The sequence below is a fragment of the Dreissena polymorpha genome, chromosome 9, assembly GCF_020536995.1.
Source record: "Dreissena polymorpha isolate Duluth1 chromosome 9, UMN_Dpol_1.0, whole genome shotgun sequence".
Taxonomy (NCBI): domain Eukaryota; kingdom Metazoa; phylum Mollusca; class Bivalvia; order Myida; family Dreissenidae; genus Dreissena; species Dreissena polymorpha.
Genome location: NC_068363.1, coordinates 45,842,790 through 45,914,878, shown reverse-complemented (window position 1 = coordinate 45,914,878; position 72,089 = coordinate 45,842,790). Strand labels below are relative to the sequence as shown.

General features: G+C 35.3%; 2 protein-coding genes across 2 annotated transcripts in view; both read left to right on the top strand.

Annotated features, from left to right (window-relative positions):
• Nucleotides 1-16,304, top strand: part of LOC127845130 (testis-specific chromodomain protein Y 1-like) — an 18,752-nt gene extending 2,448 nt beyond the window's left edge. The window contains exons 2-5 of the mRNA XM_052375848.1: nt 7,674-7,826; nt 8,837-9,064; nt 12,663-12,928; nt 14,359-16,304. Coding sequence (XP_052231808.1) covers nt 7,674-7,826; nt 8,837-9,064; nt 12,663-12,928; nt 14,359-14,446 — 735 coding nt within the window. The 3' untranslated portion in view covers nt 14,447-16,304. The remainder of the gene's footprint in view (nt 1-7,673; nt 7,827-8,836; nt 9,065-12,662; nt 12,929-14,358) is intronic.
• A 4,358-nt stretch (nt 16,305-20,662) lies between these two features.
• Nucleotides 20,663-36,823, top strand: LOC127845131 (uncharacterized). Its single transcript, XM_052375850.1, has 4 exons — nt 20,663-21,300; nt 27,288-27,393; nt 34,981-35,132; nt 35,644-36,823. The coding sequence occupies exons 1-4, from the start codon at nt 21,186-21,188 to the stop codon at nt 35,970-35,972; spliced, it is 702 nt and encodes a 233-aa protein (XP_052231810.1). The 5' UTR covers nt 20,663-21,185; the 3' UTR covers nt 35,973-36,823.
• The last annotated feature ends 35,266 nt before the right edge of the window (nt 36,824-72,089 follow it).

The following is a 72,089-nucleotide window of genomic DNA, read 5'->3' as shown; positions in this document are numbered from 1 at the left end:
CCTTCGTCTGTTGTGGTGCAGCGCGTTACATAGTAAACCGATGTTATACTTTTCTGGATTAATTTAGCATTGTTTTTTTTCTAAATTGACAATTAAAAAGTTCTGAAATAAAGTACATCTTTAATTTTTTTACTGTACATAAATAATATTGATACAGATCGTACAGTATACCGTCCTTTGTAACGTAGAATGTAAGTACATAAAACAACACAGACAGAGGTGCGAAAAAGACATGCATAAACACTTCCTGAAACTTAGAACAGTGAATAGAAACTGCACCATATCTGTTTTGAACATATGCTTATTAAATCGACAAAGATTAGCATACTAGATCTAGTTAGGTAAAAGTCGGTGTTAAAAGCTCATGGTAGATAAAATTACGCGTACACGTTACACCGTAATGCCTTCTTCTGATTGGTTCATATTTAAATCAGTTTCATGACATGGCTACAGGTCAGTGATTGTTTTGCGATCTAAGCAGAAGTTTAACTGAAGAATTTATGCCTTTCTAACTTTGAATCGACGATATTTGATGTAAAAATGAACTTCTGAATTAAAACTGAATGAGTTGGTAATGTTATTTTGCAATTTTACGCAAATTGATGAAAATTTAAACTTTCTGGTTTCCACCACAAAAAAGGTCCTTCAACGATGAGACGTTCCAAAGAATTTAGCCCATATAAAAGTATCTCTAAATTCTTTGCGCGTCTTATAAATGAGACTACCTCTAAACCTATAAGTTCGTGCACCTTAAACTTCAAAGGCACATCTTTTATGAAAAATCATTAGACAATAACTAAACTTGATATATACTTTATGATTTATCTTTTGTTTAACAAATAACGAGTGAAATATGTTGGTTGACAGATAATAATAGTGGAGTTACGTACCTTTAAACATTCATGTATATTGGCTTAGTACATAGATCCTTTGAGCGTCTTGATAAAGAAATGTTTCTGCCTCTTTATAAGGCTTTAATCAGGCCAACCTTAAAATACGGATCATGTGTTTGGTCCCCTCACCTAAAAAACATAAAAAATTAATTAAAGATGTTCAAAGAAGAGCAACTAAACTAGTGCCATTGGTGGCACAACTACCATACAACCAGATACTTCAAAAGTTGGGACTTGTCACACTTGAGTACAGAAGGGACAGGACGGATATGATCCAAATTTTCAAATCTTTACATAAGCTGGATGATTTAAACTGAGAAAAATTGTTCGATCTGGCTGAAAATATTCTTCGTGGTCATCACTTGAAACTAAGAGGCAAGAATTCCAAAAGTAATGTAAGACTCAACACCTTTAGTCAAAGATCAATTCATTACTGAAACAGTTTGGAAGAATCAACAATAGCTGCCACAAGTGTTAATCAATTTAAATCGTTGCTTAATTCTGAGAAAAAGAACATTAAGAAGTTAAACCCGTCTGTAAATTAAGTTAAATTAACAATTAAAATTTACTAAGCTCACTCTAGAGAAGTTTTAACAAAATAGTACATATCAGAGAGAGATTCTTAAGAAGAGAAGAGAGGGGCCACTACAGCATAGCTAAATTACGGCCCAACAGTCCAGGTATCCAGGTATCGTATGCTGCGTCACACAGAATTACCCTATAAGATCGTGCACTGATTTTGATGACGTCACAGCGAGGCCCTGGGATGTGTTTATAATAACCGATATATGTTTTTGTGAATATGCGTTTATCTGTATTAAATATGTGTTGTTTTAGATGAATTTCGTGAATAAACTGTATTGAAAATAATGGTTTAAACAAAACTGGTCTTCATAAAACGAAATATGAACTGTGATAACTGTATTCAGAGGTCTAGATAAAGTGTATTTACTAACGGAAAATAGCTTAATAAAATTTTATTCACAATGGGGGCATAAAAGGCTGTCACCCCTTCTAATGACAGTTGTTTTATGACAAAATCCCAAATTGACGCAGCGAGAACCTTTATCACAATAGGCCGTTCACGATCTTAACGTATGGTCTCGTGTCATCAATTGGGGGTAAAATTTTCCGCATACACAGCATACTTTAATGGTATTGTAATGCAAAGTACAGAGAGCTCAATACAAATTCGAGACGGGCCTCCAAGGGAAACTTCGCTTACAACATTTTACAATCAAAACATTGACACACATAGCCGTCTGGTGAAGGAAATGTGCAGATTTTAAACATTTTTTAGGCTATTTCTTTGGAACGAGGTCAGAAAAACTGACATTTATATCATATTGATTGTTTTTTCCTCATGATTGTTGTCTAATCGGCTGTGGAAATTCACACCGTACAAAAGTGAACAGTTTTCAGGCATGTGCGTTCGAATGTTGCTTAGAAGTTTACATCATAAAAAAGTATACGATCTTATAGGGCTGCACGAAGTTATAGGAATAGAGGATAATCCCTCTCTTTGTATGTCTATACAATCAAGTAAAATCAACCTAATACATCGTTACAAACACAAAACCTGTTATTACCAGCGCCCTCACACTAGTTTGGGGGAAGTGGTCCACAGCCCTTATTGGGGGAATTTTTTGTAAATGGGGGAATTTTTATAACGAAAAAAAAACAAAGCTGTTTAACTGTTATAGTTAAATATATATATTTCTATATATGCAACTGTCTATATAGGACAGAAAGGTGGACTTTTACTCAATCTATATAACAGTAATCTTATTTAAAAGTCCACCATTATGTCCTTTTTGTTCCTAAAACAAGCTAGTGCTGTGTCCTTTTGCATGCTAAGTCTGTCTCAAATCAAAGATCGCGACCATGATATATCCTGCGTGCAATATAAATTGTCAGGTTATTCATGCATGTTTATGTATGCATTAGCTTAGTTTGGCAATCTCAAAACACGCTGTTTACCTACCTTATTGAAGTATGTGTTATATACATATGTTATTCATTGGTATTAAACAAAACATTAACTATTCCATGTAAGTATTTTCAAATGCGTATAATTAAATTTGTGATCTGAAAACAATTGTCGAATTTTATTGTTCATGAAAGCATGCACAAATTAGACCCATGTACAAAATGACGTCATTCATTCTCCTGGAAAGCATGGGCTTTAATAGTACCTCTAAATTAAAAGCAAGTAGTTTACACTGTATCTAACGCGCAAAGATTGTTGAGATAGGTCAGTATTGACTTGTGACATTTACAGTTATAATTGTATACACCTTCATGTGTGCACTGGTGTGTTTCGGCAGTTCAAAGCAAATTCAAGAGAGAATGGTAACACCCGAAATGACCTGTGATGTTTGGCAAATGGTGTATTGTTTATCGCAGTACACATGTGTTAAAGTGATGTACAATGAAAGCAGACAATCTGGTCAAAACTGGATTATGAATGTCCGATTAAACACAAAATTAAAGTGGGTGAAAAAAGGGTAAAATACTAGTTTGATATATTGGAGTCAATTTTCAACTTTAAATCAGCAATTTTTTTTTTTTTTTTTTTTTTCTGAGGGGGGAAAAATCTGTTTTTTTGGGAAAAAAAAACTTTTCAGGTGAGGGACTGCGCCGAAATTCGGCAGCAGATTTGATAGATTGAGGGCCCTGATTACCGATATCAATTTGCGAGAAAATTGAGGAGAAATACTAGAAACAAAAACTTGATACAAAACCCGTTATCAAACAGAAAGCCGAAGTTTTGAATTGACAATTCGATCTATCTTACGGATGTTCCGGAGATAGTCCGTATATTACAAATGGTAGATCAGACATGAGATTTATCTCGCAGAGGATTCCGGAGATGGTCTATAGCGTATTTTCAAATTCAGAATTACTCGGAATACTCGGCTTTGTCCATTGCAAAAACATATATACATCTAAAAGAACCGTTGACGTGTTTGAAACTTTGGATTAATATCAATATTATGCGAGAATTGCACATCATGTAAGTTGTTTATATTTGCGCATTATAGATATATTTACGATCTTTTTGTGTTTATTGATGCCAGAAAATATTTTATGTAGCTAATATTTCGGATTAAACTGTCGCCCAGATTCTGGGCGGGGGACTTGACATGGAAAATGCCGTAAGCAGTTGCAACTCCCAGCGACACAGAATGTCAATAGCTGGGAGTTGGATTATTGCAACTATTTATGCCTCCAGATCGAACGATCAGGGGTATATTGCTTTTGGCCTGTCTGTCTGTCATTCTGTCCCAAAACTTTAACCTTGGTCATAACTTTTGCAATATTGAAGATAGCAACTTGATATTTGGCAGTGCTCCAGCTAGGCCTAAATTGAAGGTGGGCGCGCCCTGCCCTCCCGAACCTCCGCCCTGACCCCCCCTTCCCCCGAACCTCCGCCCTGCCCCCCTCCCCCCCCCCCCCCCAAAAAAAAAATTTTTTTTTTTTTTACATATTATTATTCATAAATCTCTTATTACATTGTAATAACTTAAATCCTCATTGTAGACATTATATTTGACTGGTTTAATAATAATGGGAATAATACAATTATTTATAACATATAAATTAACATGCAATAGGAAGCATTCCAGAAACACCCGCGCGCTCGTACGTGCCTTTTTCACAAAATACTGCGCGTCGAAAGTGCCCTTTTGACAAAATACTGCGCGTCGAAAGTGCCCTTTTGACAAAAAAGCCCCCCTGCCCTTTTCAAATCCTAGCTGGAGCACTGTTTGGCATACATGTGTATCTCATGAAGCTGCACATTTTGAGCTCTACAAGTTACACTAAATTAAATTCAATATTAAAAACAATTTAATTCTCATTTTAAGCATTTGTAATAAAAAACAACAACATTTATTTCCCAAATTTGGTTAAAACGCCGGGATTTGCCCAATCCAAAGGGACCCAGTCCCAAAATGGTGAAAAAACACTGTTTGAGGAGGTCACCACGGTCCATTGATTTTCAGCAGTATTGCTTACATTCTGGATATCTATTAAATTAGGCTGCCATAAAACAGTTGGCTAAAAGAGGGTGTTAATGTCATTTTAAGGAAATATTGAGCTGAAAAGATATGAATTTTCGAAAAATCGCCTTTTGAGAAAATTTGTCCCCAAATTTTTCATTTGTCACCATTAGCACAGGCTTTTTCCGCTCCATTTTGGGAAAACGCCACACTGGAATTTTGGGAATTTCGCGTCGTGAAAACCCCCATTTTGGGAAAAAAAATAATCGCAAAATTGGCTCAATTGGGAAAAATTATTGCATATAAATAGTGTTTCTTATATTTCAAAGAAGCCGTTAACTGGTAAATAACGACTATTTGGATAACTTATTATTAAAATTTTACAAAATATTATGAACATGTGTGATAAGTGCAGGTTTTTTAATCTTAATTTGGTGAAAAGGCTTGGCCTTTTATTAGGTGAGAAAAATTGCGCGAAGCGCCGGATTTTGAGGAAAATAAGGAAAGTCTTTAATAATCATTTACATATTTTACAGTTTTTAAAACAAATTCAAGGCAACAGATAATTTAATTATGCAATACTTTCTATTATCTACACCGGATCAGGTCAACTTATATATTTTAAGGGTAAAAAAAAAAAAAAATTTTTTTTTTTTTTTTTTTCAATTGGGATTTTTTTTTCAATTGGGAAAAAAACAACCAGATTTGCATTGGGAATGGGGCCGAATTTTGGACCCGTGGCTTAGGGCGGAAAAAGCCTGTAGCAACAATGGTGATCAACAGCGGAAACGCTGGTCATTCAGGTCCCAATTTTTTGGAAAATGTGATTCTTTTGCCAAATATAGGATGATGTGTGGTTTTATAACAACTTTCAACGGAAGGAGACCTGTAAACCCTCTACATAAGAGTTAACAGATCTATGTTTTTTCCTGTGAATAAATCAATAACTATGGCCATAAACAAGCGCTAATAATCCACTGAATGCATCATTAAAAGTCATCTGAATGCAAAACCAGAAACCATAATGTTTAACACATGTAAATTGCAATGTAATTCTTACACAAAACAAGGTGCATTAACAATTCATTATTAAATTATAAGAACTTACATTAAGCTAGTGTTTTTCCCAGACCCCTTTTACATGGTGATGTGCCATGCGGCTGTTCTGAAGCGCCCCTTGCCCCTATTCAAAGGACATATATCTTTTCAAGTTGCTATGCACGCTTGTAATTTTTCCAAGATGGTGGACAATTGACAAAAGAAATTATGATTCTCTGCAAAGATGCACAGATTGCGATTATTATATAACTTGTCAGGTCATTTCACTCATTTGTATAAAGCTGTATGCAAAAGCATTGTAAAGAGATCTTAAAACACCTTATTGACCTACCTTTTTGTTGTTGCATTAAGTTTTATATCCTTATATAATTAAATATTGTTCTATAGGATCAAACGTTATTCCATGTCATTTTAAATGTGTAACATTTATTCAAATTTGTAATACCAAACATAAATTGTAATCTGATTCTCGTTAACAAATTCTATCTAAAAATAAACATTTGTCATGTATTAAGTGTAAATCCATGGCCTTAAAGTAAAATTTCTTTCTCAATATATCATCCATTGCTGTGTAGGAATTTCATATTTAGATAAATAAATATTTTTCATGTAAGGTACTGACTTCTCTTATCTAATTTCTTAAAACCAAGTCTTTATTATGCACCCCCAAAATTTATTTTGGGGAGGGAGCATAAAGTCGCCTCTTCGTCTGTCCGTGTGTGTGTCTGTTTGTCCGTCCGTGCACATATTAGTCCGGGCTATTTCTCAGCAACTAATGACCGGAATTCAATGAAACTTTATGGGAGGCTTCACTACCAAGAGGAGATGTGCATATTATCAGCGGGTTCTGGTCGGATGATTTTTCACAGAGTTATGGCCCTTTGAAATTTTCTATAAAAAATTCTTGTCCCCCCAACTACTGTGCCCTCAAGACGTTTCCTTTTATCTGAATATATAGTGCAATATTGTGACAAATAAAACCTTTGGGGAGCATCACCCGTCTCCGACAGTTTCTTGTTTAGAGAGATATGGCCCTTCATGCCTTTTACTGCCTATCTCACGGGTCCGATAGTCGGACCCATTCCCAATGCCTTATGTGCATATTTTTTCCCAAATAAAGAAAATAAATTATTTTTTTATTTAGAAAGAAGTGTCTTATGACTTATGATTATTCAACTCTATACATGTATCTCAATTTTTTTTGTAAACAACCTTCAAAATATATAACCATAATTTATATGAATTTTATCCAAAATGACTGGAAAACTCCCTGCCCAAATAATGCTTTTGTCGATGAAAATTATTCCCAATTTGGAAGATTTCACGACTCGAAAAATCCCAATTTTGCTAGGTACTTTTTCCCACAGAAGACAGAAAAAGGCCTGCCCTTTGAAATTTTTAAGTTGCTAAACCATCCATTGTATTATTTTTTCCAAAGTTATGTCCCTAAAGATGTTTCCTTTTATCTGAATATATAGTGCAATATTGTGACCCAATAAAACCTTTGGGAAGCATCATCCGTCTCCGACGGTTTCTTGTTAAGTCTTGTTAACAAACACTGTGATCCTGATGTTTTCTTAAACTATTGCAAACAACCTTTATCACTTGTTGATCCCAAATAAGTTATAAATCATTTTATCCAAGTTAATTCATATTAAGCTTTGTAGTTTTGCCACAACTTGCAATACTTCCCTTACAAAACTTTCCGGCACTTCAGGTAGGTGAAATTCTTGGTGAGCGTAAATCACGTCGTGGTCTGGAGTATTTGGTCCGATGGAAGAACTTTGGCAAGACTGATGATACCTGGGAGCCACTGACTAATCTGAAGAATGCCGTGCAGGCCATTGCCGACTTCCATACCAAGGCCACGGTGAGCCAGGGTTTTACATCAATGCTACAGTTCAGGGGTCCCAATGACTCATATTATATATAGTTCATATTAAGGGGTCACATACAGGAAAATTGAACCCACACTTGATCTTCTCATTTGGGGTCTTGCAAGCGGTCAACTGGGGTGCTGTTGCCACCATTTTTAACCAGGTTTTCCGAAGGAAAAAACTGGTTATTAGATTGGCGAATGCGGGCGGGCTGGCTGGCTGGCGGGCTGGCTGGCTGGCGGGCTGGCGGAATAAGCTTGTCCGGGCCATAACTATGTCGTTCATTGTCAGATTTTAAAATCATTTGGCACATTTGTTCACCATCATTGGACGGTGTGTCGCGCGAAATAATTACGTCGATATCTCCAAGGTCAAGGTCACACTTTGAGTTCAAAGGTCAAAAATGGCAATAAATGAGCTTGTCCGAGCCATAACTATGTCGTTCATCGTCAGATTTTAAAATCATTTGGCACATTTGTTCACCATCATTGGACGGTGTGTCGCGCGAAATAATTACGTCGATATCTCCAAGGTCAGGGTCACACTTTGAGTTCAAAGGTCAAAAATGGCCATAAATGAGCTTGTCCTGGCCATAACTATGTCATTCATTGTGAGATTTTAAAATCATTTGGCACATTTGTTCACCATCATGGGACAGTGTGTCCCACGAAAGAATCACGTCAATATCTCCAATGTCAAGGTCGCCACGACTAAAAATAGATTAAAAAAAAAAAAACTTACAAAGGGGGTTAATTTTTTTTGGTCATTTCAAAAGTTCAGTTTGAGTTTTCTTCCTTTATCAGATTTTTTTTCACAATGAAAACCTGGTTATGTGACAATTTTGTCCCTTGTTTTTTTTTTGACATCAAAGCCATTTCGGCTTGACCAAAAACTGTGGCAACATTTTAAAATCAGCTGAACAATAACTCACCACTCAACAAAATTTCAAATTAGCTTTTTGTTGGATAAAATTTATCAAGCTTTTGTGTACATGGTTTTGCAGCCTAAAAGAGGCAAGAAGCGTTCCACATCTCGATCAAGAAGTCGGTCAAAGGGACGATCTAAGAGCCGCTCTTCTAGCCGCAGTAGGAAGTCAGCCTCTGGTAAAAAGTCGGCCTCAACTACCGAAAAGAAGACAACAATAGTGACAACACCCACCATGACTGAGACTCGGACAGAAACAGTGACCCAGTCACCTGGCCGCACTGAACAGGTCACAGAGACTGTCACTGTGAGTTGAGCTGAGGTTTTGAAAGTAAAGTTAGATGTTTATTTAAAAAAAACACTGTTTAGAATAAAAATCGTTCTGTATTATTGTATACAAATTTTCTATTGTATGATTAAAAAGGTTATTATAGTTTTGTTACTATACATCTAACTGAGTTATCATAAAAATTTAGTAGGTATTCACCAAGCTGGTGTTATAGTTAAGAAATGAGGTTTCAAACTTTTTTGATTGAATCAAATGAATTACAGTAGACTCTCTGTAAACCGGACGGTCTCGGGACCGGCCTAATCGTCTGGTTTTCAGAGAGTTCCGGTTTACCAAGAGTTCTCATATTGCCGAAATATACACGGTATTCATTGTGTACAGAATCACATAAAAATAAAACAAACCGTATACATTTACATGTACCATGTGATAACTGTACGCAGGTACTGATGATGTTAATTGCATTCTTAAAAAATGTGTTTTTAATCGATTAAAAGCAAATACAGATGGATGGATATTTAACAGTCATATTTCTAACAGTTTATCTGACAAACAAACAAACAACCATTTCAGCGTTAAAACATGGCTATAAGATCTTTTAAAATACCCGAGAAGATCACAAGAATGTGATCGTCGCAACGGCATGCATTAATTTCTTAATTAAATTGTTGATCATAGGCGATAATAAATAAAACGATTGAGTCAATCACTTTTTGGTGTTACAGCAAGTCTATTATAGACATTCACAGTTTGTTTACATTACTTAATCGGAATCCCATAGCGCGGTAACGACTTGACACCTTTATGGTTTGTTTAATCCGATTATCGATAATTGCGCGAGCAAAATGTGACACCGCACTCGCTTTGCCGACTAGGTATTGTTATTTTCACGCCTCGGGCATCTTGAGAATTTAGACCGTCCGGTATACTCAATGTATTTTACGTTGAAAATGACAAAATTTACGGAGATACCCGTCCGGTTTCCGGTTTTCAGAGAGTTCGGTTTATTCAACATTTTTTAACAAAGAAATAGAAGGAGAAAATACGGGACTGGCCCGACCGTCCGGAATCGGGAGAGTTCCGGTATTCCGAGAGTCCGGTATTGGCAGAGTCTACTGTAGTATATAGTTAAAAATAAAGTTTCTTTGGTAACATTTATAGTTTAAAAAATAAATAAGTGTTCATCTTTAAGTTAACATGTACAGTACTAAATACGTAAAACAGATATTCAACTTTTAATATGTCTTTTTAGCTCACCTGTCACGAAGTGACATGGTGAGCTTATGTGACCGTGTGATGTCCGGTGTTGTGTGTGCTTGCATGTGTGTGTGCGTCCGTCAACAATTTGTTTGTGTAGACAGTAGAGGTCACAGTTTTCATCCAATCTTTATGAAATTTGGTCAGAATGTTTATCTTGATGAAATCTGTGTTGGGATTGTATTTGGGTCATCTGGGTAAAAAACTAGGTCACAAGGTCAAAAACTAGGTCACATAATAGGTCAACTAATAGAAAAACCTTGTGTAGACAATAGAGTTCGCAGTTTTCATGCAATTTTTATGAAATTTGGTCAGAATGTTTATCTTGATGAAATCTGGGTTGGAATTGTATTTGGGTAATCTGGGGTCAAAAACTATGTCAAATAATTGAAAAATCATCAACAATTTGTTTGTGTAGACAGTAGAGGTCACAGTTTTCATCCAATATTTATGAAATTTGGTCAGAATGTTTATCTTGATGAAATCTCAGTTGGGATTGTACTTGGGTCATCTTGGGCTAAAAACTAGGTCAAATAATATATAAACCTTGTGTAGACAATAGACAGTGCTCCAGATAACATGCGTTAAGGTGTAAACAGGAATTTAATTTCTAAAATAACGATTTAGGTTTATAATCTTTGCGTCAAGTTACGCATTGAAAAAATAAAACACGAATTCGAAAATTTCAAACGTTCCTAAAACTTCCAGTAGCAAATTATATACGGTAAACATTTCAACCCGGTTCTGACTATCTAGGCGCTCAATTAAAACTTCAACTTTAAGTTTAAGTCAACGTCACTCAAGTGTTTGCTGTGAGGAAGAGCCACACCTAAGAACGGTCGAAAGGCAAAACTGTCTCGATTCTGTTCTCCTAGTATTGCAGGCGAGTCATTACTGTTTATTGTACCTTTTTAATTACACTTATCGTAATTTTTATACACAAGTAATATACTGTATACCTATTCAAAATGTCATTAAAATTAAATGCTAAATATAGTTTTTTATATGACTTGAACTGCGACCAAAAGGCCATTATGGCCTAAACTAAAGTGTCAGTGACTGTTTTACATAAAAAATCAAAATGGCCGACCCAAGCGGTGTATCGAAGCGTGGAAGGCAAAAAAGCCATTTCAGTGTCAAAAGTCCACGCTGCATGCATTCTTTCAATTTGAATTAGATTCTAATACCCAAAGCATGGTTTCGTCAATAATTGATGAACTTATAAGCTCTTGCGTAAATGACTGTGAAACTAAAGCATTCAAAAACATTCAGGTTCAGTGTCCGATAGAACAGCTGAGACATGGAAAAAGCAATAAATTATTTGGTAATATATTGTTAAGAATTAATTTTATAAATAGGGGGTAAAATAAGAAATAATTTTCAAAATGGGAGTAAATAAGAATTTGACCAAATTTTTTATCTGGAGCTCTGCAATAGAGGTCGCAGTTTTCATCCAATCTTTATGAAATTTGGTCAGATTGTTTATCTTGATTTAATCTGGCTTAGGAATGTATTTGGGTCATCTGGGGTCAAAAACTAGGTCACTAGGTCAAATAATAGAAAAACCTTGTGTAGACAAAATAGTCACAGTTTTCATTCAATCTTTATGAAATTTGGTCAGAATGTTTATCTTGATGAAATCTCAGTTGGGATTGTACTTGGGTCATCTTGGGCTAAAAACTAGGTCACTAGGTCAAATAATAGAAAAACCTTGTGTAGACAATAGAGGTCACAGTTTTCATCCAATTCTTCAAGAAATTTGGTAAGAATGTTTGTCTTGATGAAATCTGAGTTGGGATTGTATTTGGGTCACCTGGGGTCTAAAACTAGGTCAATAGGTCAAATATTAGAAAAACCTTCGGTTAATTGTAGACGATACAGGTCACAGTTTTCATCCAATCTTTATGAAATTTGGTCAGAATGTTGATGAAAACTGGGTTGGGATTGTATTTGGTTAGTCAGGTGAGCGATTCAGGGCCACCATGGCCCTCTTGTTGGTCATTGTATCTCATGGTTGACAGAAAATGTTCAATTTACTATCAAAGCATAATAATATTCAAGTATGTTGAAGAATCTGTGGATCTTGGAAAGTACATTTCAAATTTTCATCCCTGAAACTTTATGCTAGGGTCTAGCAAGGCTCTCTTGCTCAAAGTTATCTTTTGCCAAATTAACTGTTTTGTCCTGAAATCATTAATTTTTTATGTTTGATAGGTTTTATGAACTCAGCTGTAGCCAAGGGAAATTTCTTAAGGCTAATTTGGTAATTTGTAGCTATTGGCTGATTTAGAGAATTGCAGAGTGTGTCCTTTGTTTTGATCAAAATCTATCCTTAATGTATTACTGACCTTGTTTGCAGAAGTCTGTTCCGAGTCCAGTGCTCACCCAGAGAATCTCAAGCGTAACCCGCACCTCAGAGACCCGTACATCCAAGACCCCCTTGGACCAGGTGGACTCTGGGGCTGTCCAGAAGCCCCGCGGTGGGGCCATGGCCTGGTGCTGCAATGCCTGGACAAGCATGTGCAACTGCAGTAGGAGCCTTGTATGCAAGGACTACCCTGCCATAGTTGTGTTGGCCACCATTGCCATCATTGCACTGACTTTTGTTCTACAGGACAACCTGAAGTAAGTGTTGCTTGCTTAGTGATTTTTTGGGCCCATATGGGAAAAGTTTCCAGTGCCAATTGGAAATATTTGCATATAAAACCCTTAAACTGGGAAAATTTGTGTCAAACAATCTCCAGATTGGGAATCGGGTCTTTTTACTTCTTGTTCAGGGCTCAACATTAATGGTTGTCCTATTGCCCCTGGCAAGTAAAAGTTGGGTCCGTGCAAGTGATTTTATAATCTAGTTGCCCGCCCAGGCAAGTGCAAAAAAGAACAAAGAGCATTTAATTTAGACTTTAATTGCTGTGATCATTTTGTTAAATGTGCAAAAACAAAAAAGGTTTTGTGGTGTATCATTTTGATCTTTATTAAAAAATATGAGGTTTACAGTTAATGTGATATTTCATGTTTGGGCAAGTGGCTTTACGTTCAGGGCAAGTAGATTTTCTAAGTACTTGCCCGGCAGGGCAAGTTGGTTTGTTGGTTAATGTTGAGCCCTGTTGTTAATACTTAATTGCACAAACCCAAGTTAATTTTTTTCACAGACCTTTTTGTTGACATGTTCAGTGTCTTGCTCATTTAATTTATTCAATTGTGGATAATGTGCATTTGGAACAAACTTTACGCAACTGTCTTTCCTTGTGGGAATTTTTCAGATGGAGTTTGGCAATATTGTATATTTCCTTGATTGGTAAAGTGCCTTTTTACAGGTACTTTATAAATAAGGGAAAATGGCTATTGCAGTGGTTTAATTTGACTCTGCACAATCTCTTAAAGATCTGTTAGACACTTTGCCTGAAGATTGGTTGAAATCTTCTCGGTCATGTAGCCAATCTGTCAGACCTGCTTGTTAGTCCCCTAACATGAAACCGGAGGGGACTTATAGTTTGCGCTCTGTGAGTCTGTCACACTTTTCTGGATCCTGCGATAACTTTAAAAATTCTTCATATTTTTTCATGAAACTTGAAAAATGGACAGATGGCAATATGTAGATTATTCACGTCATTTCATTTTGTTCCTACATCAAGAATTCTGAAAAACCCAACAAAAAATGACCGATGTCAGCTTATGAGTGAGTTTTGACTCTTGACTTAATCAAAGAAAAGGGCTGGTTGCTTGTCAATCAATGTGTCACATTTTTCTGTTTTATTGGAATAAGTTTGGCTAAACTTAATTGAAATCTGTGTTAATGCCTATAGATTTTAATGACACATTATGTACATGGCCAGTCTTGTACATGTATGTTGTAAATTGAACCTTGTCAAAAAACATTCAAATCAGGCTTGTCGAATCTTCCTTGTCGGATTTTGATGTCTGCGAAAAACAAGAGAAGCCTTAATTGAATTTCTTGATTAAGTTTAATTTGATTGAAAAATGGCATAAAGGGGAAATTGTAGTCCCTGATAAGTCTGTGCTTCTCTTATGTTTGCATGCAATTTTTTGTGCAGTTTTGAGGAGCTATGGAGCAGCGTTGTTGCCTTCTTTGTCGGGATTTGGAGCTGGCTCACCACTCTGGTCCCTGCACAGAAGGAATAGAAGTGTACACCAAGTGAGGACGTCTGGCTTGACAAGTGAGGACACCTTGCTTGGAGGGGATGCCAGTGTGCAGACTCCTGCACTATACAAAGGCAGCAGCATTTTAATTTTTAGTGTACTTTTTTGTGTATTAAAGTAAAAAGTCATCTTCATTTAGTATTGATTATGGCAAAATGAATTTGTGTACTTTGTTTTTAAAAGCTTCTTCATTATTTCTAAATGGATTGGCTTAAGTTTTAACTTAATTAAGTATGTTCTCACTAAATAAAATGTGTGCTAACAAATGAATAAGATCAAACTTATACTCAAAAATGAATTCAATCAAATACATTGATTCACAAATGAATAAAATCAAACTTATACTCAAAAATTAAATCGATCAAATACATTTACTCACAAATGAATAAAATCAAATTATGCTAAAAAATGAATTCAATCAAATACATTTATTTACTCACAAATGAATAAAAGCAAATAAAAGTAGTCATCAATGAAATACATTGCTGTGTGTTCCCTGTCAGTGCAATTGATACATCATCATGTTTTCAAGGACTTACTCCACTACTTCTGGTAATCCTCTTAACTCTTGGTTTATAATATTAGTTACCACTTTACTTTACCTTAATGCTGTTAATCAAGTTTTTGTCCTTATAAGCTATTAAGAACGATATTAAACAAAAATTTTGTTGTGCACTTATTTGTTTAAGTAATAATTTGCAATAAGATGTAACAATTTCATAAACTGGTAGAATGAATGCTGTATAATGAGATTAAGAACACACTTTGTAGAACCAATATTTTCATGACATTTGTTTTCAACTTATTCATTTATTATACATTTCAAGGCCTTTTAAAAACTGCATTTAAATATTTTTTTAAAAATCTGTGTATATATATATTTGCAATTGAGTAAATGATTTCTATATCTTTGTCATTTATTGAACTTAATTTGATAAGACATTCACACAAAAATATTGAAAAAAGCCACATTCTTATAAATGATAATGTAAATTTTTGCCAAATGTTTAGATGTTATATGTCCATTTTAGAACAAAATGGTTTTATCATTTTTCATTTTTAAATGTTATTTTGTTTGTATTATCATGAAGTTTTGTTTTTATTATTCTTTGTTTTAAATGTCATCTTTTATTGCAGAATAAAAGTTTATAAATATATCATTTGACATTGCGATGAAATATTGAAACTTATGTTAGATTGTTAAATTAAGTTAAATGTGACTCTTGCGTATTTGTCTTTGCCAAAACAGAGGCTAATCTTAATGTTAGTGTAACAAAAATATGAAATCTCTAGAAGATTTTTTATTAACAAGAAAGTACTAACAACTTATTTTTGTTTTGTAAAACTAATTTTCTTATTAAAAATATGTTAATTAAGCGTGTTTCATCGGTAGCTTTTGGTGCCACAAAACACTGAGAATTGCTAACTCGTAAGTGGTCAGTTTTTTGTAGGCATTTATATTGTTTGTCTCCAAAGAAATGACCATACTTTAGCCTGTTTACAATTCATCACTATGTTTTGAATGTAAAGTAGTTTGATATGTATATTTTTAACAAAACTATATAATCATATATGTAATACTTTATTTGAAGCCATGTACTTTGAATTTTTATAACTTGTAAACAAATTAGTTTTTTTAATGTTTTTATCAAGTTTAATAACCATTCAATGACACTGTTTTAATGAACTTATAATCAAATTTAATCCTGTATTTTAATTCAACAATCATGTTAAATTTTGGTGTCATTGCATGTTAATGTATTGTATGTATGTATTGTACGTATTATGGTTTTAGTCAGATACTTGGTATAGTACACAATAAAACTGCACCGTAAAAGAATAGACGGATTGTTTTCTATGAGTATCGTTGCCACAGCTTTCTACTGGATACACATAAGGAAGTTACACAGAATTATTAGCATATGCAGGTCCACAATCTTTCAAAATACTGGTCCTGCTATCAATGGTCTAATGAAAATTGAAGTTGTTGGGCCGCCTAGCTGATTTGGTACAACGCTTGACTGCAAATCCTTTGATCACTTTACATGTTCTGGAATTGGTCACGAAATCAGTTGTTACTTATACAGCCATTCTACCCCTACCTATGGTTCAATTATGGCAGGTCAGCGTTTTATTTTGCAAAATTGGGAAAGGAACCTGTATAGTACTACTACTACTTTGAAAAAATATCACGAAAAAATGAATTTGGTAAATTTCACGTCGTGAAAAATTCTGATTGGGAATCATGGCTCTTTTTAATTGGTTGCAATAACTTTCACAAATCAATTCAAATATACATCTACGTGTTTTTTTAAACTTCAAATGTTCCGTTATGCTGATTTTATTTGTAAAATTGCAGATATTACACCTTAGGGAACAAACTGGACGAAATGTTCCTACCTTTTGGGAATTTTTCAGACATCAATTGGGAATTTTGTAGTTTTTTCCTCAATCGGGAAAGAACTGTTTACAGGTCAAGAAGCAAGTGTCAGTGACTGTCATTGATATGTGCAATTGGCACTGGTAAACCAGCTTACCCAGGAAAATGTTAGTTGGTAAACTAACTGCTGTGATGTGACTGAAATTATGTTGAAACCCCCCCCCCCCCCCCCCCCGCAATTATTTTTTTTAATTCACTGATTTGTGTTTGCTCTCTCTTAACTAGTATACGACATATTTGATGATATTGTTCTATACTCAAAGACATGTGAAGGATTTAAAGAAAATTAATTTAATAAATTAAATAATCCATAAAGGTTGGTGCTAAGCGATCATACATCTTGACAAATAACATTGTAAATAATTGTCGTACTTATACATTGTCGTAATATTGTACGATGTTAAAGATGGGCTCAAGATGCATCCCGACCGTCTTCCGTCATTCCTTCAAACATGATTTGTAAATATTTTTGAATGTTTCATTTTCAACAGAAAATGTCGAAATATCGGGGACTCTGTTCACTGAGTCCATTCGATCAGAACTTACTCTTGTTTTTGTTTTATTTGACTCTGTTTTATTGTACAATTACAATATCTCGTAAATTCCGTAGTGAAACAAAATGCATTAAAGGTCTGAATGGCTCGATTCTAGACTGCAATATGCATTTAATCCGGGTTAAACGTGCTTTTTAGCGTTAACTTTGATTGATTAGACAATTGCTTCAATGAAAGTGGATTGGTATAAGTTACTTTCGCGGACGATATTAACAAATTAATGTATCAATTGGCAACTCGTTCATTCAATTTATATGCTAATCAGGGTTAATGTGTTTCTAAGACATGCAAGTATTTTACGGGTTTCTGTCGTGAGGAAATCGTGGCTTGTTAAAGGTACATTTCAATTGTAAAGAGTATCTATTCACGACATTTGGCTAAACAAAACTATGCGTAAACTGTACGATAGTTAGCACGAGTTATACCATTTTTATATAGATGATAAATAACAACAATCTTACAAATTTCTAACATTTCTCAATATCTCAAATTTTATTTAATGAATATGATTGAATGAAGAAAAAATATCACCGAAATCGCAGCAGGCAATACCAAAAATGTATCTGGACGAAGAATTTGGGTCAGACTTTTGTATGAGTGGACATAAAAACGCTGTCATTTTAATAGATTCATATAATATGTTTTCCCTCGCCAAAGGCGGAAGTATATAGGCGTTGTCCGTCCGTCCGCCTGTCACATTTTAAGGGCTGAATCTCAGAAACTAATAAAGATTTCAAAATTAAACGCTTTTGTGTTTAGATATATTGTTTTATGAAACAAAACAATATACACAATCATGCAGTTACATGATAGCAATAAATAATATAAAAGCTACCCATACCATAAAGGTCATTGACAAAGCCTATGGTCAAAATGTGAACACATTGAGTGTAATCGCCCTCTCGTGCCAGCAAAAACAACACGTTGACAGGTTGTCATTTTTGACAGTTCTACTTTCACTTTCATTTTGTGATATCAAACTATTAACAATTATGTGACTGAGAAAAATATCGCCATTGCTTTTTATGCTCCCGGTAGGGTGGCCTATATCAGTTGAACTGTCAGTCAGTCAGTCAGTCAGTGTGTCAGTCTGTCCGTCCGTCCGAAAACTTTAATGGCCATAACTTTTTTAATATTGAACATAGCAACTTGATATTTGGCATACATGTGCATCTCATGGAGTTGCACACTTTCAGTTGTGAAAGGTGAAAGTGAAGGTCATCCTTAGAGGTCAAATGTCAAATATAAAGCGTCTGTCTGTCTGTCCGAAAACTTAAACATTGGCCATAACTTTTTAATTATTGGCGTGCATGCGTATCTCATAGAGCTGCACATATTGATTGGTGAAAGGTCAAGGTCATCCGTCAAGGTCAAAGGTCAAATTTTGCAATATTTAAGATGGCAACTCCATATTCGGCATGCATGTGTATGTCATGGAGCTGCACATTTTGAGTGGTGAAAGGTCAAGGTCATCCTTTAAGGTCAAAGGTAAAATATATGGGTTCAAAGCTGCGCAGCAGGGGGCATTGTGTGTCACAAACACAGCTCTTGTTTAATATATTTTCTGCACATTTCTTAAAAAAACTTACATCAATACACGATTTTCTTCGTTAATTCAATCATTCCTGACAGACTTGTGTACATATTTCGCTTACATTTTGACGCGCGTAGGTAGGACCGCATTACCGCTTCCGAAATGTGTATTCATACTATTGCCTTCGAGGAACTTATCTGATGTTTGACGGAAAGGGCCGAAAATGTGCGAGTGTGGGTCAAGTTCCCCACAGGTACTACTTTCCCGTTCCCCCAATTTTTTTTCCGTACCTAAAATTTTTCGTACCCAATTTTTTTTCCTACCCAATTTTTTTTTCGTACCCAATTTTTTTTTCATCGCCAATTTTTTTCGTACCCAAATTTTTTTCGGTCCCAATTTTTTTTCCCAAATATTTTTTCGTACCCAAATTTGTTTTCATACCCAAATTTTTTTCGCAAAATTTGTGTACCAAATTTTTTTTTCGTACCAACATACACAATTGTGGTGATTGTGGTGATGTAGATAAACTTAACTTGATGCTTTTATATCCATCCTCTCAAAAGCATCGTCACACCAGTACTGTCAGTACTTTGATTACATTAAACCTGGCATATGATTTCAAAAAGTCAGTGGACCGTAACATTTGCTTTATTTGGGTACATGGACGTGTATTTCTGATTAATTGCAGCCTCAGGCGCGGAAGGACCTTATAAACTTCGAAATACTTCGATACACACACATACGGTCGAGAATGTTTCATTCCCAAGCTCAATTTGACCATTCATTTGAAATGATCGTTGTCAGCAATGATAGCTGAGAAAATTGTATATTGGCCTTTGTTGTAAAAAACTAATCAGTTCTACTTAACAGATTTTGTTCACCCCGTAACAACTGCCAATAGTGCTTGTACTGGTAGCTGTTGGAGGGTCATACTACATAACATTATATGTTAATCATTGTGCTTGATTGTCAAAATTTAATTTTACAGTAAAACAACATTACATATATGAAATGGTTTAAAATGAATTGCAAACATGTCATGGAGTATTTAATACTTCACGACAAGGTATTTTCTAGCACACGTTACATGGGTGGATCCAGGATTTCTGGTTAGGAGGGGGTGGATATTGAAAGATTTGCTAAGGGTCCAGAGGGCCACTATGGTCCTTTGTGGGGGTCCAGGGGGGGGGGGGGAGCCCCCCGGAAGCTTCACGATTTAAGTGTTTTTGAAGACTTTGACAACCACTTCTCGAGCATGTCACGCCTTATGTACTTTCATCAAAGTGCATTCTTATAATGTCGGGCGACAGAGAGTCTAAAATTAAAACATTTCGTGATTGTCTGTGATTAGTTGGAAATGTTGTGTACGAAATAGAAGAAAAATTAGTTTAAATATTTGATTTAGATCTAGTTAAGTGTGAAACATTAAATGAATTGACTTTTCTTTGGCGAATTTAGGGGGGCGGGACGCCCCCCCCCCCCCCTGGATCCGCATATGCGCTATTATTTTAACAAGTTACTCTATATAGAGGTACCCGGTATATCTAAAAGTCGACGAAATGTTTATATATTTTAAAGAGGCCGAAAATTTTCGGACTTGAAACGACTTAATTATTTTTATTTTAAAAATTTAAGCATCTGAAAACTAAGAGTAATTACGTAGGCTTTATAATAATTGGGTTGCTAAAAGGCAAATTATTATTTAAAAAAAGCCGTTTATTTCATCACATGTCTCAAATATGCTCAATTGACTTAATATGCTGAATAGGTGTTGAATAGGTTGTTAAAATATCATCCTAATTATTGCACACGCTTAATAGACTAACTTCACGAAGGCGCTAAATGATCAAAAACCCAAAACTGAAATACAAAAAAATGCGGTTCGACGCCAAAAATATTGTCGGTCGGCTTTGGGGAAACAAAGAGCTGTTTGTTGGAGCCTTCTTGTCATTAGTCGTATTGATGTGTTAACAAATAGTGTATTGACAACGAAGACGTGAATACATATTAGCCGTTCTTACGCAATTAATCGTATACAGTACTAAGTTGCATAACCAAAACGCTTCACTGATCCAGACAGTCAAAAACTACGACCACATGTACTACTTGTTAAACTTTTCTTGTATACAACCAAACGGTACCTTTTAGTGCGACGAAGTTAAAACCTACTCTGGATTATTGCAGTCTGAATTAATGCTGAATCGCAGTTTTCTTTTCGGTGTTCGGACTGGGGTGCATTTTGATACAAGCATGGGTGGTTACAAATTGTTTGTAACGCATGTGATTTATTTATTCGTATCATTCTCAGGTCAGTAAATTCTTCTTCTCTTTTTCTTCCTCATTTTCTTTTTTTTTTCCTTTTTGTTCTTCTTTTTCTGTTTATTATTTTTTATAATTATTATTTTATTATTTTAAGTAATTCTACTATTTTTACTACGACAACTTTAAACCAATATAAGTGTGATTTCCCATTTTTGGTTGAAATACTCTGTATCAATATATAATTATGCCTTTAAGGAGGGGGGGGGGGGATTCTGCATGTTCTTAAATTAATGTACAAAGTTCACAAAGATTTTAAATACTAGCAAAATGCAAATTAAGCGTTTTCTCTTCATCGAGCCTTTTATAAGGTGTATTGTAGCATTGAATAGTAATATAACACTCTTGCTCTATATTGAGGTGTATTGTAGCATTGAATAGTAATATAACACTCTTGCTCTATATTGTAGAAGTTTACGGGACGGGTATACATGTATTACTTATATACAAGAGCATCCACTTAAACGATTGTTAACGAGTTTATTAACAACATCTGTTCAAGTGATATGATCGATTTGTCATAAAATTAATAAATATATAAAATGTGTTTATAATATCCGGCATATTTTCTGTTTTATTTATAGTGCAATAGACTAAATTTTATAAAACGATTCTAAATTAATGCAGTGCCCCAGATAATTATTTCGGTAATAGGGTTTTCACCCACTGATTTTGAAAAATAGGGTGATTTCATTCTTGGAATAGGGTGAAATGAGTTATAAGATGCATACAGTAAAACCATTGCTGCTTTACTTCTGTTGAAGCTGCACACAATTGTATTGATTCAATAAAACTGTAAACTAATATAATTAACTTTAATAAACTGATGTTTCATAACATCTTTAATCCTTGAAACTGTCAATAATATAAACTTTAAACTTAAAAAAAATCGATAACACGAATGATTCGGCACTTATTGACTCTTGCTTTCTTGGTTCGATAAAGTTAGCGATCGACACATATTTTGGCGCAACAATTGCGGACGTCTTTCTCTTAGACATTTTTATTACGCATCGTATTAGAAACTGAAAGTACAGACACTTTACAAATATTTGCACAATGAACGACGGATTAAGTCAGATTGAAAACGCATGTATGTCGTCGTAAATAATTTTGTCAGCCGCTTTATTTAACTATGAAATCTAGTCCGCAGAGCGTTTGAATAGCTTTGACTGTTTTATTGCCCCGTCATCCAGGCGCTTGCTGAATAAAAGCGTCGCCGCGTAACGAAAATAATCGCAAAAAATACCGAAAATGAGCAAAGTTTTTTCGATCAAAGCTATTGTATCGTACGCATCAAATAAGACGAATGTGCGTAAAAGGCAAATCGGGTGCGTTTTCAATACGCATGATATTGTATTTCTTTGCGTTTTTAAACATTTTAATAGGGTGAAAGACGCAGATACGCAGCTTATCTGGGGCACTGAAACGATTCTAAATTAATGTATTGCATTAAATGCATGTCTTTGGCATGTATTCGTTTCAATTGAAATCAAAGTTCCCATTGCATATCTCTATTTTACAAGAGCACACCGACACGTCATTGTCAGACGCAAACAAACGTTCTTTATAACGCAATGCAATTAGTAGCTAATGATATTAAATAATTATTCATCATGCTGTCATCCACGTGTCAGCATAAACTTGTGGTAAAATAACGCGTTTAATTGTGTTTATAGCTTTCAACAACTCAAGTCATACAGTACAGATACTTCCATACAAGACAGGGCGTAATCGCCATGATGACAACCGTATAGTTAATAAATAATAACTATATGTGACATAAGCATGTATGTAGACAAATGAATTAAAAATAGATATTTACGATTGCAATGATAAACCTAGATCGGAAAGGATTTAACTAGTGACCGCAGAGGCGACCGATCGGAAGGTAATTGCAGCGAAGTGTTTACTACGATCGGTCACTCAACCGGTCGTTGAACCTGTCAGACGGTGTCATAAAGTTTCCGCTGGACGATAGTACATCGCGACCCGCAGGGCGTTTAAACCAAATGTGAGATTGCACATAACGTGTACTTGATTGAATTAAACACATACATTTACATGTACATTTAGATGCTCTGGGATTTGCACGCGGCCCTAGAATTTGGTGTCAAGATGACTTTGATGTCGTAGGCCATAGTGAATTTGGTCTTTAAATACCATTAAATCCTTCAACAGCACCACCTATTCCATCATCAATCGCTCAGAAAACTACAATCACTACCGCTAAAACCATCATTATCGCCACTAAAAACATCATCACCACCACCAAAACAAAAATCACCAGCTCTAGCACCATCATCACCAATACGACAACACTCCAGTCCGCAATCATCCCCACCAATACCACTATCACAACCATCACCACCACCATCAAAACCACCAATACAACAATCAACGCCATCAGCACAACCCTAACCAACCACAACCATCGCCAGCGCAACCACCAGCACCACCAGGACCACCCCCAGCACAACCACCACTATCACCATCAGCAGCAGCACCACCACCACCACAACCACCAGCACCAGCACCAGCACCTTTACAACCAGCGCCACCACCAATACTACCTCAACCAACACCACAAACACCACCACCTGATCCCCAGAACCTCACCTCCTCCACCACCACCCCCACCTTTACCGTCACCGCTGTCGCCGCCGCCACCCCACCACTAACCCCACCAATACTTCCACAACCACCATCACCAACACCACCATTATTTCCACTACCACCACCGTTATAACAACCACCACCATAACCGACACAACAACCACCACTTCCACCACCAACACCACCAGCACCACCACCACCACCACCAGCACGCCACCAGCACCACCACCATCATCACCACCACAAACAGCAACACCACTTCCACCAGCACCATCACCAACACCATCACCTTTACAACCAGCCCCACCACCAATCCTACTAAAACCACCGCCCAAACCTCCACCACAACCATCACCACAACCACCGCCACCACCATCTGATCCCCATAACCTCCACCACCACCACCCAACCTTTACTGTCACCATCACCGCCGCCGCCGCAACCCCACCGCCACCCCACCAACACTACCACAACCACCATCACAACCACCGACACCACGTCCACTACCACCACCATTACAGCAACCACCACCATCACCATCACCGACACAACCACCAATACTACCACGAGAACCACCACCGCCTCCACCACCACCACACCACCACCACCACCACCACCACCACCACCACCACCACCACCACCACCACCACCACCACCACCACCACCACCACCACCACCACCACCACCACCACCACCACCACCGACACCACCACCACCACCACCACCACCACCACCACCACCACCACCACCACCACCACCACCACCACCACCACCACCACCACCGTCACCGACATAACCACCACCACTACCACCATATTCACCTCCATCATCACCACCACCACTACCACAACATTTACCACCATCATCACCACCACCATCACTACCACCATCACCTGCACAACCAGCGCCACCACCAATACTACCATCTCAAACTTCAAAGCCCTCGTCAATATGAAAGTATCAAAGGAAGCATGAACAAATTGCTACCCAAATGTGTTCGGTTTCATTTCAAATTAATACGAATGTAACGCACTTTGTGTTGGATACCAAATTAGGATAGAAACCAAACTGAGGTGCTTCAGAAGTTTCAGTTTGTATTGTTGTACGGTGATGTTAGATGTGAGATCAATTCAACTGCGATGAAAGCCCAAACGCTCTATTACTTTAGTTAGAGTGCACACATGTTATTATATATTTTGCACAAAAATATCCAATAAGTTAAAGTAATGGTTTTCAAAGAGGTGGCGGGGTGGGAGGTACTATATGAACCGCGCTGTGATAAAACGTTGCTAAAAAGTTTCGTCCATGATTAGCCTGTGGTGCTAACGCTTTAATGATATTTTTCGTATACAGAAGGTCTCTTCTTGGCGAAAATCCATTCTAAGCGGAAAGTGTCATGTCGTCTCTGATTAGCATGTGCAGACTGCACATCTGGGACGACACTTTAAACCCGGTTTTCTCTGAGCGAGACTTGAATAAATACAATGAAGATTTTAAAATTTAGAAGGAAAAAAAAATACTATGCCACCATGCGAAACCTAGTGGAATGTACCCATTTCCACGTACCTATTTACTTGATAAAATCAACATATCTTTTCCATAATCAATTCTAAATGCCAAAACTGACATCCCATTATACATACAAAAGGACGTGAAAATAATTGTGCATGACTACCATACATAATGTATGATAATGTTTGAGAATACGCTTAAACAGTTTTCTCTTGTCGCAATACAAATTTCACGTGCGAATAGTTTTTTGACATTTACTAAAACAAGAATACGGCCAAGCGCATTCACACCCATATGACCAAAGATAAGTATTTACCGTACTAGACATCCTAGCTGACACTTACTTAGAGTCTACCATATCGTAGATGTGACAACAGGCATACGCAAGAACAGGCGTGTCTCGGTAACCGCGACTGTATGGACATGCCCTTGAACACTTCTGGATAACTCCAACTGTGGGGACATACTATTAGACACACTTTTGGGTAACCGCGACTGTAGGGACATACCCTTGAACACACTTCTTGGTAACTTCAACTGTAGGGACATACCATTGGACACACTTCTAGGTAACTGCGGCTGTGGGGACATACCATTGAACACACTTCTGGGTAACTCCGACTGTGGGGACATACCATTGGACAAACTTCTGAGTTATTTCGACTGTGGGGACATACTATTGGACACACTTTTGGGTAACCTCGACTGTGGGGACATACCCTTGGACACACTTCTGGGTAACTGCGACTGTGGGGACATATCCATGGGCAAATAACTGGGTTACGCCTTAACCACATGTTTGTTAAGATCCTACATTAATTGTGTAACTATGTCGGCATATTATAAATCTCGTATGATGGTATATAGTAACTAATGTTTATGTGGAAACAAACATGTTTTATAAATTACCATGAGCATGTGAAAGCTTCTCAAAGTGAACATTTGATGTGCACTTGCACATATAGAAAGAACACGAAGTATGTTTCACTGATAATAGAGTCAAATCTACAATAACTCCTTAAAGACGGGTTTTCGAAAAGCTTAATTCGCGCAGGCCAATCATGGACGCCACTATCCGCGTGTTTTATTTTTTTAAGGTAGTATCTTCTAAGCGAAAATCCAGTTTAGACGGAAATATTCGCCCCTGATTAGCCTGCGCGGACTGGACAGGCTTATATAGGATGACACTTTGCGCACATGCGATAGGCACAGTTTTCTCAAAACGAGGATCAAATTCAGATGACCAGTTTTCATGAGTAGCAACCTAATGCTAATGGCGATCCGCCGTTTGTACAATGTTACAATGTGACATATTTTGTTACGGTATGGTAACTATGATGACTATGATACATGTGCACATTAAATTTTTCTTCTGTGTGATATGGACAAGACCCGTGTTTTAACTTGGCATTTGAGAGCTCACATTTTTCATCCAGAACTACCAAAAATATTGGCTGTCCGATGAAATACGCCTGGCTTCGCCTCTAGATTAAAGGTTGAGTAGTGTACAAAGATGTAACAATTGTGAAGCAACACATACCGATCGTGTTTGCATTTAACGGTAATGTTCGAACATGAAGAGGTAGTGTAGGAACACGCAACGATAATGTAAGAAACCTCTAACAGTATAATACAAACATTTAACGGTATAAACTGTATTCATGTTACAAGGGTATACAAACATGTTGCAATATCTAAAATTATAGTACGGACATTTTATGTTTGCTCAAAACGCAATTGTTGTTATAATATGTCCGACCATCTCCTTTATATGTAAACACATTTTGTATTTGATATATAACAATTAGTATACCTGTATACAGATAACATATTTTCTCTTTTTTTCAGGTATTTTCGTCGAAGCTACCGAACTTTGTAGAACCATCCACGATACAGAAATATACCTATATTGCCAAGCTGGTTCCCGGTGCTGCGAGAATAACACAAAATGTTGGTACGTTATCCAGATTCCAAAAGGGAGACAAACTTAACTTTGGAGTTTGTTAAACTTATAGAGCGATCTCTCTTGAGTTGATGTAACAAGTCTAACATCAGTATATCAAAGTACTGAAATTACTGGTTTGACGATGCTTTTGAAGAGGATAGATATATAGAGGATATTTGTTGGATTCGGTGGCATATTGATTTTCCCAGAAAAAATGCAAAAAATATCTATATTTCACTGTTATTTTTCACTATTTAACACAGTGAAATACCAGTTTATTTCACTGATATTTCTGTATAAATCACCGGAAAGCATAACATAAATAAGCATCCATTTAAGTTAATCTACATCACCGCAATTGTGTAATTTTTATTGCTTGTCATTTATCCGCAGGTCAATAGTTGATGGTTGTGGTGCAATCGTTTTCGTTCTTGGACACTGCATCCCTTCAATGAAATTTATTTACCTAAATATCTCATATTTGAACTTAAAATTATTTTGGGAGTAATGGTCCAGACAACTGGGTAAAACAGCAACAATATGCTAACCCATTATTTTTCGAGGAACATAATTGAGAATTCTTGTGCTAGCCCCCAATCACAGTATGTAGGGGTATAATAATAATCAAACTTTGTTTTTCTTCTCAAAAGATTGTCGTAGATTATAAGTTGATGAATATATCATCCAAGACTACACGTTTTAGAAAGCCATTTTTTCATTTATTTTTATTGATAAACAAGGTTTTGTAACAATCTATAGACTATACATAGATAGCTTAAACAGCACAATGTGGCTCACCTGAAACTGTTGTTTCCTAGTGGTGTTAACTAATTTTTCATGAAGATCTAGAAAAAAGGCATTGTGAGTATGAACAAACTATTTGCGTCTATCCGATCTAGTTGAGTCTTGTTACCGAGATCCTACTTTTATTTATTTGAACATTCTGATCAACTGCCATGAAGATCAGGTAAAAAATGTAAGTTTTAACAAGGATTTTAATGATTTTAGTTATTGATCAAATGCTTGGAAGCACATGACCCACTTTGGAACGTGACCTGTTAATCACTGAGACTAGACCTTGTGACCTAAATGTTAAATATGCTACTTTCATGCTTGGCTTTGAAATCATTTAAAATAATGTTCTAACCAATTTACAAGTGGATCAGAGAGAGAATGTGACCACTAAAGTATTAACAGACCTTTTCTTATATTTGACCTAGTTCCCTAATTTTTGATAGAATATGAAACCAAAAATGACATAGAGGTGACTAGTTTCATAAGAATCTGGCAAAGAGGTGACATCCAAATTTAAACATTGTAAAATGATATCTTATGTGTTCACAATAAACTTTGGATAAAATACAACAAAGAGTGAAAACAAAAGCTCACCTTGTCACATCATAACAAGTGAGCAAAATAACCAAAACTATGACATCATATAATTGCTCAGTTACTTCCAATGACAATAAAATGTTACTTTTGAAACAAATACAATACCTTCCCTTTCTTACTACATGCTGTTCTAAAACAAGATAGCCCTGTATCGCTCACCCAAAACTCCTTCTATAGTGTCAAAAACTTGTGTATGATTTGACTAAGTTGACACCTAGCTTTAGCCTGCCAGGACCAACTTGCAAATTCAGCTTTTGATTTGATTAAGATGGACATTGTAAGCAATTTTCATGAAAATCAGGAAGATAATGTGACCTGTAGAAAGGTAAAGGAAGTTTTCTATATTTCGACCTAATGACCTAGTTTTTGATAAACTACCAACTTTCAAACTGAAACTTTATTTCATCGAGATAACATTCAATTCTGTCCAATTTTCATGAAGATCTGGAAGTGTTCCCTAACCTTTTCTGTGATTTGGTTTGTTGACCTAGTTTGGACAACATATGACCTACTTTCAAACTTAAAGCATTGACAGAGATGAACATATACCAACATAAGACAAACAAGGGCTGTTTGTAAAACATGCATGCCCGCCATATGGGCTGTCAGTTGTAGTGGTAGCCATTGTGTGAATACATTTTTTGTCACTGTGACCTTGACATTTGACCTAGTAACCTGAAAATCAATAGGGATTATCTGCCAGTCATGATCAATTTACCTATGAAGTTTCATGATCCTAGGCCTTGCTTTTCTTGAGTTATCATCAGGAAACCTTTTTACTGTTATGAGTCACTGTGACCTTGACCTTTGACCAAGTGATCTGAAAATCAATAAGGGTTATATACCAGTCATGATCAATATACCTATGAAGTTTAATGATCCTAGGCGTAAGCATTTTTGAGATATCATCTGGATACTATTTTACTGCTTTGAATCACTTTGACCTTGACCTTTGACCTAGTGACCTAAACATCAATAGGGGTAATCTGCAAGTCATGATCAATGAACCTATGAAGTTTCATGATCCTAGACGTAAGCATTCTTGAGTTATCATCTGGAAATCATTAAACTGTTTTGACTCACTGTGACCTTGACCTTTGACCTAATGACCTGAACATCAATAGGGGTTATATGCGAGTCATGATCAATGTACCTATGAAGTTTCATGATCCTAGGCGTAAGCTTTCTTGTGTTATCATCCGGAAACCATTTTACTGAGTCAAGTCACCGTGACCTTGACCTTTGAACTAGTGATCTGAAAGTCAATAGGGGTCATCTGCGAGTCATGATCAATGTACCTATGAAGTTTCATGATCCTAGGCATAAGCGTTCTTGAGTTATCATCCGGAAACCATTTTACTATTTCGATTTTTTTGTTAAACGTCGTCAATTATTAATTGTATATAGATTTCTCTATAGTTTGAAAAACATTTAAGCAAATATTTCTCATGTAAAGATAAAATGCAAATAATTTATTAAATATTTCTCTTTTAATCAGTATGTTGGTTTTATCGGTCAATAACAATACATGTATCACTTTGAACATTGAATTATTTAAAAGTTATAACAAACATTAAATGTTCTCCGAACAAATGACTCCTAACACATATAACAGATTGATAGTAAGATATGAACAAATCAAAGTTGCTAGGTTGCCCGCCTAGAAAGGTCCTGTTGGTATGGAAGTACTTGATATATAAATTTATTAGCCTGTCAGTGTTGTAAAGACATAAAATATTTTATGAATGTCTCAAAGTGTAGAATTATTTTGCATTTAGTAAAAGAAAGGCAACATATAACCCTTAAGTGGCTGATGAGAACTTGTGGCTAAATACAACTAAAAAGAGGCATTATGATTCTTGAAAATAAAAGTAAACATCATTATATATGAATTTTCTGATCAAAAGTGTTATTTTTAGTGAATAGGGGAAATACATTTTCAAGAATAAACAATATAATTGTAAATGTTTTGGATAAGTGCATCATAGTATTATCATAGTACAGTTTTGGTCTAAAAATCTCGTAACATTTTTTAACTTTCATGACACCTTGTTGCAAAAAAAATCATGAAAAATAGAATTTTCAGAGTAACCTATTAAGATAAAATAAACAAGGGCTGTTTGTAAAACATGCATGCCCCCCATATGGGCTCTCCGTTGTAATGACAGCCATTGTGTGAAAATGTTTTTTGTCAATGCGACCTTGACCTTTGACCTAGTGACCTGAAAATCAATAGGGGTCATCTGCAAGTCATGATCAATGTACCTATGAAGTTTCATGATCCTAGGCCCAAGCGTTCTTGAGTTATCATCCGGAAAACCACCTGGTGGGCGGAACGACAGACCGACAGACCGACAGACCGACATGTGCAAAGAAATAAACCCCCTCTTCTTCGACGGGGGGGGGGGGGCATAAAAATGCTTTATATGACCTTAGATATTATTTTTGCAATCATTTTTCATCAATTACAAATGTTTAAAAAAATTATTGTTTCATGCTACTCATGGTACCAGTTTTTTTCAGATAATTAATAACATTTTTTTTAATGCATTACCCCTTGTTGCCAAAAAAATCATGAAAAATATAATTTTCAAAGATATCCTTTAAAACAAAAAGAAAATGCCTTCTTAAACCTTAAATATTATTCCGTCAAGCATTTTACATCAATAATTTATGTTTGAAAAAATCATTGGTTCATGCTAAATACTGTTTGATATACTGAAAATAATGTAACTACACATCCAAGTAGTGAGTCCATCAAACTATTGCAACCGAAACACCTGATGTGCCAAGGCACCAGCCGAAGTCAAATGCCTTCTGACTTAGTGCATTTTACTATTTATATTTGTATGCATGTGTATGTGTTTGAAAAAATGTATAATCTTTAATGACATCTTCTGACCATGCATGTCCTAGACTTCAAAATCCAGGCCCTGGTCTGACACATTGGTAACATTAACGTTAAACTGTTACCAGGCTTCTGAATTTAATTAGCCAGGTCACAGGAAAAGGGCAGTCTAATCAGTATCCAATTAAACTATTTGTCATTGTCAGAAAACCGCTCTTAAGCAAACAGCTTTCAAGCAACTGCAGGCTGAACTGGATCTAAACTGGCCACAATCGCCTCAATGTCTCTTTTACTGGGATATGGTTCATTTAACTTTAAAGGGATCTTTTCACGTTTTGGTAAATTGACAAAAATTGAAAAAAGTTGTATCGGATTTGCAAATTTTCGTTTTAGTTATGTTATTTTTAGGAAACAGTATTTCTGAACATTTACCATGGTCTAATATAGCCATTATATGCATCTTTTAACGATTTAAAAATTATAAAGCTTTGCAACGCGAAAAGATTGAATAATTGGGAGAGTTATGTTGTTGTTGTTTAATTGTGTGAAACTACGAAGATTGCTTATACTAGGTATAAAATACGTAAACCATTATACTTGGCAGAATAGTTGAGCAGGCTAATGCGTTTTTACTCCAGGACTAAGGGGGTCACTGGTTCGAGCCCTGCTGCGGACTACTTTTTTTTAAAGAATTTTATTCTGGATTTTTAACTGGAGCTTTTAATATCCAATGTTTACATTTATCAATATAAAGCATTTAATGACTTACTTCAAAACATGTCAAAATCTGTGAAAAGGCCCCTTTTAACATAATATCTACTCCTATAAATATGAGGTCAATATACATGGACTAAACGGTAAATTACGTCTTATTATTTGGACTGTAATGACATCAACTACTTAAATAGAAAGAAGAAAGAATTCATACTTACCAGTAATTAGAGTTAAGAGTTTGTATTCAATGTTGTATTTCAGGACAGCTTGGTGATAGGCAAATCCCATATGACATGTTGATATCGGGTATCATAGCCATTCAATAAGTCGCAAAATGCTTAAACAAAATTTATAAAGCAAAATGTGACTTAAATTGATAACTAAAAATACCAGTATCATCAGTATGCCAGTTTTGCCTTGTCAAACTATCGACATCCAGAAAGTGCTTCATTCACATTGAATATATCCTTCGAATTCCATTAATTGTTGCATTTCTAAATAGCAAAACAAGCCGATTTAAGCTGTAAGAAAGTTTTGACACGAGTGTTATCAAGTCTCTCATGGGCGAAGCCATAGAAAGTGATCCATTCACATCGAATATATCCTTCGAATTCCATCCTTTGTTGTCATTAGCGGAGATTTAGTGAATAAATAATCCATATATCATAAATGGCAGCTTCTAAATAGCGAAACAAGCCAATTTATGCAGTAAGAAAGTTTTGACTCGAGACTCTCATGGGGGCGGCCATTGTTGAATGTTGAAACATGAACGACAACTCTGCTAGGGGAATGTTATCAATGACGAGCAATCTCCTACGCAGTGGCGAATGCAAAAGGGAACTGAAAAATCGAGTTATCTCAATCGGACTGGCTCGGTCTTTTACATAGGTTGCCATTGTGATTTTTTTTCTATGATTATCAAACCTTGGACGATGCTGTTCCAGCATCGTCAATAATTACAATGTCATGCTGCACAAATGTGTGCATAATCAGCGAATACATCCGGTTTTGTTTCAGAAATGTTCAGAAACTTTCAGAAAGTTTACAAAATGTGTGTTGCGGCAGTTTATTTAACCGAGAATATATTTATAGCAACACCGATGATGCTATTAACACAACTCAATATTTTTGTTCATCAGTATCATCAGAAGGTAGCGCAGAAATGACCGAGTTGGTTCATAATTCCATTGTCAGTGGTTCGATCCCAGGTGGGGTTAACTTTTTTATACTTTTTTATTTCTTTAATATCATCCTTGTTTTATACTGGAGCTTTTTAGTCATGTCGTTTAAATTTATCAATTTAAAGCATTTAATCACAAACTTCAAAACAAGCCGAAATCTGTGAACAAGTACATTTTAGTTATTAATGATTAAGGTCGAGTTTGATACTGTATGGTATTATGTTTGTGATTAAATATTGTTTTTTATTAATGGCTTTTGGTAAGCTGTTGGGATCCCAGTTAAGATTGTAAACAATTTCTAATGTTTATGCATATTTCTTACAATCTATGTACCGGAACTTGGGTTTTGCCTAATTGAGGTATTTTTATAAAATTTGACGTAGACGGTAGGGATAGTTAAAACAAAAAATCTCGGTTAAAAGTACGGTGACCCCCTTTTTGTATTTGTGTTTTATGGTGACAACACGTAGATGAACATATTTGAGCAGTTTTGCAGAATTCTATTTGACAGTTTTTTTAAATTACATTTTGGTGTTTAAATTAGTAAAAAAATGATGTTTTTTTTGCGGTGACATAAAAATGTATTATATTTTTTTAATTTAACATGTGTTCTCCATTTTTTTGGCATTGTGTTGTTTAATTAAATGGTATTGTATGTATCTCAGCTTATACAATATCTATATGTTGTCTATTTCATTGGTTATTAATTGGTTTTAGGCAATTAGAGATTTTCCAGTTTAAATGAAAAATGGTGAATTAAATCAAAACAAGGCCGGTTACCCTATATTTTATTTCATTTTTCATTTACATGTAGTATTTGTATATAGTACTTGAATATAATTTTTGAACAAAATCTATTTGGTGGAAAAAAAATCAGCAAAACTGCAGCAACACCCCTTAATATTTCTTAAAATTCACTTGTATTAAAACTTAATTAAGCAAAACATTATTTTATCAGTTATGTCCGAAATATTATGTGAACATACATATACACAGAAATTTGGCGACCGAACCTTTAAAAAACCTTCATATCGGAATATCGTTCCTTGGGATCGTGGCTTCGGATCGTGCAATCGGATAGTGGCTTCGGATCCTGTCTTCGAATCGTGACTTCGCGTTCTCACAAAGGTTGATAGACCAAAATTGCGATGCGAGGTTGCGAGATTTCGATGCGAAGGTGCGATAAAACTATTCGAGATCACGATGCGAGATTGCGAGAATACGTTGCGAGATCTCGATGTTAATATTTCGACCTTTAGAAAATCAAGGATGAGATCACAATGTGCATACACGAGATTAAAATGCGATATCGCTCGATCAGTAATATCACGATCTCGCGTTCTCGCATCGTGATCATCGTCATTTCGCTCCTTTGTATCGTGTTTTCGCAATAGTATTCCACTTACGGCACAAACGGACCACCAAACTAAAGGTTTCTTTATTCTATATCTGCTTGAGCAGTTCCGGCCTCTCGACGGGTGAGGTGGTGGGGATCGTGTTCGCGGTCTTGTTGGCAATCGCCGCCTGCTTATTATGTGTGATAGTCTTCACCAAGAAGAAGAAACGCCGACCTCGACAAGACGCTCAGCAGTCTTATAACGCTGGTTTTGAAAGTGAGTGCTCACCATTTGTTTCTGTTTAAGTTGTGTTTATATTCGGACAATATACACTTACGGCCATGACCGTGGTATATAATTTTAAAAACAAAGACACGTTTTCTAAGGCATTGTCAATTAATTAATACAACATAATGCAATTTCAATGAGAACTATGTTCCTCTTTTGTCATATTTTATAACTTAACGTGCTTAATATTTCAATTGTGAGTTTGTGTTTTCATCGAACGCATTTAATTGCTTGAAAATAGAAAATATTTCATTCAAAAAGACCCATCAAAAACTTGTTATAATGTGTTAATGTTTTGTGTGTGTGTAAATCTATTTTGGGATTAATATTAAGTGCATCAACAAAACCGGGTCATTTTAAGATACTCATATTGAAATTAAATCTTTACGACGAATTTAAGCAGTACAGATGTATGTGTATTCATATGTATATTCCCATGATGTAAAATCTATTGCAAAGTATGCGGGGACACTTTAATGTTTGCTTTTCCTTCTTGCAGTATCAACGATCACCGGCAGTACTGTGTGCCACGATGATTATTCTAGAACGATGGATTTATACCCCACAAATACCAATGGAACCTCAGTCGCTTTGCCACAGGTCCCTCTCCAGCCGCCACCCTACAGTTCATTACAACACCCAACATACAGTTCATTACAACACACACCCTACAGTTCATTACAACACACACCCTACCGTTCATTACAACACACACCTTACAGGTCATTAGAGCACCCACCACACTATACGTCTTTGACTACAAGCGATTCCCGTGATATACTTTTAGAACCACCACCCGTTTACAGAGAAGAAGAAAGAAACATTTAAAAAGTACAATTACAGGAGGTGTTGCCACGGATATAAGTTTCAAGGTGCTATAAGTTGTGAACTACTATCTCCACTTTTACATAAATGTTCCATTGGGCGTCAAAGCTTGGTTCTATCGCGTTTCATGTTGTGTCGCAATTTAGCCCTACCGCGCGTCAAGTCACAGTATGGCCCTACCGCGCGTCATGTCACAGTATGGCCCTACCGTGCGTCATGTCTTCACAGCTTGACCCTACCACGCGTCATGTCACAGTATGGCCCTACCGTGCGTCATTTCTTCACAGATTGACCCTACCGCCAGTCATGTCGTCACAGCTTGGCCATACCGCGATGTATGTCGTGTCACAGTCAGGCCCTACCACGGATCAGATGCCAAGATTCTTCATTTCATCATGTACATGGATTTCAATATCAATGCGAATTAAAAGATCTCTGGTGAATACCGGGTCAGTGAAATTGTACGAAATGCTGCATCCACAGACAGGAAGAGTTCAGAACCTTGCGTCGGTTTGCTGTTTTTGGAACGTTTTGCGGACATTTATTATGCAACACTCGGTCAGTTTATGTAGCCCAGATACTAAAGCTTTTTTATGTTGGCGTCCATGATGCGCGCTGTAATCTGAGATAGAGTCAATAATTGACCTGAAATGTATTCAAGTTTCCATAATAATTATTTTGTGAAACATGTGATTAGTTACTTGTATTTAGTTCAAATAGTTTGTATTGTGCTCGAGAAATGATATGATATACACATGTACGTTAAAAAACGTTCGTTTGTTTGACATTTATGTATATCCTACTTGTTGTTTTGCTGGACATTATTGAATCTATATGTTGTTAACTGTTGATATTGTATATAATAGCAGCAATAATCAGATAAGTTTATGAATGTGTTTGTGTCAGGCTGTGACTGAGACTTGGTCGTTGTCGGCTATGGTTCTACTTAAAAGTGCCCCGGGTACTCTAAAATATACAACAATATACCCCGGGTACAGAAAATACGCTTAAAGGTACCATGCGATACTCCGCAGTACTGTTAAGTATAATTTCTGTACCTCTGGTTCATGGTAGTATACACAAAGTGAACCTTAAGCCTCGCCAGCATTCCAGAGACGTCATAGCAATCCTCTGAGGAATAGGCTCGAAACAAAGAAAACCGATGAAAGAGAAGATGCCATTTCTACCAAACAACTTTATATGTGAACTTCTGAACCCATTGTAATTCTGGTATTCAGCGACCAACTTGTTTTGATGGTCAACTCTTGACTCGTATGGGTCGTTTCTGTCAAAGATTGCTTATACCATAATTGATTCTTGGAAAACTGGGCTTAATGCGTGTGCGTAAAGTATCGTCTAAGATTGACCTGTGTAGTCCGCAAGGTCTATCACTGACGAGACATTACACCTCAGATAGATTTTCGCTAAGAAGAGACTTCCTTTAAACAAAAACAAACAATATGAGAGGAAAGTGTCGTCCCAGATTGACCTGTGTAGTCCGCAAGGCTTATCACGGACGACACTATCCACATAGACTTAATTTAAACGCAAATAAAACATACAAGAAGCAAGTGTCGTCTCTGGTTTGTGTGGACTGCACAGGCTGATATATGGCACCACTTTCTTCACGTACATTAAGCCCCAATTATCAGTACTACCATGCCCCAACTGTTTATCTTGTATACAGCTTTTGACACTCTGAGGCGTTTTAGACAGTTACGGAAAATTGCATCAAGAAAGTTTACTGGTTTGAATATGTCATACATTTCTTTCGAATAAGGCATATTGAGTATGTTACGAAACCGTGTATACATGTTTTTTCGTTCAAGGTCTAAACGAAAACCTGTTTGCTAAATTTGTATATGTATATAGTTGTTAAGTACATTTATAGTTATATCCATATTTTTAATTACTGTATTGTAGATTTAACACAAGTCCTGGTTATACTTCATGTTATGTACAAATAACGGCTGTGTAAAGCTGTTTTAACATTATTTTACAGACGGGAAACTTTAATATTATACATATATAATATGTATAATATGTAATAGACACTTATATCATAAGACACCGTGGTGCGAAGCAATCCCATAAATGACAACTCATCCTTCTACCTTATGTTCTATTAAGACATATTTAAGACATTTTAAGACACATTTATGTTTAACAAGATTCTAGCTGTAATAGCACGCGGTTAACGAAAAACTGAAGACGTTCCGATATTTAAACAGTTCTCAGCATTCAACTTGAATTCGTATTTACCATTATAAAACTGATATTATATACATACACAAATACGCACTAGCGTCATTTTAGCAGTTGGCTACCCTCCTATAACTTTACTGCGAAGAGTGATCGCCAAACATAGGGTGGCTAGAAACCAGACTTTCCGATTTATTGGATCATCCCTATGTGTTTCAATTCGCTCTCGCGCAATTAAGTTTGCAAATATTAAATAAATAGAATAATTTAAAAAGGATCATACAAAGAAAAACTTTCAATAACAAATTATGATGTATACTTGTCGCGGAGAGTACATTTACGCATCGTTAAGGTTCATGGGGGGGATAAAATTCATTAAAACTTCGCTTTGGTTTTTCTTCATTCAATGTGGTACAATATGGTCAAACTATATATCATTTTAAAGCTAAAGACGGATAGAATAACATAAACACATTTTTGACATTCAATATTTGTGTGCTTTATTCATATTTTGGTTTAAAACCAATACATTTTTACACTAATTTACAAAATCTCAATCTAAAGTTAGGAAGGATATGCACTACCTTAAGTTGAATAAATACAAAGCTATATACATATACAAGGTCAAGTTAGCAACATTTCACAGAAAATTATTGTCATTAAACAACAAATGCGTTTTTATTCAACTGCTTTTTTGGATAAATTTCCTAAACAAAGTTCTAAAAATAACTAAAACGTAACTACTTTTTAAAAATCCAGGTATGGTGGATAATAAGAGTCACAATTCTATTTCAAAGGCTTAACAATTTTGTTATTTACCTCTCAACCAAATTGCAAATTTAAACCATCTCAAATTGAAATAGATTGCAGACGACATATACAATTGTAAAGGAATATAAAGAAATTGGCAAACCGATTGATTTTATATTTCGATTCCTTCTACCCATTTTGAAAGCTTGGCCATCGCTGTGCTCCGTAGAAAAACGTGCAAAACAAATCGGTCGAAACCACGTGCAGTGGTGAGAAAACCGGGTATGTGTATACACATACCTGAGAAAACAAAAAGTTATTTTGACAGTTGGTTCGCAACTAGTAAAACAACTATGAACATTAATCAGCAAGAGATCGCACTCAATAACGGAATGACCACGTAGAGATATCATCACTTACCCTATTTCAAATATTTTCCAGCTGAAAATTGTCCCCCACACTTCTTTTTTAGTTTATTTGTATTGTTTTTCTGGAGCCGAAGTGCATCTCACAGAATATCCATCTAACTTCCGTTGTTTTCACTTTCGTTATTAAAAACTTTGTTTAAAAGAATTATTTCTCCTTTTAGATTGTCAAAGCGATGTGTTATTATATATTATCCATAGAATAGTATACCGTGATGAATTTAACGGAGTTACGTATCGATCTTTCTGTCAGTCTGTAAGCGTACTATTTAATGCGCAATAATAAAAGTATGGTGATTCGACAACAATTGTAAACATTGGTGAAATGCTTCTTACATAGTTATTCTTTTGAGTGTTTATGAGGTCTGATCGTGCAGTTTGCAAACATCAACGGAAAGATTACAATCCAATGCATTTGTAATCGTCAACCGTTTGGAATGTCAATTAGGCGAAAGGGTGAGTTTTAAGCATGTTTCTTTCTATTTTATGAATTTACAAATGGCTGCCCCCATGGTGATGAAATGACATGTGTTCGAGTTTTGATATTTCTAGATATGTAAACTTTTTTTACTATTTAAGCGTAACTTGCCCTCGTCAATGTCGATATTATTCACTAGTTATATAATTTTCCGCCGAAATACGTGGAATAAACATGATTCAGATTTTTGAAAATAATGTTTATTTTAGTGTTAAAATCGCTTTGTATTTTGATTGATTTTGTGGATGGTATGATACGTTGATGTACAAAATTGGTAGCAGTTTGAAGGAAAAACATCCTTTAAAGCATATATGTATACATTTTCAATGAAGCACTCTTCCTTTAGTCAAATTTGAGTTCAATGCTTGGGGTCCCACATTTTGCAAAATGAAGCCTCTACATGAACCTTAAACTAGTAAGTATATGTTTTATCATATTCACGTGGTATTTCCGCGCGTGGTGTCCTGTGATTCGCTCCGCTCTAAAGATCTACACGACACCTATATACATGTACTAAAATTGGATATTTTACAAGTCCGTGTTTTCCGTTGCTGTTACCACTGGGGGCTTACGAGGTAAAAGCGCAGTCCGTTTCGCTACGACGTCGGGTATATGTTTTACTACGAAAACATTGTGTAAATACACTACTTAATCAGGCTAGTTTAATCTTTTCTGGTGTTTATGGATTAGAGAACGGAACATCCAGTAATGGTAGGTACTTATTTTCAATAACAAACTTATAACAAATGCGCGAAGATGCAACCTTTAAGTTTATTTTGAGCTAAAATCAAAATATTTTGATTTGAAGCAATGCATAAAGTGGTTATTCTGTTAAAAAAGCCAATTACGGTGACTTAAATTAAATAAAACTACATGTTACTTTGATTCAGTGTACATTACACATTTTAAAGCACAAAACAGGTTACGAACATGTATTTTAATTATTCAAATGCTTTGTTTCGAAGGAAATTACAAGTCGCTTTATGTATAGGTTTCGCAAAGAGTATGTATTGGTTGCGCAACGAAGTACAAATATAATGTATAGGTTGCTCAACGAAGTTTCTGTATCCATTTGAGGACATATCACATGCATTTTGCAGTTACTGCAGACTGCCATTTCCCAGTGCAAAAGATGCCGTGCTTTACTGTGCGCATGAACATCCAAACGGCAAGGTTGAACCCGGTGAAAGCCGGCAGAGTCCCGGCAGAGCCTCGGTATACCGTCAGTACGCCGGCACTCACTGGGGCAATACCGGCATCAGACCCCGACAAAGCTGCGGCAACACCCCGGTTTAATCGGGGACAACCTGGGCTCCACCGGGAAAGTATTCAAATGTTTAATACCTCCGGGATGAACCAGGAGTTACCGGGAATGACCGGCAATGACCGGCCTGGCACTGAAAACAACCGGGATTGCACCGGGAACAACCGGGACGGCACCGTCAGAGCACCGGTTTACTTATTTAACGTAGCTATTAAGGAACTCTGCCGGCATTCACCGAGGCTCCACCGGGGCGTTGCCGTAGCTCTGCCGGGGTGTATTTTGGCACCGGTGGAGCTAAGGTGCCGTCCAGGTTGTTCCAGGTACAGTCCCGGTTGTTCCCGGTGCAACGCCGGTCCTACCCGGTGACTCCCGGATCATCCCGGAGGTATTAAACATTTTAATACTTTCCCGGTGGAGACCCGGTTGTCCCCGGTCGTCCACGGTTCATCCCGGTAGAGCACCGGTTCATCCCGGTAGGGCCCCGGTTCATCCCGGTAGGGCCCCGGTTCATCCCGGTAGATGCCTGATCACGCACTGGGGCTCCGCCGGAATCATAGTGAGACTGGGCCTTAACCGCATTGTAACACGAGGTAAATTTACCGGCCGTCATGTACGCAGTAAACAATATCCTGTGACAGGAACACACTGCTAAACCTTTACAACAATATATTGGTTATGCAATTGCGGATTTGTGCCATTGGGGTCCTACTTTCCACACCTTACGGCTGTTACAGGTGTAGAATTTACAGGTAAAATCATGTATACGAATATAAAATTCATCACAAAATTAGTTGACGATAACCGATTTTCAAGAAAATCGCTTTGATATATACAATGTAAAAATCAAATTCCGTATGAGATAAATAATGATCGAAGTTGGGACATGGGGTTTACTTTGACATAAGCAGAGTTTCGAGATAAGCGAGTTGGGGATAACGAGAATCGAATGTTATTTGATAAAGAGTACCGTATACCGTCGGTCTCTATCAAAATACGTATAAGGGATTGTCACGAGGTGAAGATGCGTCATTTTTATTGAGACCGACGACATTAGGTTCTCGACTCTCAACTGTCATCTTATATATGGGTTTTCGATTTTAATCGTTTCCTTTGGCCTAGTCGTGAATTTAATTATATCATAATAATGTGCATTGCCATGTCGACTGTGCGCTTCGGATCATGTTGTGCCGTTGTTACTTCCTATTCCTCAAAGAAAACATCCAGCCACTCCATGACTCTGTATTAGTTTTTTTTCTCTTTATTTTGCCTTCGAGAGATAACCAATACGTCTTCTGTGAGAAAGACGCTAAAGCGTTGTCGTAGCGAGACATTTACGTATACTGGCAGAGACATGATTATGCCTAATAATAATATTTTGCCTTTATTCATGATAAATGAGTCACACTACACATTTTTAAACACACCATTGGCTTAACGATACATAGATCAATATGGAAATTGTAAAATTGTGTCAATTAAACACAGTTGTAAACCTTAATTGCATTTTTTAAAGTGAAACTTGTCTTCGGTTTGATAAATCAGCGGTATATTTCATGTTTAACCGCATAAACCAGACACATCTTGGATTATAATTTGATGTAACAGACCTATGAAATTTCACTGTTCTCAAAATCAGAGTTTTAAACACACTTTCCGACTAATCCGTTCTCGATGTTACGTTTATTTAAACAATGTTTTCGTAGTAAAACATATACCCGACGTCGTAGCGAAACGGACTACGCTTTGACCTCGTCAGCCCCCAGTGGTTACAAATGCTTTGATAAAAACATACCATGCGCAATATTTACATTGAGAATGAAAAAAGAAACACATGGAAAAAAAACACATGTATTGTTTGAACATTTATTGCAACAACGCTTCGCAAAATGTTCAGCGTTTTGTAAGAGTGTTTTATTATTGAAAAACAACAACGCAGCAATGAGACCACAACAACACACCACAACAACTCACACTTCCTGAATTGCGTCATATTGCTCCACACTTTGGTTTCAGCCCATAATCGGCGTTCAACTCCAAAGTTACCTTTGAAACGCCTCGTGTTGTCAACCAGATTTAGGTATTGAACACCGTGCATTGTGCTCTATGTGTGTCGATAGTGATCATAAGATATAGAATCCTATTTATAAAAAAATACTATATAGCTATAATAAAGTTATTTCCACCAAATAATCTGATCAAATTGACTACAGTAAATCTATTTTAATTATATGAAGCAAAACGTTTCCCTTCTTTATAAACCTATTTTATATCGGTCACACCCTGGATTTTCTATCAATAATCTTATCTTTAAAGGCCGTTAATCGGTAACTCAATATTCTGACAGTTTATTTCGTGCTTGGCGGAACTACTCATCATGATAATAGACTTTCAGACCAACGGGCTTTTTTCTCTAGCCGATGTGTGAGCTTTTCTATTGCCAAGAAAATGTCAAATAAACGTTTAACAACAACTATGCTATCAACTTTACTTTCAGCGCTAGGCAGAATAATAATAAGTTTCAACTTTTTGATCAGTAATGTGTTTTATGCAAAGATTCTTAGACAATATTGTATTGGCTCTGGCATGCTGCATTATGTTTATTAATCCATAAATTAGTTTGAATTTTTAAGGATTAGACTCAAAACTATATTTAGAAATAAATATGATCGTTTAGGGGACCTTTTCACAGATTTTGGCATGTATTGAAGTTTGTCATTAGATGCTTAAAATCTGATAAATGTTAACATAAGAACAAAATATCTCCAGTAAAAAAAGAGAATAAAATGAAAGAAAAAAATCCTCAACTGGGCTCGAACCACTGACCCTTGGAGTAAAAGTCTAGCATTTAATCCACTCGGTCATCTGTGCTCCTGAATTGTATTTTATACATGATACAAGCAATCCTTGTGATGTCACAAAAATAACGATAACAACAGAACGCTTTAAATTATTCAATCGTTTTGCGTTTGTAACGGTTTATAAACTTCAGGTTTTTAAAGGGGCCTTTTCACAGATTTTGGCATGTTTTGAAGTTTGTCATTAAATGCTTTATATTGATAAATGTAAACATTTAAGTTAAAAGCTCCAGTAAAAAAAAAAAAATTAAAATTAAAAAAAAAGGGAAAAAAAGTAGCCCGTAGCAGGGCTCGAACCAGTGACCCCCGGAATCCTGAAGTAAAAACTCATAATCCAACTGAGCTATCCTGCCAAGCATACATAAAATGCGTATTTTATACGTTATATAAGCAATCTTCGTAGTTTCACAAATTTAAACGACAACAACAGAACTCTCCAAATTATTCAATCGTTTCGCGTTGCAACGCTTTATAATTTTTAGGTTTTTAAATCGTCAAAAGATGCATATAATTGCTATATTAGACCATGGCAAATGTTCAGTAATACTGTTTTCTCACCAATATCATAACTAAACCGAAAATTTGCGAATCTGAAAAAACTTTTTTCAATTTTGACAATTTACCAAACAGTGAAAAGATCCGTTTAATCGTCAAAAAAGCATGTTATGGACATTTTAGAGCATGAAAAATGTTCATTTTTTATCGTTTCCTCTCAAAATCATAACTACAACGAAAATTTAAAGGGGCCTTTTCACATATTTTGGCATTTTTTAACTTATTCATTAAATGCTTTATATCGATAAATGTAAACATTGGATCGTAAAAGCTCCAGTAAAAAATCAAGAATGAAATTAAAAAAAGGAAAAGAACATTGCCCGGACCAGGTTTCGAACCAGTGACCCCAGGAGTCCTGCCAGAGTCCTGAAGTAAAAACGCTTTAGCCCACTGAGCTATTCCGCCGAGTACATATATATGAAGTATTTTATACCTTATATACCAATCTTCGTAGTTTCACAAAATTTAACGACAAAAACAGAACTTTCCAAATTATTCAATCGTTTCGCGTTGCCACCTTTATAATTTTTAGGTTTTAAAATCGTCAAAAGATGCATATAATGGCTATATTAGACCATGGTAAATGTTCAGTATTACTGTTTCCTCACAAATATCATAACTCAAACGAAAATTTGCGAATCTGAAACAACTTTTTTCAATTTTGTCAATTTACCAAAGCGTGAAAAGATCCCTTTAAATAAAGATTGTAAGTCAACTATATTTAACGTTTCTTCAAAGGAGATGCGATAATGAATTTTGATAACTCTATATAATGAATAAAATAATATATAGTTCAAAGTTATGTATGGATTTCTAAATGAGCACACATTTGAAACGACGGAAATAAACAAATACAAATAAAAACGGTTGTTTTAACACGGTACATGCATAGAATACGCTATAATTATTATCGCTAGCAGTTTACCGTAAATGAAATGTGTATATTAATTAGGGTTTTTATCCAAACCACATACTTGTCCAATAGTTATTTAACTTATATATATTTATTGCGTACGTGTAAGCATGTCAATATGGTTATAGCAATACAATACATAGTGATGTTATGACATACACATGCTGCTTTATTTCGTTATGAAAAATCTTCCTTAGCTTACAGACAAGCGTTAACATATTTGTAGAAGGCTGCTGAATGAACAGAATGATATCAATTGTTACTCAGTGAAAGTGTGAAGTCGAAATTAATGGCCACGGAAACATAATGGCACGTATTAACGAACCCATTCTTAGACTAAAGAATAAACAATAGACCTACAAATATACATAAATGTAAGAAAACTTACAGGCTACCATTGGTAATTATGTCATTAAGAACATGTTCTACATAAAGAATGAAGTAGACAGAGGAGTCTCATATCAAGTTTTAACCAAAATTAAAGCAATTCTTTGAAATTTCAATTTAAAGAATATATATATTTTTTTAACTTATGTCAAGGAATTGCTTTGTGAATACAGACCTAGATTCGTTCTCCACTTGAAGTAAATAATGACGTCCAAGCCTCTTGAGCAAACAGTTATTTCCATGGTAATAGGAACAGGAAATGTTCTCCAAACCTGTTGAAAAAGGAATTCAAGATCTAATATTGGATTTGAATGACATCAGTGGATGCTGGTTCAAATGTTATGCCTAAAGAATAACGTTGCTTGCATTTAAGGAGGACAGAATCTTTCTCATTTGAAAACGATGTAAATACTAAATCATCACTAACAGAAAACTTTGTTCATAGAACCTGCAGAAACAGTGTCAGTTTGAAATCAACTGATAAGCGCATCAGCATAAATGTCGGTGTATTAATCAACTATTATATATTATATATATATATATATTAACTATTATATACGCTTCATCTTACTTCAATAAACGTTTCATATAAATGTCAATGGCTAACGTCTATTAGTTAACACAAATCACTCCGTTTATCAATTTCTCCAAGGTGGTGGCTTGCCCGTGGGTTTCAGGTACCGATACCATTGTTGGGTTATACAACAATGTTCCACTGAGGTTGAGACTAAACAGAGACGTAGATAACATGATATCTACGTCTCTGGACTAAATAATTGCTTGAGAACAAGCGAGTGAATTTGAATGATCTGTATTTTACTGATTTGTTTTAAATCTTTCACCTCACAGCAAATCTGATTGTCTTTAAAAAAATACTCCTCGTGGTTCAAGTCCAATATAGGACATCGATGCATGAGCATATTCATCTAGCCTGCATATCGATTCAAGAGTACGTTTCTAAATGAACATGCGAGAAATCGAACTGTCGATCATTAATTACTAGTGCTTTGCAAGTTATCTAGCCAATTAGTTCTCTGGAAATTTTACACATAGGTACATTCTACTTGTTACCGGGGTCAATGTTCAACATATTATCATTCAGAAAAAATAATGCTAACACTCAAGAACTAATAAATCAAATTGCGTTTCAATTGTATCAATTGTACACACGAGTATTGTATTGTATACGTTTCCGAGAATGCCTCTAAGAAAAAGTTTCCGGTGTGAATATAACATACAGGTTAATTTGTAAATGTGCAAATAACTTGAAAGCGTCTTATGTGTTATGACTAGCAAATGGTATCAAACATAGTTATATTTATATAGACGGCGAGCAAAGCGAGTAAACTGAAGTGCTGATATAAAAGTTGATTGGTATTTTTTTTATTTGAACTCATCAGTTGAAGCCTTAAACGAAGGGTATTATAAATGTACGTAAATACATAACCCTTTACGCGACACCTTAATTTGTGTTACATCTTTTGAATTATAAAATAATTTTCCATTTAAGACGCCCTCGTCTCCCGGCCATCAGATTGGCCGAATTTGACTCAATCTACATAATTTAACTCTGGCAATTTGCTACATGTCAATGCATGATATTTTATAACCCTGAATGAACCTTGGTATCGTACAGATCAAGCATTGCCTGTCCGTCCGTCTCGCTTCTTGCTCGAGGTAAAATTTAAAAGTATGATGATAATGCTGCTGATGATGATAATAATAATAATAATAATAATAATAATAATAATGATAATGGTAATGGTAATGGGTTTGATGATAGTACTTTTGCTGCTGCTGCTGATGATGATAATGATGATGGTGATAATTATTATTATGATGACAACGATGCTGACGACGATGACGATGGTGATGATGATGATGATGATGTTGCTGCTGCTTCTATTGTTTATGATGATGATTATGATGAGGAGGATGAGGATGATAATGCATGCGTCCTTTTCAATTAAGTAAATATACCTCATAGCATTATTCAATGTATTGACGCCACAGTTTTACCCCATTTTAGAGTCGGCATGTGATAAATTTAGACGGCTTTAAAACAGTCGACTTTGCTATAATTACTTTGCAATTATAATTGCTGTCAATACATAATAAGTCGTTCCACTTAAAACTTAACGCAGTTTTCCAGGGATTCTGTTTCATGTCTGATCATGAAGATCAGTAAACGATCTAAATCGTTGTGCTCAACGGTTCACGGTGGTAACATTTCAACACAGGTTTCAAAGCTATCATTTAAATCTATGTACACACATTAACTTAGTATTTAACTAAACTATATAACACTGGTATAGAAAAGTAAAAGGGTCAATGTTATGCTATTAATTTAAATTACTAATTATATATTTAGTGAAATACCTTTAAGTGTTGCGGTTGAAAAAGTAGCATAAATTAGCAGTGAAGTACAGATGCACCCAATAAAAACATAATGCAAGTGTGCTGGAATCAGTGCGAGTATGATGCACCCATTAAAATATAATGATTCAGTCCAAATATGATGTATTCAGTCCAAATATGATGCATTCAGTCCAAAAATGATGCAATTAGTCCAAGTATGATGCACCAAGTCAATATATAAGGGACCCAGTTCGAGTATAATGCACCCAGTCCGAGTGTAATTCCCCAAATCCAAGTATGTCGTTATATTCTTCAAATAAGTGAGATAAGTGAACTTCCAAAGAAAGGCTCAATTAAATTCCTCCAGAACAGGACAAAAAAATACATAATTCAGTTTAAACAAGCGTGTAAATTATTAATTGTCTGAATCACATGCAAGTTGGTACAACGCTTGCGTAAATAACTGTTTTATCAAATATTATTTTGAATACAAACACGAATAAAACACGTGAAATGTATGAAAGAGAATCATAAAAGATTAAATGTTACGTGTGCCTAGGCGAAAATCATGTGTTTCAGTTTATTCACCATAACATTATATGGCCTGACTCTATAGAGGTGATGGTTTTTCTCTATTATCTTTTATATCAATATTAATAATTAATAATAAAATAATAATAATAGTTATAGTATAAATTATATAACATATTTATCATTCATCATAGCCACACAATAACCAATTGACTTCCGTAAATCTTTTTTAATTATCTGAAGCAAATAGTTTCCCGTCTTTCTTAAACACATTGTATATCGGTCAAGCGCTGGAATGTCTGTCAATATTCTCATCTTTCAAGGTCGTTAATCGGTCACTCAACATTCTGCCAGCTTATTCACTGCTTTGATTTTTGTCGGAACTACTCATTATGCTCACGAAGTTTCAGACGAACGGGCTTTTATTATGTTGCCAATCGTTGAGCTATTTGATAGCCAAGAAAGTGCCACATGAACGTTTTGCAACATCGAGTAATTCAATGTTACTGTCGGCGCTTAGCAGAATAATAATACGTTTAAAGTAATATTATGGGCATCTATTAACCGTTTATCGGTGTCTATCGCAACCATTGTTTATTTTTGATGTTTTCACTAATATACACTTATATTTGTTAATGCAGCATCAACATACTAAAACAATATCCTGGAAAGAGAAAAATAATGCATATCAACCGTACTTTCGTTTTGACAACGGACGACAGAAATGATTCGATTTACGATGTGAATCTAAATTTAGTTTAAGTGCAGATTCGTTCATACGACACAAAGACACTATTTTGTTTTACGGATCATTTCGGCTTAGAGGACTGGGTGGGTCATGTATAATATCGAATATACATTTTAATAAACAACTGGAAGCAAGATGAGTTGCAGATAATTGGTCATTAACCACATTTTAACTAACTTTTTTTACCTGTTTATTCTTTTCAGCTCAATTCAACATTGAAAAATGCCCATAATATCACTTTAAACTAAAATATTCTTGGTAAAATGCATAAAAGCTTATTTGATAAGTAAAGTGTATTTTAGGTTCTTTAACAATATTTTATTTACTCTTGTATGCTGCATCATAACATTTATTCATTCAGAAAGTATTATTTATAATGATCAGACACAAACTATATAAAGATAGAAATATTAGGCTTGATGTCTGCTGTTTCAGCGTGCGTAGTGATGTAATAGATAGCTGTTTCAGCGTGCGTAGTGATGTAATAGATAGCTGTTTCAGCGTGCGTAGTGATGTAATAGATAGCTGTTTCGGCGTGCGTAGTGATGTAATAGATAGCTGTTTCAGCGTGTGTAGTGATGTAATAGATAGCTGTTTCAGCGTGCGTAGTGATGTAATAGATAGCTGTTTCAGCCTGTGTAGTGATGTAATAGATAGCTGTTTCAGCGTGCGTAGTGATGTAATAGATAGCTGTTTCAGCGTGCGTAGTGATGTAATAGATAGCTGTTTCAGCGTGTGTAGTGATGTAATAGATAGCTGTTTCAGCGTGCGTAGTGATGTAATAGATAGCTGTTTCAGCGTGTGTAGTGATGTAATAGATAGCTGTTTCAGCGTGCGTAGTGATGTAATAGATAGCTGTTTCAGCGTGCGTAGTGATGTAATAGATAGCTGTTTCAGCGTGCGTAGTGATGTAATAGATAGCTGTTTCAGCGTGCGTAGTGATGTAATAGATAGCTGTTTCAGCGTGCGTAGTGATGTAATAGATAGCTGTTTCAGCGTGCGTAGTGATGTAATAGATAGCTAGACAACATGCTAGTTTTTGCTTAATTAATATATTAGTAATTTATTCCATAATGATTAAATATGGATAAACCGGAAAGAAGATTCCCATCATACGTCACACTCGGCATAATTATGTTCATGGAGACACCGTCATTATTAATAGTGCTCTTATCGATCAGGGAGATGCACATCCTTATTTGTTATTGTGTTATTATTGTATAGCTAACTTTGCATTTTTTTATTGAACGACTGCGATCATTCTTTTACGTCGATGTGATTACCTCACTTAGTCCAATATAATTCTGAAGACCCCGAACATATTTCACTCCAAATTTCGATGTATCTTATAGGGGTAAAAATCAAGATTGTCATTTTTAACGCATAACATCACACATGAACTCAATGCAAAGTTGCCCAAATAGACGCTGACATAATGCCTAAGCGTGATTCAAAACTTTGCACTTTCACATTAAAGCCATTCAATACCGTTTAAACTGTGAACATCTAAGTGTCATTAAGGTATTCAGCGATTTGTTTTATTTATACTTCAATTTGTCAAACATACAATGTCTTATTAAAGAGGTTAGAAATCGATAACATGCACAATCTTGGATATTCCTTTGTTTTAATGTTTTTGTCTTTACGATTTCGCTAATAATTGGTGGAATTCTCTGACCCAGAGTATCATTCGGGCAATCACTGACCCATGGTGTCACCCACACACAGAAGTCTAAGTTTACAGAATAGTCTTTTAATTGAAATCTTCAAGAATTCCAGTCCAACTTGGTATTAACTCATCTGTCTACATCTTTCTTCATGTAAAACTTGTTCTTATATATTCACACATTGGGTGAATATGTTTTGGTTCTACATGTAAGTTTATTGTTTACTCTTCGTCTATGAATGGGTTGATGAATACGGACACTATATTTAAATCTAGTATACACGCACTTAATAACAATGTAATTGTATTTATCTAACAGTGCCAATTTTGTCAATGACGTCAACTGCGATAATGTGTCCGTTCATTATTGCATGGATACTAAATACTAATGTAAGAACAGTGATTAAGAAAATATTTGGTATTACCAATATGCGCGTAGGAGAATAATCATGTGATAATAGTTACCCTCAAAGTACGGATATTTTCTTAACAGCAAACCTATTAACTCGTCTTATCCTGGTGTCTCAATGGGCAATACGTTATCTTCTTGGTGGATTTTTATTTTAAGCAAAGTCTGATATAAAGTGATATACTGTCATCCAAAATATAGTAAGCAAAGATGCTTATTGAAGATAATGCACACGTCTACTAAATGTTCCGTTTCTTTAAAGTAGATCATTAGGCGCTTATGAGTTATGCACACTATATAATGAATTCAAACAATATTTTAGTTCAAAGTTAGATATGGGGTTATATATGAACACCTATTTGACTGTTATGTTAAGTGCGACGAAATCTACAAATAAACGAAATGCACACGGTTATTTTATAAGATTGTATATACAAGTGAAACATTTTCTGCACCAGGTTGAGTAACACTATTATAACACTTTGTCATTTTTACGACAAGGTTCCATTTGCCAAACAGTTTTCCACAAAACAAACACACAAGACAAAACACACACATATACGTAACATGCACAAATAAAAATTATTCAACTTACAGATACTTATTGCATTATACATATCAATATTTGTATAACAACACAAAACAATATATAGTGATAATAGGACATAGGTAAATACTATTTTATTACGTTATGAAAACCTAAATTACGTTACAGAAAAGATTTAACACTTGTGGAAGACAGCTAAATATACATGCAAATTTCTGTTATATGTTAATACTATTTTATTACGTTGTGAAAAACTTAATTACGTTACAGAAAAGATTGAACACTTGTGGAAGGCAGCTAAATACACACGCACATTTCTTAGTTTAAGAAAGTAGCCGAACAGAATGGCTACAGCAACACCAGATTCGCCTCTGGGTAATTAAGCCCTTAAGCAAATAATGACGTCTTTAGAACGTGTCCAAGCCGCTTGAGCAAACAGTTATTTTCATGGTAATTGGAATAGGTTTAGCTCTCCAAAGCTGTTGAACAAGGAATTCAAGATCGAATATTGGAATCGAACGTTATCAGTTGGCGCTGGTTCAAATGCCATACGTGAGGACTAACGTATCAATGTTTGTATCAAATGAGGACAGTATCCAATTGTTCATGGTATAATGATATATAAACGCACCACCAAATACAGAGTACTTTCTTGCATAGAAAATACAAAAACCAGAGCTATTTTAAAATCAACTGCTAAGCGCATCAGCATAAGTGTCCGTGAGTTAAGCAGCTTCTTTACACGCTCAATCTTAATTTAATATAAGTTTCATATACATGTCAATAGTTAACATTTTTGAGATAATTTGAAAATAATTTGTCAAGAGTAGCAAATAGTATCGAGCGTATTTAAGTGTATTTACAGAAACTAAGATCACAGAATTTTAACTGGAGAGCTGTCATGAAAGTTGATTGATATTTTTGTGTTGACCTCATCAATTCAAGAAATAAAACAATAATGGTATACATTTGCGGAAATACATTACAATTTACGCGACACATACATCTGCGTTACACCTTCTGATAAATTTAACTTCATTAACGACTGTCTAGACTCTTCGCTATTTGTGTTTATTTGTGATCATTTTCTACTTTCCTTATGCAACCAAATTTAAAATAATACGTGTGCGCTTGCCCCCGAAATGGGTGCTTGTAACATTACACTAATATTTTACATTTTCATGTATTATTACTGATCATTAACTTTCCGTCCATCAGATTGACGGAGATTTTACTCAATTTCCATAATTTAAAACGTGCGATGTCTCGCTTCTGGATGGACGTACAGTCTTAAAGTATTGAATGGGTTCAAATGATACTTCACCTGATGTTGCTGTTTATGTTCTTAAGAAAATGGACTGGTCATTGTCTTAATTAAGCAAATGTTACTTCGTGGCATCCTTCAATTTATTGGCGCAATTATTGACCTTATTTTATAGTCGGATTGTGACAGATAGACGGCTTTCAAAAAGGCAATTGATTTTGCTATAATGACTTCAGCGGTGATAATTTCCGTTAAAACACATCAGGTCAGTCCACTTGAGGCTAGAATGTAACGCATTTTTACATGTCTTAACCCGAAGATCCGTCAACCATCCAAACCGTTGTGCTTTTTCCAAATGATAAAATGATCTCGTAAATAACGCGTCAATACATTTTTTTATAGATATTATTCAAATCTACGTTAACATGTTAACATAGTATTTAACTTAACTCAAGTTGATCAATTTGACATCAATATAAAACAGTGCAAGAGAGACTGTTAAAAACTTAATTATAATTATAAATTAGTAATCATATATTAAATTCAACATACTTGACAATTTTGATTGCAATTTTATGTTAAAACCATCGATAGAAGTAAAACTCAACCATACCAGTCAATATATTTTTTACAGATTCAAGTTTCGTTTTCCGTTCCAACTCAAACATCATTTCATCTATTTTTGTCGCACACGAAGACCACCAGTTTCGAAAATGAAACCAACCGGACATCTGGAAATCGTTTCGGAAATTCCCGAGGTCCGACGTCTTTTCAATTAGTTGATAAGTAGTACTAAAGGACACGTACCTAGAGTTACGTCTTGATATACAAAAAGAGCAAAACTATAGCTCACGGTAACATCACATATGCTTGAAGTCTCAGCAACTCTTTATAGATAATTATCAGAATAACAGAAATCGACTTAAATGATTCAACATTTCCTTAATAAAAAACTGCGAGAGGAGTATAATTGCCTACAGCGCTCAGCTGAGTTCACAGTACACCAGATTTTGAAGACTTGACCTGGTGACCTAGTTTTTGATCCCACTTGACCCAGATTCAATCATAGCCTTGATATTATCAAGAAAAATTTTCTGACAGTTTAAAAAACCTGGATGAAAATGTCACCACTAGAGTGGTTACGAGCTTAAAGTTGACGACACACGACGCATGGAAGAGAGGTTACAGTTATGGTTTTGCGCAGGAACATACGTTGCACAAGCATTTTACTGTATAAAATGTTTAAGTGTTCAGAAACTGTTATTACAGACTTTGGCATGAAAACTTCCCTATTTGTCCCCATTCAACTGACTGTTTAATTTAATTTAAAAAATCGGAACCTTGCATCCGTTATAATTTGAACATTTAATATAATTATTTAAGAGCCCCACTTATGCTTAAATAACTGTTTTCATTTTGCATATGTAATTTTATTATGTTGTTAATAAAATAAAATAGTGTATAGCTCTACTCGGTTTTTTAGTATATATAGGATCTGGCACGAGTTGTCATATCATACCATATTTGATTAAACGAGTTCAGAAATTTTGTTAGTAAGCGAGCCTTTGGCGAGCTTAATAACGAATTTCCTGGACGAGTTTAATCAAATATGGTATGATATGACAACGAGTGTCAGATTTTTTTTATCACATGCTTTTAAATTAGCAAACTAAATAAATATTTACGCAAACATAATGATAAATCCCGAATGTTGTTTACATTTGGTGACGTCAGTTGACGCATTGCAGCAAAATAACAAAATGCGATTGGTCAATAAACGAAAACTAAGCCAATGAAAACGCTTAAAAATGTTGTATTACACATGTGTAATAAAAAAAAAATATGTAATGGTTGTATTACATGGGAAACAGGGTATAGCATGTGAAAAAGTTTATCGAAAATAAATATTGTTGTATTGATAGAGATAAGAAAAGAAACAGGAAAGGTCACATTGCTGATTGTTTTGCCTCTGAAACTGTTGTGGCATGTTCTTGTTACAATGGAAACAAAATAACCTTCAAAACAAGTACATTAAACTAAAATTATTTCTTTGAAAACAATTCCATTTTTACGTAAGCTGACCTTAATTTCTTTTTCGGAGAGTTTCATGACCTCCGATCCCGACACACAAGGTGTGTACATAATTGAACTTGTCATCTATCCGTTCAGTACGTGGTTGCGAGCGTTTCTCTGATCTTGTCTGATCTGTAACTATATCATTTGTAAAACAAATTACTCTACATGATCTTATCGTGGAGACCGTGTACCGCGCCCGGATCTCTTAAAGGTCAAGGTCACACCGGTGATCTCTTAAAGGTCAAGGTCACACCGGTATATAGCAAAGGTCTCATTATAACTGCATATGCATAATAATGTATTTCCTTTTATTTACTTTTTTTTTGCTTTTCTGCATTATTATGTTTCATTTTAAATTGCTAGAAAAGTTCAATGCCTGGTAAATTTGTATTTTTGCACAGACTTTTATTATCAAAGGCCCCGTACTTAAAAATGCAACATTGTTAAATATATGTTACCTGTTATACACTTAGCAGTGTGTTCCTATACTTGTTTAGAATGTAAATCCGGAGAGCGAACAATCTAACATCGTCCTGTTCTGACCAAGCTTAAAGGCGATTTGTTAAACAATGTGGCTGTTATTGGATATTCTGAATTTCATTACATATAATTCCGATGTCATCATTTAGTTTTTTAGATTTGTACGCTCTACAAATGTTACGTCAACCCTGCCCCCGATGGCCATTTTTTTCAACGGACAGAAACCATTTTCAAACGCAACTGAGGTTGAGGAAAAAGTTCATAGTTCTTTAAATGATGACTTGTATTTAAGGGAAAATCGGAGGGTTATATCAAGCTTTCCCTTATGCTATACAAAAATATGTATCCAACTCCATGGCGGCCATGTGTTTTTTAACGGATCAGAACTTTTCCAAACTCGACCGAGGTATCATACGCTCAAAAGTTCGTTGCAAGATTCAATGTTAGTTAGGAATAGGGTGTTCACAATGGTTCACTTAAGCCATAATTATAATGAAAACTGCCCCCATATAGGCGACCACGTTTTGAACGGACACGAGCCATTTTAAAACTTGCTCGAATGTCATTATACATCGATCCATCCATCGATGATTGATGTATCACCAGTCCGCGGGCTCATTATTGTCTGAAAGTATTGATAACATTGGATTTACCAAGTTCTCTTATATGCATTTATCATTGCTGCTGCTGTCTAAATTATTCGTTTTTAAAAAATACATTTTGTAACATATACACGGAACACCACGGAAAACGCCTTGTTAATGAAATTGTTTGTAATAAAAAGGAGAATTTTTCTTCATCACTTCAGGAATTATACGTTGATTGAGTTACCCATACCAATTTAGTCCGTCTGTGTTTTTAAACGCTTTCGATGTTATCCGTTGTTTTGTTAATTATTTTAAAAAGTATGAAATTGGGTGTTACTTCGCCCAAAAGAAGAAAAGGGCGGATGACCATAATTAATTTTTTTACGATGAGCTGTATTCTACACACTGCTAGATGAAACAATGTCGATACTCAAATTTAATTGAATAACGTTGATTGTTTCGTGAACTATAAACATTTGTATATGTAATCACGCTGTATATGTTATGTTTGCGCTTTAATGTACACCACTATTTCTATTATGAATACTGAAATGTACTTATATATGTTCGATGACGGTTAAGACGAATTAAACGAAGTATATGTGTAGTATATTTATATCACATACAGCAACAAGACCACTAGAACTCCCGGAGACTTCGATAATTTTTGCTATGGCGGTTCTGGGAGTACATATGCACCCCTTCACAAACACAATCGCAGTTCTGCGCACAGATTTTGTGCGCATCAATTGACAGACGCCGTTCGTTACCAATTAATAAAAGCGATGAATACATTTCAAAAACACAAAAAAATTACCTGAAGGCAACCTACGGACGTTATCCTTTGCATGCAACCTAAAAAACACACGACTATGGAAGGGTATTTAGGTAAACATTACATCCTTCTTTGTGACTGTGTCATGATTCTTGATGGTACTTTCAATTTGTATGTAGACACCTTTTCATGCTTGATGACACTTACATCTTGCCTGATGTCCAATGTCTATATACATTCTGCTTGATGGTATCATGCATGTGTACAGATGCAACATTCTTATTCGTTAATTGCATGCTGCATTTGTGTATGTTGGTTTGTGCATAGAGACTTGTGCAATAGGCGCAGTGCATAATGGAATCAAGTATTGATGCGTTGAATAAATTAACGCGACCTTTTTATATATACAACGATAGTGAAATTTGTTTTTATAGAAAAGTTGATTTTTCGTTATAATATGATTATTTATCATTCCAAAAGATGTTTTCGCTAATTATTATCATAGCCACACGCTAACCACCTGTGGCTGGACATACACCTTTAAAAAACGCAATACAAATTCAAGTACTTATGCACATAATTGATTGTAAACAATGACGGTTGAAATCCGTGCGTGGGAATTTTTCTGGTAACCAAGAGCGAAGTCAACGTTCATGAAAGACCTGTTGATATGACATTTATTTATTTATTTTTTCCAACTTGATTGAAAATTATGTTTTATGATATTTTAATTCATGTAGTAGAAGTAGTTGTTTTCTCAACGAGGATTACAATAGTTGTACAGTATTACCCACGAGTACTTGTAACTTTCAGGTTTCTCTTTATACCACAGACATTTTATAGTCATAAAATGATAAATATGTTTTTATAGACATTGTAATTATAGCCTGGTAAACAAACAAGAAAAATCTGAAAGTTTAATGCACAGGTCTGTGGCAATGAGGGTTTGGGCTACTTTATAAATATGGGGTCGATACACGATGCACATCGGTAGATTACGTCTACTGTATTTATTTGGACTAGGGATGGGCCACACTTCCAACACATCAGCCCCGTTATGTCCTGAATAATATACATGTTTAATTTCTTGAGTGCCAATTGAATTGCATCTTACAAATATCAAAAACATTCACGGCAGTCAATTCGTTGTGTAGGCCTACTGGTCTTCATGGCAATAATAAACGTATTTAGTTTAATGGCGATTATATAACAAAGGGAACTAATTCAGCTTATTCAGTTTACTTGTCAAAATGATTCGGATGTTTTCGCTTTTTTCCGAAAAGTAATTTATTCAACATACGGAAAATAAACGCGCGCCACCTGTTGTCATAATTTAGGAACTTGCATTCTGCTAGTTTGCATTCTGCTTACTGCCTGTTGCTAACTGCCGTTGTTAATGACGCTTAGTGGCAAAACCGATTATGACTGGTTTCAGGAATAATGAACACACAAACATTGGATAGTCACCAATCATGTTGCAACAATCATCAAGTATAACCGATAGAGAACAAGCATGTTGGAACTGTCATGAAGCATGTTAGAATAAACATCACGCATAATGTAAATATTCATCATGAATGATGCAATGTTGCAGCAATCATCAAGTATAAACGGAAAAACAACAAGCATGTTGGAATTGTCATAAAGCAAATTAGAATAAGCATCCGTCATAATGTAAATATTCACCACGAATGATGTAATTTTTACCTTAATACCTTTCCATACACGACGATGTTTCAACACACTATTCTTGCTGACATTTTCATTTTGACATTTCGAACAGTGTAAATATTCGACATCTGTTCGACATCGTTATCGACTTAGGTTATCCGGTACATCAATATGACGATGTGCAAAAGATTGATGTACTGCGACCTAACCGATAGCGACACTTTTAGTCGGCCACATTAGTACAGTTTCTCAATATGGTGGATAGCGCGTACGACAGAATAACAAAGTAACTTAAAAGCAATTATTTCTTGCTTGAATGATACCATTTGCATGAGTTTGTGCTTTAGACAGGTAAGCGTTGATAAGTTTTTTCAGTGTCAGTGTTCCTTAGAATTTTTAGTGGTGGTAAAATTGTGCATTTTTGGGCAATAGAAGGAGCATCGCAACTCTCAGCAACCTTTTGGGTTATAAAGCTGAGTTTAATTATTGCAACTACAAGACCACATAAACACAACCATGAGCATTCAGTCTATCAAGACAAACTGAATAACAATAATGATGAACCTACAGGTTTTTAAATCTTGGTTGGTTTCTGCGCACAGATACTTCATTATCTTATAACCATACAATCTCAAGACAGGAGTATGCGCAACACGATCTAGTTTTATAATAAACAATATGTACATTATTTAAAGTCACATTCGAACACCTATCGGAAACTACTATTATGTTAATAATTACTATTGCTCTAACGCCGCCTAGGTAAAATACCTCGTTTTGTATTTTTATATTGTTCAGCTGTGTTGGCACAAATAATGTTATGCACAGACACAATTATAATCAGTCTCAATTGAAATAATTCTTATTTTTCACTATTTTTTAATTAATATTTTAAAAATAGTTTGTATAAATTTTATTAAGTTGTGTTTCTCTGTAACAATATTCTCTGTTCAATATTGATATATTATATTTTATAAACTGGTTATGAACTGGTGAACTGGATGTTCATTAGAATTTATTCCTTCTAGTTCTTTCGTTAAAAAATGCCAGGTCGAAAAATAATTTAAACAAAACATAATCAGCCTCGTGTTTATATGCCTCAAAATAGGTAAAATGACCTAATCATGGTGCGTCCCCTTCCGTCCGTACGTTTATTTCGTGAACGTTTGCTTCCACCACATCTTACATTTGTCAGACTCCAAATCCTGTTTTGAGGTCAAATTTACAGATTACGCGTGCAAGTTCATGTAAAAGATAAAATAGGCATAATACAGCTTTTGCGGATTATTGCTCAACATTTATTAAGCATTTGTCAAATATGGTCACACAACATTCCGAGCATCTCTGTCTCTGAAATGATCTTGCTACATAGTTTGTTGCTGGTGCCAGCTGCCATTGGATTTGAATATTTGAAAATCAAGTTAATTGCATATATGATTTATTGATTATTTTTTAAAGAAATTTTATAGACATAATAATAAAATATTTCTGTTTAGTGAAGTGTGTATGTGATTAGTTAGGAACACACGGTAATTAAATTAAAAAGGCAGTTCACGAATTTATTTAACGACAATAGTATAACGAGGGTAGATCTGCAACTATTTTGTTTGTGTAAGTAATACAAATTTTATGACAGGCGGCCGTCAGTTTCCGTTGAACGTTAACACTGCATCCAAGAGTTCTTCATCTTAGATGTATAACTTGTCAGTATGGTTATTCAACTGATTGTTGTCAAATATAAAGTTTAATTCATAGCAGGTGTTTTCCCGTCTACGGGCAAATACAGCCGAATCATTAGACAGAAATTCAGACTGACATGTTTGGTTTTTCTTTGAATTATATTTGTCGAAAAAAATAATCGAAGATCGAGTTACCTTGGTCTCACTGTGTCTCGATACATACTGTGTCATTATAATGGCAATAATAAACTTAGCTTAGAAAACGGCAAAACAAACGTTATAATGTAATTGTCTTTGTCTTTGCAAAATGTGGACTGACTTACATAAGTTTTTTATTTCACACATGAAACTTGACTTAACGAAATGATCTGTAAGCATTAGTAAATAAATCAGAATACTATATCAAGGAGAAGATTTAATGGTAGGAGATGGTATTATCCTAACAAGATATGAGCCTTCCATCTTAAAATTTCTCGATTCACCGATGAAATAATTGCATAACGAGTAAGGTAAAAATATATAATTTGGAATAATTATATTGAACCTCCTATTCGAATTATACAGCGGGCTGTTGGAGTGGTTTTCTTGCAGATATTTCTACTAAGAGGTAACTTTTCAGGAACAGTGTAACGCATTCTAAACTACAAGGAAAAATACCGGTATATGATCATACAAATATTGATTTAACTTTACAAAGAGGAAAACAAAGTCAATGTTTTCAACAACAATTACGTAGCTTACTTTGATCGAATTTTGCTGTAACAGATTTTTTTAACTGGTTCATGTTTAATCCTGTTTTCTCGGATTCGATGTTCAAAAGTTGAACTTCCAATAAGCTAACGGACATTCGAATTCGGGAAAAATATTGATGCAAATGACAGACCTAACTTTCCATCAATATATCAATTATATTTATATATTACTGTTAAATGTACGGGCAGCTTCATTTGTCCGGTACGTTTACTACATGCTTATACATAATTTCTCAATATCAGCTCGCTTTTATCATATATGCATATATACTGTTTCCGTTTCATGCTCCAGCCACTACATCAAGTTCTGTTTATGTATCTTAAAATAAGTCTACCGGTAACGTATATTGAACTGCCTTGGCTTCAGTTTGTATATACAAATTCGCGTAATATTTGGTCATACATCGAGACTCATTAGTATGTTTCTAATTTCTGAGTTGACTTTGTTCAATTGTTTAGTGCTGATGCGCTAAGATACTCGTAACAGAAGGACTTTGTCTTTTATTGCGACCAATTTTCGCAGATACTATCGCAATTTGTCATGTTTTCCTATATATATATATATATATATATATATATATATATATATATATATATATATATATATATATATATATATATATATATATATATATATATATATATATATATATATATATATATATACCACTATAAATACTTTTCTACCACTCCTTTTTAGTTCCTTGCAAATGTCGCTCAAATGTTCACAGTTGAATGATCTAAATGCGTCAAGGTGGTAATCGGTACTCTGGTGGCATCTACCTTAGTTTAGTTTGATAATCGAGAGGTTAGATGCATGGGTCTTTGCGGCGTTACGTACTTTCAAACCACAAATAACACATGTGACAAACATGCAATTTCTCAGAATTGTTTTCGACCCATCTGTTTGACGCATCTTGTCTGTTATCCTAGCGGTCTGTATTATTGCTTTACACATTTGAATACGCAATGTACGATACGAAGAACTATTATCGGGAGAGTTAAAACACATTTTATTCCAAGAATCGCACATTTTTATTTCAAGCATGCATTTTCGTTATATTGGTATGCGTTTTTGCATTCAGTTGGTCTTGATTTTCGTCTCAAACCAAAGGTTCTGGTTTCCACATATCAATCTGGCGCTTAAATATGTACAGTATCAAAATATAAATAATTTACAGTCCGTATGGGAGAAACTTGATTTTAAAACGCCCTTATGCCATGTAAAACTTTCGTTTCTTTTAAAACTCACTTATTCAATATGATGATGGTGAAAGTAAAACAGTGTAGCAGATGATAAACATTTTATTTGTAATTTACTTTGAAACATAAGAGAAGGTTTGAATTCAAAGAGAAAATAGTATGGTTATATGTCCGTCATACTTTATGATACATTTTGATTTTCAAAGTTTGCTTTCAATCGTCATCAAACATCATACATTTCTGAAATCTTGGTGTGAATTACATCAATTTTTTAAGCTTTAGACTTCAGAAAGGTGCTGATTCGCTTGCTATATTCCATAAAATTTATACTACAAAATAAGTTATTTAATAAATCATTAAAATTCCCCTTGCAAAGTGCAAAATAAAAAACAAGGAGGGATGACCGCTCCCGCTCCATCCCCGGTTGGCCCTCCCAGTCAAAAGTTATTGAGGACATCTCTGTATTGAGTAATAACCCGAACATATGTATCTTAAATACGTCCATATTGTAAGAGTTAATAATTCGTTCCTCAGTTGTGTTTAGTGAACATCGACTGAATACGCAATTATAAAAACGATGTGATTATTTTAAGTTTGATTGTATTGACTATAGCAGTCAATAACAGTAGTGACATATGTATATGAAATTTAATTCGCAAGAAACGTGATACGCTATCTTTTCACATAATTGCGTAGAATTATTGGTCGACAGCATAAAATTCATTAACACTTTGATCAGCGTTTTCTTTGCAATAGTGTTGCTAGATAAAAAAAAAATAGGATTCCGATATCTTTTGTAATATATACACTGAACAAAACGGACCACGCCTGGTTAGGACATATGTTAATAAAAAGTACTATTTGAATCACTAGAGGAATTGTAGGTTGATTGAATTAATAATACCGATTGAGCCCATCACAGCATTAATGTTTTCAGTCATTAAAACACCAGTAAGGGTGCCATGTATATCACGTTTAAAAACTGAGTAAACCATTGTCCGTAATTTGATATTGAATACACAAACATATGTATTTGATTTTGTTGTATTTCGAAAATATATTCAATAGACTGTTTGCCAATACAGAGTAAGCGGGTAGCTAGGCGGACATTGGTTACATTTTTACCAAAGAGCAGTGTGCTGCACCATATTAGATGACAAAATGTCGTGAGTTTCGTTGAATTAAATGGTGGTATGGTTTCGTCAACTTTAAAAATGAAATATCACAATACGATTGCATGTTCGTTGTGTATGGATTTTTGGCTACCTGAACATTATTTGTTTATGAAAACCTTGTCATCAAATCTTAAATATATTGATTTGTAAGAATTCGTGAAAGATTAAGACGCACTTAGCGAAATCTATGTAATTAAAGCATATGTAAAAACAAGGCAGCTACGACAGAAACACGACTATAATAGCTTAGTGCTTCATTGCAAACTGACCGACAACAATAAAGTCAATGTTGCATGTTAACATTTTGGTAATCTTATAAACTACACTTGGTTTGTTGGTGCACACACAAACACAAACACACACGCGCGCGCGCGCACGCATGCACGCACGCACGCTCGCACGCACGCACGCACGCACGCACACACACATATATTTATGTTGCGTTTATAGACACCATTAACATAATAAAAACACACTTTTTGAAATCGACGAAACGATTTCGGATCCACTGAGATTATAGTTATATTATTGCCATAACGTTTCTATTTTTAAGATCTCGTTTTTATTAATACACTGTGTACTACTTTTTTGACACCAAACCTCGTTGATATTCGCAGTAAGTGAACAATTACAAGTCCCGATTGAAAAACACATATAAACAGCGTTCCAATAGTATTATTGATAGCATCGCTGTTCTCAGAAAACAACCCAGATCTGTAGCTATAATTAGTGGCACAACGGATCAGGGAAACACTCAATGTACCCGTCCAGACGCCTCTTGAAAATACAATGCAATCTTGTGTTATTCTGTCTTAAAGTGATAGTATGGGCATTCACTGTTGAATTTAGCTGTAAAGAATTAACAGGTCAAAAAAGTTAGTTAAAATGTGGTTACTGACCAATTATCTGCAACTCATCTTGCTTCCAGTTGTTAAAAAATATATATCATATTCGATATTTTACATGACTGGTGAGTCTTCTAAGCAGAAATGATCGTAAAACAAAATAGTGTCTTTTTTTCGTATGAACGAATCTGCACTAAAACTACGTTTAGATTTACATCGTACATCGAATCATTAGTGTCGTCAGTTGTCAAAACGAAAGTACGGTTGATATTCAAATGAATTATTTTTCTCTTTCCGGGATATTGTTTTAGTATGTTGATGCTGCATTAACAAATGTAAGTGTATATGAAGTGAAAACACCAAAAATAAAAAAACGGGGGCGATAGACACCTATAAAGTGTAAGATGCCCATAATATCACTTTAAGCAAAGTATCTCGGTAATAACTCTTAAAAAAGACACACCATTAGCAACGTCTACGTTTTTAATAGTTGTCATTGTTAAAATGCACTTAAATCGATGCACAGCAGATTAGACGATTTTCCAGAAATATCCATCAGATGATCTGCAGTTTTCAACGTGTAACACAGATATGTTCTTTTTATCGAAAAAGTTCACGAAAGCATCCCGTGAAACATTTTTTTACATGTGAAGCTAGAAATAAAGAGAGGGCACTATTCGTTTTACTTTGCTTATTGTTATTAATGGCAAACTGTACTTTTATAAACAATTTCAGATGTTGTATCGTTGTTATATAAAAGCAAAATAAGTAGCGTGACGGGAAGTCATTTAACTTTATTCCAAATGTTGTCATGCCTTTAATATGTGGGAGAAAATATCATAATCCGCCTGTACATACGTACGTACGTACGCTCGATCATGTCATGATTTGTTTTAAGGCAATTTTTGACGATGCTGGAACAGCGTCGTCCAAGGTATCATAACCATCAAAAAAAAATTCACAATGGCGACCTATGTAAAAGACCGAGCCAGTCCGATTGAGATAACTCGATTTTTCAGTTACTTCCCTTTTGCATTCGCCACTGCGTAGGAGATTGCTCGTCATTGATAACATTCTTCTAGCAGAGTTGTCGTTCGTGTTTCAACATTCAACAATGGCCGCCCCCATGAGAGTCTCGATTCAAAACTTTCTTACTGCATAATTTGGCTTGTTTCGCTATTTAGAAGCTGTCATTTAGGATATATGAATTATTTATTCTCTAAATCTCCGCTTTTGACAACAATGTTTGGAATTCGAAGGATATATACTCGATGTGAATGAAGGACTTTCTGGATCAAAACAGCTTGACACGGCAAAACTGGCATACTGGTATTTTAGTTATCAATATGAGTCACATTGTGCTTTATAAATTGTATTCGAGCATTTTGCGACTTATTGAATGACTATGATACCCGATATCAACATTTCATCGGGGATTTGCAGATCACCAAGCTGTCCTGAAATTCAACATTGATTTCAAACTCTTTACTGGCTCGTACTCTTTCTTAGTGTTAGTACTTTTTATCATTTTAAAGTTAAATGAACTGTGTCACAGTAAAAGAGACATTAAGGCGATTGTGGCCAGTTTGGATCTAGATCAGCTTGCAGTCGCTTGAAAGCTGTTTGCTTAAAAGCGTTTTTCTGACAATAACAAATAATTTAATTGGATACTGCGCTTTTCCTGTGACCTGGCTCAAATAATAGAATTGTCATTAATCAAATTATTTATTTCGAACATTAATCAATTGTTTTTCTTGTCCCTCGGGATCAATGACTCCAGCACGTTCCTGTTGAGAATTGAATACTGCTAAAGGCGATGCTAGGGGGCGTGAGAGATGTTGCACCTTCCATTATCGCTCGATTGTTCATTGTCGGCTCGGGTACTACGTACATGTACCCCGGGTACTCTTAAGTATACTTACATGTATCCCGGGTACGGTAAATATACTAAAATGTACCCGGGAAATTTAACCCTAAATCAGTCGTTGTCGACATTTTGTAGAATGGCCTCTATATTATCGGAACACATACTCAAAAAGCATGTTGATGCAGTGTTTTTTGAAGAGAAGTGTGTTTAAGATAATCGGTTGTGCGTTTTACGACATCGGATTTTGGGCGCGAATACAACTCGGGTACAGTCTAATATGGACCGAGTACAATTACGTTTATTTACCGTACCTGGGGTATATGTAAGTATACTTAGAGTACCCAGGGTACATGTAAGTATACTTAAGAGTACCCGGGGTACATGTAAGTAGTACCAGAGCCGACAATGACCAATCAAGCTCCATTATCCCTCATGAACCGACTCAAAAAACCGAGTCGGCAATATTTGACTTAATTTTTGGCTTGGTTGCTCTCGAGGGATGGAAAATATCAGAATCTTCCTAAAAGCCCTACGGGTTTGATCCCCAGAAGCGACATTGAAAACTAGCATACTTTGTTATCTAAAAGGCTGCTAAACCTGATATACAATGATAATGTGAATTTTCTCTCACATGATGTTCATCTGTCATATTATATAAAAACTTACAGCAGTAGTAAACAACTGGACAATAATTAATGAACGCATCTTTCATTTGTCTTTGACACTTTGATTTTGACATGACCTAGATTTAAATATGTGACTGGACTTTACAAGCACTCTTGTAACAGAGCTAAAGTTTAAATGTACCATTGAAGATCACCTAAATCCAGATTTGCTATTATAGACGTGTGAAAAGTTTTAAGGGTGTGACAAGTAAGCAAAAATTGGTCATTACCCAGAGGCCACAACTGATCTATGACTGTATTAAAACAAGAAAAATCAGTGCATGATTTAGATTTCCTTAGATAGTTAAATAAAAACTAATTTCATAAGCCTGGTAACAGTTTAACGGTAATGCTACCAATGTGTCACACCAGGGCCTTGAATTTGAAATCTAGGACATGCATGGTCATTTCTTCATGAAATCAGGACACAAAATTGTATTTTAAGTCCTTAATTGACCTGGCTATAGTTCTCAGATTATTATAAGCTCAATCAGTATATTTATATCATTATTTATGCTTTGTGTATTGTAAACATATACACAATCATGCAGTTACACGATAGAAATAAATAATATCAAAGCTACCCATACTATAAAGGTCATTGACAAAGCCTATGGTCAAAATGTGAACACATTGAGTGTAATCGCCCTCTCGTGCCAGCAAAAACAACACGTTGACAGGTTGTCATTTTTGACAGTTCTACTTTCACTTTCATTTTGTGATATCAAACTATTAACAATTATGTGGCTGAGAAAAATATCGCCATTGCTTTTTATTCCCCCGGTAGGGTGGCCTATATCAGTTGAACTGTCAGTCAGTCAGTCAGTCAGTCAGTCAGTCAGTGTGTCAGTCTGTCCGTCCGTCAGAAAACTTTAATGGCCATAACTTTTTTAATATTGAACATAGCAACTTGATATTTGGCATACATGTGCATCTCATGGAGCTGCACATTTTCAGTTGTGAAAGATGAAGGTCATCCTTCAAGGTCAAATGTCAAATATAAAGCGTCTGTCTGTCTGTCTGTCCGAAAACTTTAACATTGGCCATAACTCTTTCAATATTCTCTCATAGAGCTGCACATATTGATTGGTGAAAGGTCAAGGTCATCCTTCAAGGTCAAGGTCAAAGGTCAAATTTTGCAATATTGAAGATAGCAACTCCATATTCGGCATGCATGTGTATGTCATGGAGCTGCACATTTTGAGTGGTAAAAGGTCAAGGGGATCCTTCAAGGTCAAAGGTTAAATATATGTCTTCAAAGCTGCGCAGCAGGGGGCATTGTGTTTCACAAACACAGCTCTTGTTTAATAGATTTTCTGCACATTCCTTCAAAAAACTTACATCAATACATGATTTTCTTTGTTAATTCAATCATTCCTGACAGACTTGTGTACATATTTCGCTTACATTTTGACGCGAGTAGGTAGGACCGCATTACCGCTTCCGAAATGTGTATTCATACTATTGCCTTCGAGGAACTTATCTGATGTTTGACGGAAAGGGTCGAAAATGTGCGAGTGTGGGTCAAGTTCCCCACAGGTACTACTTTCCCGTTCCCCCAATTTTTTTTCCGTACCCAAAATTTTTCGTACCCAATTTTTTTTCGTACCCAATTTTTTTTTACGTACCCAATTTTTTTTTCATCCCCAATTTTTTGTTCGTACCCAAATTTTTTTCGGTCCCAATTTTTGTGTTCCCAAATATTTTTTCGGACCCAAATTTGTTTTCATACCCTAATTTTTTTCGCAAAATTTGTGTACTAAATTTTTTTTTCGTACCAACATACACAATTGTGGTGATTGTGGTGATGTAGATAAACTTAACTTGATGCTTTTATATCCATCCTCTCAAAAGCATCGTCACACCAGTCCTGTAAGTACTTTGATTTAATACCTTGCAATAAATGTTCACGATGTTGTGACGATATATCTCATGCAAGCACACTGTCTGTAGTTCAAATTAACGTCAAACGTACAGGTCGAAGGTCAAATATGATCGTAGTACAGCTTTTGCATTTATAACATGTATTAGGAAAACTTTGAACAAATACTAGTAATAACCATGTATTACTGACGGTCAAATACTGTCCCAATACAGATGCTTGATTTATTGTGGGGGCATCCGTGTTTTGAAAAAATCCGTGCCTTTGAAGCAATCTTGCTGACATTTTGTTGCTTTTCCTGATACTAGCTGAAATAGCATTTTAATGTACGAAATTTCCGTTCTGTAAATTAATGATTACTTTATGGCCGCTATGATATTTTTAACAGCAATTTATTATCTCGGCTCTTCGACATGTTCTTTTTTATGTAAAATACATCCGTGTGCAGATAAGTTTATATACGTTATGGATTTCATGTGGCTATGTGTTTTTTTTATTAACCTGTTGATATTAATCAGTGAGAACGGTCATGTAATGATATGACTCCTTATCAAGACCGTACCTTTATAGACTTTAAAACAAGAGTGTTATGTTGGTATTTTATTGCTTACCTAATCCACCATTATCAAGTTACTGTATTGTATATTTAATGTGTCGGTTTAGATGCTGTTATTTTTTACTTTCATAACAGGGAGAGTCATCATTACCTATAAATACTTCGCTTGCAATATAGTTCTGTAAATGCGCCTTTTAACCAGCTAGCAATTAACATTTCGTTCATGTCTGTGGTAATTTATTATAAAATGATTTATGTTTGAATGACATCTTAACAATCTGTAAAACAAAATGCATGTTTTTAAAGATTTGAAATAAATATAGTTTCAAATATAAGAAATACTGCTCGGTAAATGATTTCCAACAATGAACCGAGGTTAAATACGTTATTAGTTTGTTTGTATCAGAAATACAATTCTGACAAGAAGCCGTCAGTTAATGTTGAAGGTTAACTTTAGATCCGATTGTTTTTTACCTCAGAAGTAACTCACTGAACGTATGGTTTTGATAAAAACAAAAACAAATTAATAAGAATTTCTCGTTTTATCAAATACTCTTTTCAAGTAACTCATGTTCCATCTAAATGTAAGGTCATCCTCGAAAAACAAAGATACATACTAAACAATTATTAATAAACATATTGTATATGTATATAATAATACAATTTAATATGTTTAATAATTAAGAACGGGTATACCATATGTCTAGGTTGGCGCTAAGGAAAACAAATTAGTCGCCAAATCTAGGGGGTTCGGGGGCATGCCCCCCCTGGAAATTTTTGGACCCTAGATAGTCTGTGGTGCGTTTTAGGGCTATTTCCTGAGCAAAATTAAGACTATTTTTGTCTGAAATTAGCCTTTTTTTTTTGTTTTAAAATTTTTCTTTGCTGGTGAGCCACTTGCTGACATTTTGCAGCCGATTTTTTTGTTTACATAGACACCGGTGGCGTAGTGGTAATGATACATTAACACCGTTAAACAGTTTTCGGCACATGTGGTTTTTAGGTTTGAAACCACTAAAACAGCCCGCCCGTCTCGGTAGTAATTATACGACATTTTATAAAATCCAAACATTACTTTTTCATTTTTTGTTTTTGTTTTTGAAGAAATGCGTGAGACCGTCATTGCATGTCAAAAACCGTGAGACTCACGACGAAACCCTGAGACTTGACAGGTAGACGTTTCCGATTCTGCACTATTTTAGAAGTCCTCCGATCGCGAACCTAACATTTGGTCATTCCCTGAGTTTACATTATTCTGTCCGCTTTCTTTTCTAAAGAATTATGTTAATTTATGTTGCTTCGACTTTCCATTTTCGCTATTTATTATTACTAATTTTTTCACGATTTAGAAAGTGAGTTGCAGATTCCGGGAAAAATTTTTCCCGGAATCTGCAACTCACTTTCTAAATCGTTCTTTCAAGTCGCATAGCGACCGTAAAGGGAAGTTACTCTTATCTACTTTTTTAGCCAATCAAAATTGTTATTTCTTGGGAAATTAGTTTATAGTGGCTATGTCAATGCCATAACTCCGCCCATCTGATTAAATGACAATTCCGTACTGGTCGATTCGATAACGTTGAATCGTAACATCTATAGCATAGGTCATTACACGGCACGCTTCAGTGATTCAGTTATCATGTAAATCGCTAAGTAACCCAAATGTTCGAAAAGTCTGGTCGCAGTGTAAAGCGTGACCAATTAAGACGTTAGCCATGTGGATTATCGACCTAGGCGGTCGTCATTATCCCCTGGGGCTTTTCCGGTAAGGGTGTTATCTGCGTAATCTTAGCAATGTTTCTGGCAATTTATACGGCCTGAAAACAGGCATTTAGAGTGTGCATTTGTAAAGCATAGGGTCTTTTTTTTTCAATCGCCAATTTCATGAAAATCTTATTTTTAATCGCCAGCTAGGAATTGTAATCGCCAATGGCGATTTCGGCGATCGGTAACGCTAACGTAGATATGTACTGAAATGTTAACAGTAGGTACTGAAATTATATGATTAACGTGCCATAAATCTTCTTAATTATGTTATGTTTGTTTTGTTATACTGACGATGTACATTGTACACGTTATAATCAAACACCTGTTCTGTTATGTTCTTATCACTGATAAAATTAAAATGCGTATTTGAATCTAATGCAGTTTTTTTGTTGATACAGTCAAATACAGCTGAGTCGTTGAAACATAAAATGGCTTCCCATAAAATCCCTGGACAAACAGTCAAGAAAATACCATGACCTCGAAGGCGGATATGTTCACCGATTGAATACACAAAGTTATTCACTTTGAAAGAGTCATGTGGCGTTTTTAATTTTTGATATTTTTTTTTGTCTGTAATTATAATCATATAAAATGTTTTGGAGTTTATATTCGGTAATCAATAAATTGGAAGTGCCATTTTCTTTTTATATTCCTTCAGCTGTATAATGCTTCCTAAATCATTCGGTATTTTCTTAATGTTTAGAATAGACGCACTCGTTCGGTTGTCACCAAATGTGTATAATATTTTTTAAGTCGAAATTATAACCACGTGATGAAAATCCAATACCTTT

What these genes read in the sequence shown, in the direction of transcription:
- LOC127845131 (XM_052375850.1), top strand. Translation starts at nt 21,186, where the DNA reads ATGCTGAATCGCAGTTTTCTTTTCGGTGTTCGGACTGGGGTGCATTTT. An exon ending in TTTATTCGTATCATTCTCAG is followed by an intron (nt 21,301 to 27,287) that starts GTCAGTAAATTC and finishes TCTTTTTTTCAG; the next exon opens with GTATTTTCGTCGAAGCTACC. An exon ending in GAGAATAACACAAAATGTTG is followed by an intron (nt 27,394 to 34,980) that starts GTACGTTATCCA and finishes CTGCTTGAGCAG; the next exon opens with TTCCGGCCTCTCGACGGGTG.